The sequence below is a fragment of the Bubalus bubalis genome, chromosome 10 (genome assembly GCF_019923935.1).
Source record: "Bubalus bubalis isolate 160015118507 breed Murrah chromosome 10, NDDB_SH_1, whole genome shotgun sequence".
Lineage (NCBI taxonomy): Eukaryota > Metazoa > Chordata > Mammalia > Artiodactyla > Bovidae > Bubalus > Bubalus bubalis.
Window position 1 is genome coordinate 90,639,187 of NC_059166.1, and position 72,089 is coordinate 90,711,275.

Sequence of the window (72,089 nt, forward strand, 5' to 3'; positions counted from 1 at the left end):
GGAAAGCAACACCCCAGTCAGAGGTGAAAGGAAAGCCAAAAATAAATTAACTAAAAATGGATTTCCCTGGTGGTCCAGTGGATAAGAATCTGCTTGCCAATGCAAGGTGCACAGGTTCAATCCCTAATCTGGGAAGAACCCATATGCTAAGGGGCAACTAAGCTTGTGTACCACAGCTACTGACGCCCGCACCTAGAGCCTGTGTTCCACAAGAGAAGTCACCGCAATGAGAAGCGTACACACAAGCACTAGAGTCTAGCCCCCACTCACCGTTAGCTAAGTTGACTAAGCTGAGATGTCAAGCAGTCAGTCAGTATAAAAAACTCCCAGGGAGTAACGAAGACCCAGCACAGCCAATAATTAATTAATTAATTAAAAAAATAATAAGTGATAGGAAGGGCAAAGGCCATCAGGAAGGAAAAGGCTGGTGTGTCCTGAATAAAAACAAGACCAATGTGATGAAGCACAGTGAATGGTGGAGTGAAATGGAAGCAGAAAAAGGAAGCCATGCCACCCAGGGCCTTGGAGCCATGATAATGAGCACCAACTTGAACCTATGCAATATGGGGAATCACTGGAAGATTTTAAGAAGGGAAATGATGTAACTTAACATATACATTTTAAGATTCCTCTTTATGTGGAAGTTGAGATTTGGAAGGAAAACATGGAAACGGAAATATTTAGGAGTCCATCACAGTCACTTAGTAAGAAGGATGGTAACTTAGACTAGCTGGAAGCAATAGATGTAATAGGAAACAGTTCAACTTGGATGTAAGAATAGGTATCCTGGATAGAATGTGCTGATAAGTTGACTATGACAGGGTCATGAAAGAAATGTAAGAGTCCAGGATAATGTCTAAGCCTGTGACCTGGTGGTGGATGGTGATGCCATATACTTAGATGGGAAGCCTGGGGGAGCAATAGGTGAGAGAAAGAGGAATCCAAAGTCTTTGTTTTGGACTTGCAATATGTGAGATGTCTGTATCTAAGTTGAGATGTCAAGTAGTTAGTTGGATTTAAAGATTAAGTGTTACACAGTGGGATTATACATTATTAATAGTTAAGCAGTGTTACAAAGGTACAGAAAAATTGATGCAGATTGTGCAAACCTTGAATAAGTGTTAAGAATATGGCCTTCAATTTGCAGGAGAAAAAGCCATTAAGGGTCTCTGGGAAGACAGTGACATTGGAGTTTTAGGAAGGTTTATAGGACTGCAGGTGTAGGGTTGGAAGAACCTGACAGAGTCTGGGGGTGGGATGGTCCACTAGCAGATAAGAGATCATCCACACTCAAGGGGACTGAAGTTATTTTCCATAGAAACATAATTTAAAATGAGAACACCAATCAAAACAATGTTTAACATTTCTGATTATGACCTCTGGGAGACTATAAAGTTTAGATGTTTTCTTTCATAATTTTTGTGCCATATGGTACTGTTTTTTACCAAGTGAAGCATAAACATGATAGTTTCTACATGCATAGCTGGCTTAGCCATTAGGGTGGTCATAATTTCTATAAAATCAGCTGTCTGACAAATAACCCCTGCCTCCAGTCTATTCTGCCCCATTTTTACAGCTGACCTAACCAGCGCAGTACATATTCATTAGCTTAATTTGTGTGAAAGTGGGCAGAGACTCACCCTTCATCCAGCTCACCAACTTAAATGCAGTGGCTTTTCCAGAGCAATTAAATCTACAGCGTTCATAGCTAGAAATCAGCATGTGTCCTGAATTTTTTCATCCTTCTCTTCTACTTCCTCCCTTTTTTTCTGTCCATCTTCAAACTTTGGCCTCTATTCTGCTTCTATACTAAGCAGGAAAAGAACACAGAAGATTACTTTCTGAGCAAAGCAAAGAATCATGCCAACAGTAAAAAAAGATCATAAAAATTTTTCAGTCATTTGCAAATAACCAAGCTGCAGGAGATCCATGTACTTGGTTATCCCCTATATTTTCACAGCGGAAATATCCCCAATCTACTGCAACCCAACCCCAGAGCTAGTGTCATTAGGAAAGACTGAGGAATTGCAAATAACACAATTTTGTCTTATTTTTTAGTTTTTTCATATATACATGTTGTTGATTATACATGGGCTTCCCTGGATATCTCAGTTGGTAAAGAATCCACCTGCAATGCAGGAGACCCCAGTTCAATTCCTGGGTCAGGAAGATCCCCTGGAGAAGGGAAAGGCTACCACTCCAGTATTCTTGGACTTCCCTTATGGCTCAATTGGTAAAGAATCTGCCTGCAACACAGGAGACCTGGGTTGGATCCCTGGGTTGGGAAAATCCCCTGGAGAAGGGAAAGGCTGCCCACTCCAGTATTCTGGACTAGAGAATTCCATGGACTGTATAGTCCATGGGGTCACAAAGAGTCAGACACAACTGAGAAGAAGATGACCAAAATATAGTCAAAAAAAAAAAGACAATTTGAGCACTCTTTTCCTAGACTTATGCAGAAGATTTTAACCAAAAAAAAAAAAATTCTCATAAATTATACCTTTAAAATAATCAATAAAGTCATTTTTCCAGCTATACTGTGAAAATACATTTATCCTTCTGAATGACACCTCTCTCACTTGTGAAATTACTTTATTAATTCCCCCTTTAGATTTTTTGACATCATTAATACTTCTATGCTGAAGTTAGTAGAGTACTGTACAATATCAGAAGATCCCCTGGAGAAGGAAATGGCAACCCACTCCAGTATTCTTGCCTGGAGAATCCCATGGACAGAGAAGCCTGGCGGGCTATGGTCCATGGGGTTGCAAGAGTCGGACACCACTGAGTGAGTAAACCACTACCAAAGGAAAATCATTGAAAAGGTACAGAATTTTCTATATATCCCCTGTAGTATAAACCTATCTTTTAAACAAAAAAAACTGACACAATAGTTCAAATTATTTAATTACAACAACTATAGTTAATGCAACAAGACCTCTTTTCTATGTGGTGTTGTGTGTTAGTCGCTTCTGTCATGTCCAATTCTGTGTAACCCTATGAACCGTAGCCCACCAGGCTCCTTTTTCCATGGGATTCTTCAGGTGAGAACACTAGAGTGGATTGCCATGATCTCCGCCAGGGGATCTTCTGGACCCAGGGATCAAACCCACGTCACTTATGTCACCTGCATTGGCTGGTGGATTCTTTACCCCTAGCACCATCTAGGAAGCCCCTAGCGTGACTCCTAATGATGTCCATCTCCTGATATTAATAGCCTTGTGTAGTAAACCCCTCTCCTTATATGTAGCTGGACCTAGTGACTCAATTTAGCAAATGTGACACAAGTGACAAGATGTGACTTTCAAGTTTAAGTTACTTAAAGACTCTTTTTCTATGCCGTTTGCTCTTTCCCGAGTGCTCATTTAGCTGCCATGTTATAAGCTGCCCTGTGAAGAACTCCAATGTGGAAAGGAACTGAGGGACGTCTTTAGCTATCAGCCAGCAAGGAACTAAGTCCTGTTAACAACCACATGAATGAGCTTGGAAGTGGATCCTTCCCCAGACAACATTGTGAGTGCAGTCACTGAAAGACTCTGGGTTGCACTCAGATTTTTGACCCAACAAAGCTGAAAGATAATATGAGTTTGTTATTTTGAGCTGTGAGGTTTTGGGGTAATTTAGTATACACCTATAGGTAACAAATGCATTCCATGTTAGCTGTGTTCATAGAATATAATAATGAGCAATTAAAGAGATTTCCAAGTTTGCAATTGGTGGCTTATAATCAGTTGTCAATTTCAAGTGATGCTGACTGAGAGCCCATGCACCATAGAAGCACAAGAGCCAACAGCTCTATGAGCTAGAAACAGACCCTAAATGGGCTACACTGCTTTTCTCAAAAGAAATCTATTCCCATTGACTTATTTTATACATGGTAAACTTCTCTGCCTAGTTTGTATAACAACGTCTATAGTGTCTCCTTTACTTAGAATACAGCCTTCTGTAAAACTTTTGCCAAGATTTCTGCCAACCTAGTGTATGTCATCAAGAAGCCAGGACCTTTCCAATAAACCAAAGTCTGTTAGTTAATCCTCTCTTGATGAAACAGCATGCTTCCTTCTATTAAAAAATGGAAGCTCATAATCATGATATTTTCACTTGACTTTACTGCTAGGAAACTTAGAGTTAAGCCTAGTTAGTATGGAAAAAATAATAAAACTTAACATCAAATAAGCAGTATATGATCTATAGCCCATCTTGGGCTAAAGACATACATTTTTAAACCACTCAGTTTGTTTCAGCAAGGAGGCATGAAGCATTATTTTCCTTCATTACGTCTTCTAATAATTTCATTGTAGTTTGCCAGAAATGTATTTGAAAAGTGTATCTTTCCTTTTTAGCACCAAAATGAGATAATTCTAATTTTATGTTTCCTGTATATGTGTGTGCGCCCACGCTCAGTCATGTCTGACTCTTTATGACCCCATGGACTGCAACACACCAGGCTCCTCTGTTCATGGGATTTTCCATGGCAAGTTCATGGCAAGAATACTGGAGTAGGTGGCCATGCCCTTCTCTAGAGGATCTCCCAATCCAGGGATCAAACCCACACCTCCAGAGTCTTCTGCTTTGGCAGGCAGATTCTTTACCACTGAGCCACACAGGAAGCCCCTTCTGCTCCCAACTTGTAAGGTAAAGGAACTTATTTAAAATGTATCTCAAACGCAAAGTTGAGGAATCAATAAAAACAATAATGCTGACCATACTCAACCCTGGACTGGAATCTGCTTTGAAGTCAAATTTAGTCTCCCAGACTAAAGTTATCTGGGAACTGACCAAAATTCAATGATATACATAGGGCCCAAATGGTACAGAAATTGGTAATTAACAACATGAAGAGAGTGAATCTCTGCTTCCGAGAGTTCACACAACACTGAACAATGTAAACTAAAGTCATAGAATTTATCAATAATTGCCAAACTACCAAAATTTTCTGAATTTCTCTGGGCAGTATATATTGACATAAAAGAAATATTCCACCATTTAGGAACTAGGGAATATATGGAGATTGACTCTTTTTAATATGTTAAGATTCCAGTGAGATACAGATGCTGACAAAAAACATGCCTTTCATGGAGGTTTTTCTACCCACATTCCCATCTCCACTCCCTGACATACAACTTCTGTTCTAGTTTTCTCAGTATATGTTGGCTTTGGGGTATACTTAGAGAGGCCTAGATGACAGGTCTCAGTAAACACTAGTGACCACAGTCATTTCCTCTTTTCATTGCTACAATCAAAATCTAGAACTGTAAGCTGATCTGTTTTAATATCAGTTAAAATCAGTTTAATATCAAACTTTTATTAATTTGACAAATGAGAATTACTGCATCTGAAATATTAATTAAAGTTGAAGATAGTTTTGAATCACTGAACTGTCAGCATATTTCATTTGCTTCTGTGGCTAGTTTAAGTTGGAGGAGCATAGGGATACCAAGTATTAAAGAAAGATATATTGTCTTACCCTTGAATGGGTGCTTCAAACAGTAGAGAACATGCCTTTAACGCAAAAGACCTGGGTTCAATCCCTGGGTCGGGAACTTCCCCTGGAGAAGGAAATGACTACCCACTCCAGTACTCTGGCCTGGAGAATTCCATGGACAGGGAGCCTTGTGGGCTACAGTCCATGGGGTCACAAAGAGTCAGACACAACTGAGCAACTAACACTGAATGGGTGCATTCTTCATACCAAATTTATAATGGCCTAAGTTATACAAAATTTGCTGTTATTTTGAACAACCTAGTAATATTGACCTTGATGGAATACAATGCATTGCAGAAGACAAGACCCAGTCATTGCGCCTTCCTAGCCATCCAGGAAAAGCCACATTCAACACATTTTCCAACGAGTTACCAAAATGCCATTGGAGTTGTGAGAGTCTGCTAGAGCTGCCATAATAAAGCAGCACAAACTGAGTAGCTTCAGTTCAGTTCAGTTCAGTCGCTCAGTCGTGTCCAACTCTTTGCAACCCCATGAACTGCAGCACACCAGGCCTCCCTGTCCATCACCAACTCCCGGAGTTCACCCAGACTCACGTCCATCGAGTCAGTGATGCCATCCAGCCATCTCATCCTCCGTCATCCCCTTCTCCTCCTGCCCCCAATCCCTCCCAGCATCAGGGTCTTTTCCAATGAGTCAACTCTTCGCATGAGGTGGCCAAAACATAAATATACTGTCTCACAGTTCTGAGGCTGTAAGTCCAAGATCAAAATATGAACAGGACCAAGCTCCCTCTGAAGGCTCTAAGAAGAATTTTTCTCTCTTGACTTCTGGTAGTTTCTTGGCGTATGGCCACATAACTCCTTCCCATGGCATTCTCCCTCTGTGCATGAAAGTGAAAGGGAAAGTGTTAGTCGCTCAGTTCTCTCTGACTCTTTATGACCCCATGGACTGTAGCCTGCCAGTCTCCTTTGTCTGTGGAACTCTCTAGGCAAGAACACTGGAGTGGATTGCCATTTTCTTCTCCAGGGGATCTTCTCTGCATGTCTGTGTTCAAATTTCATCCTTTTAAGGAAACCTGTCATTAGGAGTCCTGTTATTAGTAGGCTGAAGTCAGAGTCCACTCTACTCCCGTATTATTTTAACCTAACTTAAGTAATTACATATACAACACCTATTTCCAAATAAGGTCACATCTGAGGTACTGGGGTTAAGACTTCAATGTACGAATTGGGGAGAAGAGGCAATTCTACCCAGAACAAGCATCACTAAGCATTTCTGCTAACAAGTTATTTTGATAGACCCCAGTGGCTAATTCGGAAGAGTGATTCTGCAAGAAGCACTCCTAGAAAAGAGGCCTGACCTGGTAGCCAGGCTAGAGCAGGAGGCTTATCTACAAAGAGGACTTCCTGATAGTTCTTTAAAAACAAGAGGTAGACCCTGGGGTGAAATTGAGTATTAAGTAGGGCCTGGGGAAATGAGGCAGAAAAGAAGAAGTAACTGATCCATGGGTTTTTAGAAAAGAAATATTAGAACCACTTAACTTTCAGATGAGGAAACTGAAACCAGAAGCTTAATGGGACGTTAAGACTAGATCCCAGATCTGCCGATCTCTCTCTTGTGTCTTTTTCTCTGCATTACAAAGGTTAGAACTGCAAAATGAGTCCAGGACACTTAGGATCAAAAAAAGCAGTACCCACCAACCAACCAACACAGCGACTCATCCTTGCATGTCTAAAACTCCAGGACGAATGGATGTACAAAGCAATCAGTACTGTTTATTGCGTTAGCCTTGAACATGGATGGTGAGGCTGACTCTAGGTGAGCACTGCCCTCTAGGGGTCTGGTGCCAGCTCCGTGCTGGCCTGCCCAGCTCCCCAGGCCTCTGGCTGGGCCTTCAATCCCAGGATCCCTGTCACCAACAGGCCTTTCCTGAGGGGACTGTATTCAGCCCAAGTTTCTCCCAGCAGCACATTCTACACATAATTAAATACACACCGCCACCACACAAAAGGGCAAAAGCACATTTTTTTTAGCATGTGGGAAGGTAGCCCTCACTTCACAGAAATTTTGCATAATTCATTTGAGCACATTTATCTGGTCTCTGTTCAATAAGCTGATAGAAAACAAAAGCCAACCCCTAAAGCCAAAGGAAACACCTATTTTAATTATGCATAAAATTAAAAGGATGTCAAAGTACTAAACTGGGAACACAGAAAACAGATTGCTGTAGAAACATCTCAGGGAAGGGTAATAAACTGAAAGGCAACTGGGTAAAATCCCTTTTAAATGTTACATTTCTCAGCTTCATCACCAGCAAGCCACATAAAAAGACCTGAGAAAGCAGTGTTTTTAACTCTTGTTTCTCTAATTTAGTTCTAACACTTTTCAATACATGGTAGAAGGAAAAAACTGGGAATCCAGAGTCCTGGATTTAACAGCCATTTCTTCTGCTACAAAGATATGTAACCTTCATCAACTTCTTTAACCTCTTGAGCTTTAATTCCCTCAACTTTAAAATAAGGAGCTGGTTTAAATTATCTCAAAGGACATTTGCAACTTTACCCATTGTAAGTCCCTGAAATCAATTCTGCTGCTGCTGCTGCTAAGTCGGTTCAGTCGTGTCCGACTCTGTGCGACCCCATAGACGGCAGCCCTCCAGGCTCCCCCATCCCTGGGATTCTCCAGGCAAGAACACTGAATTGGGTTGCCATTTCCTACTCCAGTGCACGAAAGTGAAAAGTGAAAGTGAAGTCGCTCAGTCGTGTCTGACTCTTCGCGACCCCATGGACTGCACCTACCAGGCTCTTCCATCCATGGGATTTTCCAGGCTAGAGTACTGGAGTGGGTTGCCATTGCCTTCTCCAAAATCAATTCTACTGGGTACCAAATTCTAAAGTCTAGCAAACCTCCTTGGTCTGGAACATTCTATCTGTAAATACATGTACATCAAAAAGGGGCCTATATGGTAGATGAGGGGGGGGCCTCCCTGGTAGCTCAGCTGGTAAAGAATCCGCCTGCAATGAAGGAGACCCCGGTTCTATTCCTGGGTCTAGAAGTTCCCTCAGAGAAGGGATAAGCTACCCACTCCAGTATTCTTGGGCTTTCCTGGTGGCTCAGATGGTAAAGAATCCGCCTGCAGTGTGGGAGACCTGGGTTTGATCTCTGGGTTGGAAAGATCCCCTGGAGAAGGGCATGGCAACCCACTCCAATATTCTTACCTGGAGAATCCCCACGGACAGAGGAGCCTGATGGGCTACAGTCCATGGGGTCACAAAGAGTCCAAGACGACTAAGCACAGCACAGCACATAGTGGATGGGGTTGCCTTGGCAACAAGCCTAAGCTCGAAGCAATCACAAGTGGATGCTTAATATTTAGCTCAAATATCAAAAAAAACTTTTTAAAATGCCATTTGAAATAAGAATAATTTCTCTGAGAGTCTGCAGACCCTCAAAAACATCTTGTGATCTTGCCTCATATCTTTGACCTGACAAATAAGCTGTTAGGCAGCAATATTTCAATATAGCAAACTTGCCACCTTTATTGTGAGCAGCTGTGACCGCTAATGAACTCAAAAGCTTCTCCTGGTCAAACTCATAAATACTCTCCCTCAAAATTTGAGTTCATGAAGAAGAGGTCAAATACCTTTAGTTCCACTCAACTATTCCCAAATTCAAATTATTAAATTAGTGACCGCTTCCCATCATAGCATTTACAAGCTACAAAATTGTCGACACTAAATCTAAGATGCAATTCATCTTTGGAGTTATTTTTGGACTAATGAATCGAGGCCACTCAGGAATGACTCCATGTGTTACAAACAGGCTATGAATTAACTTCCCCACTAGCTCTGGCATGGCAATTTGCTGTGCACTTATTACCTATTAAAGACTAGAAAAATGTGTAACCATTTCTGTTGATGTGGTCAATTTCAGTTCTAAAATGTTTTGCTTCTAGAATGCTTATATTCTCAGATTTCCAGAGGAAATATCTATCAAACAACTAAAAGGCTTCAGTGATGCCACTGCACAACCTAAAAATGTCAGTAATATAAGAGCACCTTCTCTTGTTTTTCAAATGACATTGTCTTATACTTCACCTGGCAGAAAATGTAAAATTTAAATGGCAATCCATAGGGAAAGCTAAACTGAAGGATGGGTCTAGGGTCCCAGTTGAGCTCTGAGTCCAGAGTAACTGAATTACCTGTAGTAGTCTGAATTGCAAACAAAGGACTTGTAAATCTTGTGTTAAGACTGATATCTAAATCCCGAGGGTAACCATAATGGAGAGAAGCAATAACAGAAGTTCTGCAAGGTGCATGTATTTTTGAGTCCGGTGGGTGAAAGAATCATGGTCCATTGAGGCTCCTTCCCTGTGAAGTCAGATGTCAAATAGTGACTGGGGATGTGGAGACCAGAATCCCATATCTATTGTAGAGAGAAAAGTAGGAAGCCTACAGTAGCTAACCAGAAGGTCAAGGTCTTCTAGTTCCAGAGTAGAAAACTGGGACATCTCCAAGAAACAGAGATGAGGTTTAGGAATTTAAGCTAACACAATAGTTCTTTATTAGTTTTCTGTTTTGTACATAGCACCTTATATATGCCAATTTCAATCTCTCAATTTATCCCTCCCCACCTCCAGTATCCCCTGGTAATCATAAGTTTGTTTCCTACATATGTGGCTCTACTTCTCTTTTTAAGGACTATTTTTAAGACTATCTGGTTTGGGTCTCACCATTTCAAGAACTTCCCAGTGCTGACACTAGAAAATAAATCTCTTGGCAGTAAGGCCAAGGTGGTTCCAGGACAGGCAGGAATGGACATTGTTTGTCAATAACATACTAACAAGTTGTTCTCTCCTCTCTAAGCTGCAATCTGCCTCTTCCTCTGTCAGGTTCTTCTGTTGAGGCCAAGGAGGAGCTCAAGTGTAGGACACAGCAAGGTGGAAATGTAACTCATTATTACAACCATTCAGTAGTGCTAGTAAGATTCCTAGACTTTTTAAACTGAAAGGTTTTTAAAAAAGCCCCAACTAAATGAGGAAACTGAAGCACAGAGAGGAAATGGTCTCACTCAAATTCATTCAATACAACCTGTCAATCACAAGAACAGGACTGGCAAAAAAGCCTTCTGCTTCTTAAACCAATATGCATCCCACCACAAGATGTGGTCATCAAAGCAGATGGTACCAAAAGGAATCTCAGAGAAAGGTATGCATCCCAGGGACCCATGCTTATTTGTCCCACTTGACAACTAATTTATTTGGAACTGTCTGTTTTATAATTCTTTTCTATTGTGCCAGAATTGCTTGACTTTAAAAAAAAAATATTTATCAGTTCTCACACTGCATTTTATGAAATCTAGAAACAAACAAAAAATAATGGATGGATGGATTTGGCTCTGATGTTTCAGACCCCTGCAGGAAGAAAATGACACATACCCTAATGAAATGCTGTGCTGTCAGCCTAAGAAGCCCCAGGAAGCCCAGAATTATGTGTCAGAGATGACCCGTTGCCAGGCATACCCTCAGAAAACGTCTGGACCTTGAAGGGCACCATTTGAAAAACAATCATCCAGATGCATTTTTCATATATAGCGCTTATAAAGATCTGTTCCTAGAGCAAGCTAACATTTTTCTAATTCCCAAATGTAATACCAAGACTTGATGGGGGAAAAAAAATAGACAGCCGCAACACACATTAGAATGGACCTAAGTTATTTCAGGTCAATAAAGTAGGATCGTAGATGACTCCTCACACGAATCCTAACAGAAGTAGTTGGATGAAAGGAAACTTGGTTTCCAGATGAAAACCAGCTTTAGAAACCAAAATGGTTCTATGTCCCAGATGGCATATGGCAGGACTCTATAGGCAGTGGATGGAAAAAAATGTTCATTTCCCTTTCTCCTGCCAGGTCATTGTGGCCATGTCAGGACACCCCGGCACATTTCCAGTTGCCTCCTGCTGTTCCTGCAGAATTTCTGTCCAGAGGCAACTGCTCAACCAGGGTAAGACTTCAGTTGATTTCTGTGTGAAATATACATCAGTAATCACCAATCAAAAATTCTTGGCAAAGCAAAGCAGTGCTGAATCTGTCTTCTGGATTATTTATAATTCAAGTGTTGTGCAATGATTGTGGAAAGCAGTATGTTTAGGAATATTGACAACTAAAAGTTAAGTGTTGGGTTGAAAAACCTACGTATCTCATTCATACCAAAAAAAAAAAAAGCAAGACAAAAGAAGCATTTCATCTCTGGTCTGTACATTTCTGAAATCCTGAGAAGTGGCTTCCTGTGAATTCTTTTGATCTTCACTTTCTGGAACACTGGGCACCTCTGAGGCAGATCCAGCTACAAATGAAAGCCACATAAATTAAAGGTATAGATAGAATTAATACTCACAGCTTGGAGCATGTGTTGACCAAGGGCTTTCTTTGTGACCAGAGCCTATTTTACACTCTATTTTAAGAAACACTCAGCCTCTATTCACTTGTAGTTTTTTCCCATATTTTGTGAGAGTTTTTTTTTCTCTTTTTCCTATTTTTTCCTGGCCTCAACCCAAGTTGACTATAGAAGAACTTTATTCACTGGTTCAGAGATTGTAATCTGCCTCCTTCAACTTCACTCCTGCCAAATCTACAGGCAATGGAAAAATGTTTAACAGGCACAGAGAAACTTGCTGGAAGAGGTAAAGTTTTACCAGTTGCTATTTAATGTTCTACCTATTACAAAAGCACTTGATAATTGACTACAATCAACTCTCTCTATATATTATTATGGGATGGAAATGATTCTCCTAAAACAGTGTTTCTCAAATTTGAAAGTATTTCAGACTCACCTGAAGGACTGGCTTAAACATGGATTTCTGGGTTCTACCTCCAGTATTCTGACTCAGGATTTGTGGGCTGGAGCTCGAGAATTTGCATTTCTAACAAGTTCCCAGGTGATGCTGTTGTGGCTGGTCCAGAGACCACACTTGAAGATCTATTCTAGAATATGCTACCAGTCTCTGCAGGTCATACAAACACATCCAAGGGAATTTAAGTCCGGATATGAGATCATGTGCAATGTGCTGTGTGAGTCATGTCCAACTCTTTGCAATCCCACGGATCATAGCCCACCAGGTTCCCCTGTCCATGGAATTCTCCAGGCAAGAATACTGGAGTGGGTTGCCATTTCCTTCTCCAAGATCATGTGCAATAGTTTCAATCTGGTTTGTGCAAGTTATGATTACGGCATAATAAGAACTGTTAAATTTTTTAAGTGTAATGGGTAAATTCAACCAGAATTTCTATCCTGAATATTGTATGTGGATATACAGACGAGTATGTGTGCTAAGAGACTCACTTGATGAGCTGGTACCCCAGATTTCAGAGGAGAGGAGAACCAAAGTCTTGAACTGAGAAATTTAGAATCAGCCAATGATGCTTCAAGGTGTCTTTTGCTAGCAATATACAGCTCTGTTGTGGGTTTCATCTCATACCAGGAACCACATCTAAGAGGAAGATCCTCAGCAAGTAAAGTTGAATATGCAAAAAGATTCAGCTTAAAGAAGTTGATACTTGCCCTTAAATTATATGAGCTATACAAAATGAATATTTTCCAGATGCTAAGGAAACAAGGCATATGCTTTCAGTTGAGTATAATAAACGCAAGGAATGCTTTTTCACATTTATGACAGAGAAAAACTGAACCTTGAAGGTCAAGAAGTACAGAAGAAATCAAAGTGATAGATCCACAAGAAAAGGCAAGAACTCTGGGAAAATGTAGAGCAATTAAATCTCACACTGGAACATTTTCCATCAGAGAGTTTATTTACTCAATCCTCAGAAGGTTTTTATATTTTTACATGAGCAATCCACTCATTTATACCATACTAGGAGCTCTAGTTTCCCCTGTTCCAGATTGTGTTTTCCAGGCCTTTTCTATAGGGAAAGTGTTAGTCACTCAGTCGTGTCCAATGCTTCGCAATTCCATGGACTGTAGCCCACCAGGCTCCTCTGTCCATGGGATTCTCCAGGCAAAAACACTAGAATGGGTTGCCATTTCCTTCTCCGGGGATTGTCCTAATCCAGGGGTCAGACCTGGGTCTCCTGCATTTCAGGAAGATTCTTTACTGTCTGAGCCACCAGGGAATATTCCAGCAGGGAAGGGTGCATTTTATTGCCTCAAGGTCATAATATACAGAGGATGTGGTCAGCAAATATTTAACAGCTACTCGTTCTACGTGCTGAATATATTAGAAAAGGAGGGTGCAAATCCTCCTGAAAGAGTTTACAGTTTAGTGTGGAAGATAGGCAAGTGAACAAACTATTATAATAGTCTATTAAATACTATGGTAAGAGAGTAAGAGGAGGGCTAAAATAAACATATGGTATATCAAGTAAGGCTTTATTATAGAACAAGTTCAATGAAGTCTGACACCTGAAGGATAACTGGAGAAATAGGAACTAGACAGCCAAAACTGTAAGGCAGAAATAAGAGAGTGCCTAAAAGGCCAGGGGTGAATGCTATCACAATGTATAAAGGAAACTGAAAGGAATTTAGTACCCTCAGACTGCACAGTAATGAGGTTCTAGGGCTTCCCTAGTGGCTCAGATGGTAAAGAACACCTGCAATGCGGGAGACCTGGGTTTGATCCCTGGGTTGGGAAGATCCCCTGGAGGAGGGCATGGCAACCCACTTCAGTATTCTTGCCTAGAGAATCCCCATGGACAGAGAAGCTTGGGGGGCTACAGTCTATGGGGTCGCAAAGAGTCGGGCATGACTGAGCAACTACACACATATAAGAAGAGCATTCATTTAGATTATCAGCTAAACCAGGACACATTGGAAATGAAATGAAGTTGCAATTAATAAACACATTGCAACAATAACAGCTTAAACTGAGATGTATGATGACTGTAGTTAGAGTCCAAGTTAAGGACCTTGGACTTTATTTTTAATATATAGGAGTATTCTTGAGATAATTATAAACAAGGACATGAAATGATCATATTTGTATCTTAGAAAGATGTTTCTATAATCTGTGCAGAGAATAAAGTGAGGGTGTCATACTAAAGGAAGATGGAGCAGTTAGACAACTGTTCCAATAGTTCAGCAAAAGATCATGTTTATTTGAACGAGCAAGCATGTGTGCTAAGTCACTTCAGTCATTTCTGACTCTTTGCAACCCCATGAACTGTAGCCTGCCAGGCTCCTCTGTCCAAAGGATTCTCCAGGCAAGAATACTGGAGTGGGTTGCCATGCCCTCCTCCAGGGGACCTTCTCAACCCAGATGCTGAACCAACATCTCTTAATGTCTCCTTCATTGGCAGGTGGGTTCTTTACCACTAGCGCCACATGGGAAGCCCCTATTTGAACTAGAGAAGTACATAAAGAAATGGAGAATGTTTTTGTTGCTGTTTAGTCGCCAAGTCATGTCAGTTCTGCAACCCTATGGACTATAGCACACCAGGCTTCTGTGACCTTCACTATCTCCCAGAGTTTGCTCAAATTCATGTCCAAAAGAAATGGAGAATAGTAGATGAATTCCAGGAAGTCACAAAGACTTAAAGTCTTCCTTGGAGCTATAGAAGTTACTAATTAGTCTGGAAAGAAGGCCATCATGAAGATATTTTCCACTTGTTTTGCTTTCAAAATCTAAAAGATCACTCATGGTTATACTTTTAATTAAGGAACTTTCATCCAGGTTGCATTTTAAATAAGGTGAATCAGTCAAGTTATATATTGAAAATAGAAATAACTGTATTACTTTCTCCTGAAATTTTCAATTGAAAAGTTCAATTGATATGAAAATAAAATAAAATAACACAATAATATAGTTTATATAAATTGGGATAACTAGATGTCTCAGTGGTCAAATATCAGTTTTTATTTCATTTAAATTCACCCTGGTCAGACGTGTTTACAAATCAATAACTCACTTTGGGTTAAGAAAAGATTCTTTCATATAGTAACAAAAACATGATTCAAAAAAGAAAATTTGGTATGTTAGACTTTATCAAAATTTAAAACTTCTGTCCCTCAAAAGACATTGTGAAGCAAATGACAAAAAAGCCACAGACTGAGAGAAATGTTTTCATATTACATATCTTATTAAAGGGGCTTCCCAAGTGGTGCTAGTGGTCAAGAGCCCCACTGCTAATGCAGGAGATGATAAGAGATGCCAGGTTTGATCCCTGGGTTGGAAAGGTTTGAAGTATGTATTTTTTTTAATTATCGAGAATTAAGAAAACAATCTAATAAAAGACAAAAAATTTGAGCAGACACATCACCAAAGATGATATATGAATGATAAATAAGAACATGGAAAGATGTTCAGCATTATTAGTTGCTAGGGAAATGAAAATTAAAACCAGAAATTAAAATCACTACACCTTTATTACAATGACTAAATTAAAAAAAAAAAAAGACTAACCATACCAAATGCTGGCAAGAATGTGGAGCAACTAGAACTCTCCTATACTACTGATGGGAATACTGCATTGGTGCAACCACTTTTGGGAAAAAGTAATCTTTTAAAAGTTAAATATAAACCTTACATATTCCATGTGGATGTGGACATACATCCACTCCCAGGTACTAACCCAAGAGAAGTAAAAGGTTCTTTCCATAAAGAAAAATACATACACAAACGTTCACAGCACTTTGTTTATAATAACTAAAAATAGGAAACAGCCTAAATATCCATCAATAGCTGAATGTATAAACAAATTATGAAATATCCGTACACTGAAACTCGACTCAGTGTAGAAAGGAATGCAACAACATGGGAGAAATTCCAGGAAGCAAAGCCAAAAAATGATAATAGTAAGATACAACATGATTCCATTTATACAAAATTCTAAGAAAATAAAATAATCTATGGTGACAGAAAGTAGATCAGCGGTTGCCTGTGAATGCAGTGTTGGAATGAGGAAGAGGTAAGAATGAGAGAGCTCCTTTTGAGAGCAATGGATGTGTACATTATCTTGATATTGCTGTGATAGTTTCACAGGAGTATAACATGTCAAACCTTACCAAGCTGTACACTTTAAACATGCAATTTTATATGTAAATTCTACCTCAACAATACCATTAAAAGTAAAAGAACAAAAGCACCCACTGTGTTAAGACTTTCTGATGGGCTAACAAGAAAAGTCAGAAGTTCTTTTACAAGATCATCACGTACATTGGAACTGATTATCTAAATGCACTGACCCCCAAATATGAGCAAAAAGTACAAGAAAAAGCCAAACCAAAAATGGGCTATTAAGTGATCACACATCCCAGTTTGCCAAGGACAGTTTCAACTTTCACTTATTGTCTGGCACTATTAACTAAATGCCTTTTCATTCTCAGAAGTGTCCTGATTTGGAAACAACCAATTATACATACAGTCACTATACTCTTAGGCATTCTAGGAAGCTGTGATTATCATTCCAGGAAGTTAAGGCAGAAAAGCAAACTGAAAATCACCCTAGTAACTATTTCAAAAAGAATTTCAAATTTGTTTCAGAGCCTCTAGAAGACCTGTTAACCAACAGATAAAATAAAGGAAGCAAGATATAATAAGACTTTAAATGAAAAATTAAAATATGAACAAAACAACATCTATTTCAAGGACCCATACCACATCTATTCATTCACTTAGCATTCACAGACTGTCAGAGACTGAGCTGACTGCTGGGAATACACATCCTGAATGAGGAGCATGGGTACACAGGATGGCTATAAAGCAATCTTTAGTTTTGTTTTTTAATTTAATTTTTATAGGGTATATGTGATTTTACAATGTTGTCTTAGTTTCAGGTGTGCATCGTAGTGAATCTGTTATACGTATCCATATATCCACTCTTTTTCAGATTCTTTTCCCATATAGGTCTTTATAGAGCATTGAGTTTCCTATGCTATACAGTAGGTCCTTATTAGTTATCTATTTCATATATAGTAATGTGCATATGTCAATCCCAATCTTCCAATTTATCCCTCCCCCTTAGCTTACCCTCTGGAAACCATAAGTTTCCTTTCTATATCTGTAACTTCATTTCTGTTTTGCAGATAAGTTCATTTTTACCCTTTTTTATTAAGATTCCTTATGTTAGTAACATCATATGATATTTGTCTTCACTCAGTATGACAACCTCTAGGTCCATCCATGTTGCTGTAAATGGCATTATTTCACTGTTTTTTATGACTGAGAAATATTCCCTTGTATGTATGTACCACATCTTCTTTATGCATCCCACTATAGATGGACATTTAGATTGTTTCCATGTCTTGGCTATTGTAAACAGTGCTGCAATGAGCATTGAGGTGCATGGTGACTGCACCAGTTTATATCTAAATATAAAAGAATGAACTTTGAACACTTCCCAACATCAAAGAAAATCTTTAAAAGACACACAGAGATTGGGCCAGCTATCTGGCCCAAAAAAGGGTGAGATTATCCTTTGTTCCATTTTGAAATTAGGTTGTACATCTGTTTCACATTGATTGTAGCTCTTGTTTTATTACTGAAGCATACATACAATATTGGTTTCAGGTGTACAGCATAGTGGTTCAACATTCATGTACATTATGAAATGATCTCCACAATAAGTCTAGTTACCATCTGAACTATATAGAGTAATTAATTACAATGCTATTGACTATATTCCCTATGTTGTACATTTCATCCCCATGGCTTATTTATTGTATGACTAGAAGGTTATAGTTCATAATTCCCTTCATCAGTTTTGTCCATTCCCCCATCACCCATCCCCATCCCTTCAGTCAACCACCAGTTTGTTCTCTGTGTCTATGAACCTGTTCCGTTTGGGGGTTTTTTCCTTGTTTTTTAGTTTCTACATATAAGTGAAATCATATGCCATTTATCTTTCTCTGACTTCTTTCCCTTAGCATAATACCCTCAAGGTCCACCCACATTATCATAAATGCAAGATTTCATTCTTTTATATAACTGAGAAATATTCCATTACACACACACACACACACACACACACACTGCATCTTCTTTACTCATTTATCTTTTGATGGATACTTAGGTTGCTTCCGTATCTTGGCTACCATAAATAATGCTGCAATGAACATTGAAGTGCATATACCTCTTCAAATACATGTTTTTGTTTCCTTCAGAAAAATACACAGAAGGGGGACTGCTGTATCATATGGTAATTCTATTTTTCAATTTTGATAAACTACCATAACATTTTTCATAGTGGCTGTACCAATTTACAGTCCCCCCAAATGTACCTGAGGTTTTCCTTCTCTCTACAACCTCACCAACACTTATTTCTGGCAGATGCGAAATGATATCTCTTTGTGCTTTTGATTTACTTTTCCCTGATAATTAAAGATATTGAGCATCTTTTTTTTTCTTTTTTGACTTATAACAACAAAAATTTGTTTATTCTCTCAGAGTTCTGGAGGCCAGAAAACTGAAATCAAGGCACCAGAAGGGTCATACTCCCTCTGGGTGTTCTGCAGGAGACTCCATTCCTTGCCTCTCCACCTTCTGGTGGTTGCTGGCTCCCTTGCCTTGTGGTCACGTCACTCCAATCTCTGCTTCCATCTTCCATCACTTTTAAGGAACTCTCATTGAACTTAGGACCCACTTGAATAACCCAGTGTGATATCAGTTCAAGATACTTAAATTATTTACATCAATAATTAAGGTAACATTCACAGATTCGAAGGGGTAGGATGTGAACATACCATTGGGGAGAGCGGCAGTCATTCAACCCATTACAGAAGCATTCCATTCAGAGGATCTCTAGGAGAAAACACAGAAATTTTAATTAAAGTATAATTAACCTACAACACTGTTTTAGATCACTGAAGATGGTGACTACAGCCATGAAATTAAAAGATGCTTACTCCTTGGAAGGAAAGTTATGACCAACCTAAATAGTATATTCAAAAGCAGAGACATTACTTTGCCAACAAAGGTCTGTCTAGTCAAGGCTATGGTTTTTCCAGTGGTCATGTATGGATGTGAGAGTTGGACTGTGAAGAAAGCTCAGTGCTGAAGAATTGACGCTTTCGAACTGTAGTGTTGGAGAAGACTCTTGAGAGTCCCTTGGACTGCAAGGAGATCCAACCAGTCCATCCTAAAGGAGATCAATCCTGAGTGTTCATTGGATGGACTGATGTTGAAGCTGAAACCCCAATACTTTGGCCACCTGATGAGAAGAACTGACTCATTGAAAAGACCCTGATGTTGGGAAAGATTGAAGGCAGGAGTAGAAGGGGACGACAGAGGATGAGATGGCTGGATGGCATCACTGACCTGATGGACATGAGTTTGAGTGAACCCCGGGAGTTGGTGATGGACAGGGAGGCCTGGCATGCTGCCCTTCATGGGGTCGCAAAAAGTCGGACACGACTGAGCGACTGAACTGAACTGAACTCAACTGATACAACACAGTGACTCAATATTTCTATCTGTTACATAAATGATCACAATGATAAGTCTAGCTACCTTCTATCACCAGACAAAGATGTTAAAGTAATATTGACTGTACACTTCATCTGTGTGACTTATTTATTTTATAACTGGAAGTCTGTAACTCTTAATCTCCCTCACCTATTTCACTGATCCCAGCATTCTCCTCCCGCACTCTGGCAACCACGTTTGTTTTCTGGTATCCACAAATCTGTTTCTGTTTTGTTATGTTTGTTCCTGTTTTGTTTATTAGCTTCCACATATAAGTGAAGTCTTATGGTATTTGTTTTCTCTGTCTGATTTATTTCATTTAGTGTAATACCCTCTAGGTCCATCCATATTGTCACAGATGGCAAGATTTTATTCTTTTATGGCTGAGTAATATTCCATTTATCTTTGTATAACACACACACACACACACACACACACATATATATCACTTTTTCTTTATCCATTTATCTAACAATCGGAACATAGATTGCTTCCATATCTTGGCTTTTGTAAATAATGTTGCAAAAATATAGGGGTGCACATATAAAAATATAAGGCTCATGCCTTTATTTTATTTTTTTTTTGACAAATCCCCAGAAGTACAATTGCTTCCTAATATGGTAGCTCTGGTTTTAATTATATATTTGAGGAACTTCCATATATTTTTCCATAGTTGGTGCACCAATATACATTTCCACCAAATGTGTAACAGTGTTCCTTTTTCTCCACATCCTCACCAAAACTTGCCACTTGTTGTCTTTTTTTTATTATAGCCCTCTGACAGCTATAAGGTGATGTTTCATTGTGCGTTTGATTTTCATTTCCTGGATGAGCATTTTTTCATGTATCTTTTGGCCATTTACATGTTTTTTTTAAATATGTCTATTCAAGTCCTCTGTTTATTTTTTAATCAAGTTGGCTTTTGATATTGAGTTGTATGAGTTCCTCATATATTTGGGATGTTAACCCTTTATCTGATCTATCTTTTGAAAGTTTCTTCTTCCATTCAGTAGGCTGTCTTTTCATTCTGTTGATAGTTTCCTTCACCATTCAAAAACTTTTCAGTTTGATGTACTCCAGTTTGTTTATTTTTGGCTTTGTTTCTCTTGATTGGGGAGATGGATCCCAAAAAAGTATTGCTAAGAACAAAGTCAAAGAGCACCCATGTTTCCTTCTGGGAATTTTGTGGATTCAGGTCTTACATTTGATTCTTTAAATAATTTTGAGTTTATTTTTGTATATGGCGTAGCAAAGAAATTAGATTATTTTGCATGTAGCTGTCGAGTTTTCCCCACACCATTTATTGAAGAGGCTTTCTTTCCCCCACTGCATATTCTTGGCTCCTTTGCCATAGATTGATTGACCATGTAAGTATGAATTTATTTCTGGTCTCTCTGTTTTGATTCATTCATTCATGTGTCTGTTTTTATGCCAGTACCATACTGTTTGATTACTGTCACTTTGTAGTATAGCCTGAAGTTAGGAGACATGAAATTTCAAGCATTTTTCTTCTTTCTCAAGATCATATTGAAGAGGTTTTTTTAATCATAAACGGATATTGAATTTTGTCACAGGCTTTTTCTGCATCTATTGGGATGATCATATTTTTATTCTTGCATTTGTTAATGTGGTACATCACATGGATTTATTTGTGGATACTGAACCATCCTTGTATCCCTGGGATAAATTCCACTTAATCATACTGTATAATCCTTTTCATTTATTGTTGATTTTGGCTTGGTAATATTTTGCCATTTTTGCATTTGCATTCACTAGTCATTTTGACCTGTATTTTTGTGGTATCTTTGTCTACTTTTTATATCAAGATGTTGCTGGCCTTGTAGAATGAGTTCAGAAATGTTTCTTTCTCTCTAATTTTCTGGAATAGCTCAAGAAGGATACATATTAATTATTCTTTAAATGCAGGGTAGAATTTACCTGTGAAGTAATCTGGTCCTGGACTTCCATTTATTGGGAGGAATTTTAAATTATTGACTCAGTTTCATTAATGGTAATTGGTCTGCTCATATTCCCCCCAGTTCAGTTTTGAGAGTTTGTACATTTCTAGGAATTTATTTCTTCTAGGTTTTTCATTTTATTGGAGTATAATTATTTGTAATAATGTCTTATAATGTATTTCTGGTGTCAGCTGTAACTTCTTTTTTTTTTTTTTCATTTATGATTTTTTATTGGGCCCACTTTTTTTTGATGAGCCTGGCTAAAAATTCTTCTATTTTGTTTATCTTATCAAAGAACCAGCATAGTTTCATTTATCTTTTCTACTTATTTGTAAGTCTCTATTTCATTTACTTGTGCTCTGATCTTTATTACTTCTTTCCTTTGAGTAATTTGAATTTTGTCTATTTTTCTTCTTATTCTTTTAGGTTTAAAGTATGATTGTTATTTGAGATTTTCCTTGTTTTCTGAAGTATGCCTGTAGTGCTATAAACTTCCCTCCTAGGAGTGCTTTTGCTTGGTTTTATAGATTTCAGATCATTTCTGTCTTCATTTGCTCCAGATAATTTTTGATTCCTTCTTTGATTTCTTCAGTGACCAGTTGGCTGTTTAATAGCATATTGTTTAACTTCCAAATGTTTGCTTGCTTTTAAGCTTTTGCTTTCTGCAGTTTTTTTCTTGAAGTTGACTCTAGTTTCATTGTGTTGTGGTCAGAAAAGAAGTTTGATATCATTTCAATCTTCTTACATTTATTGAGCCTTGTTTTGTGGCCTAGAATGTAATCTATCCCGGAGTATGTTGTATGTTCCATGTGCAGTTGAAAAATGTGTATTCTACTGTCCACAATTTGATTTATATATATATATATATATATATATATATATATATATAACATATGTATATAAATGTGTGTGTGTGTAAAATATGTCATTTAAGGATGATGTTTCCTTACTGATTTTATGCCTGGATGATCTTTCCACCTTTGTAAGTGGGTTGTCAAATTCCCTACTTTGTTACTGTCAATTTCTCCCTTTCTATCAGTCAGTTAATATTTGCTTTATGTGTTTATGTGCTGCTATATTGGACACAGATATATTTACAATTGTTGTATATTTTTCTTGGATTATTCTTTTATCATCATGTAATGTCCTTCTTTGTATCTGTTACAGTCTGTTTTTAAATCTATTTTGTCTGATGTAAATATTGCTTTCCCAGCTTTCTTTTCATTTCATTTGCACGAACTATCTTTTTCCATCTCCTCACTTTCAGTGTGTGTCTTTAGATTAGAAGTGAATCTCTTGTAGCATCATATATATGGGTCTTATTTTTTCATCCATTCTATGTCTATCTTTTATTTATTCATTTTTTTTAGATTTGAATTTCCATTTTTTATTATTCTTATTTTATCTCCTGTATTAATGTCTATTTGTTCACCTATAATTTCTCTAAACATATTAATTTTCTCTCTTGTATTTACATTTATATTTGGACAATTGAACAATGTGTCTAGCACACAGTAAGTTGTACCTATTATTGTTATAGTATTTTTTTTAATTTTTTTTTGTTTTTTTTTTATTTTATTTTATTTTTTAACTTTACAATATTGTATTGGTTTTGCCAAATGTCAACATGAATCTGCCACAGGTATACATGTGTTCCCCATCCTGAACCCTCCTCCCTCCTCCCTCCCTGTACCATCCCCCTGGGTTGTCCCAGTGCACCAGCCCCAAGCATCCAGTATCGTGCATCGAACCTGGACTGGTGATTCATTTCATATATGATATTATACATGTTTCAATGCCATTCCCTCAAATAATCCCACCCTCTCCCTCTCCAACAGAGTCCAAAAGAGTGCTCTATACATCTCTGTCTCTTTTGCTGTCTCATATACAGGGTTATTGTTACCATCTTTCTAAATTCCATATATATGCGTTAGTATGAAATGAACTGATACTGTATTGGTGTTTTTCTTTCTGGCTTACTTCACTCTGTATAATAGGCTCCAGTTTCATCCACCTCATTAGAACTGATTCAAATGTATTCTTTTTAATGGCTGAGTAATACTCCATTGTATATATGTACCACAGCTTTCTTATCTATTCATCTACTGATGGACATCTAGGTTGCTTCCATGTCCTGGCTATTTTAAACAGTGCTGCGATGAACACTGGGGTACACGTGTCTCTTTCAATTCTGGTTTCCTCAGTGTGTATGCCCAGCAGTGGGATTGCTGGATCATAAGGCAGTTTGGTTTCCAATTTTTAAGGAATCTCCACACTGTTCTCCATAGTGACTCTACTAGTTTGCATTCCCACCAACAGTGTAAGAGGGTTCCCTTTTTTCCACACCCTCTCCAGCACTTATTGCTTGTAGACTTTTGGATTGCAGCCATTCTGACTGACGTGAAATGGTACCTCATAGTGGTTTTGACTTGCATTTCTCTGATGAGTGGTGTTGAGCATCTTTTCATGTGTTTGTTAGCCATCTGTATGTCTTCTTTGGAGAAATGTCTATTTAGTTCTTTGGCCCATTTTTTGATTGGGTCATTTATTTTTCTGGAATTGAGCTGTAGGAGTTGCTTGTATATTTTTGAGATTAGTTGTTTGTCAGTTGCTTCATTTGCTATTATTTTCTCCCATTCTGAAGGCTGTCTTTTCACCTTGCTTATAGTTTTATTTGTTGTGCAGAAGCTTTTAAGTTTAATTAGGTCCCATTTGTTTATTTTTTCTTTTATTTCCAATATTCTGGGAGGTGGGTCATAGAGCATCTTGCCGTGATGTATGTCGGAGAATGTTTTGCCTATGTTCTGGTTCTTTGAAAGGATAAACAAAATTGACAAACCATTAGCCAGACTCATCAAGAAACAAAGGGAGAAAAATCAAATCAATAAAATTAGAAATGGGTCGTCCCAGTGCACCAGCCCCACGCATCCAGTATCGTGCATCGTACCTGTGGCGGATTCATTTTGATATTTGGCAAAACTAATACAGTTATGTAAAGTCTAAAAATAAAATAAAATTAAAAAAATAATAATAATAAAATAAAATTAGAAATGAAAATGGAGAGATCACAATAGACAACACAGAAATACAAAGGATCATAAGAGACTACTATCCGCAATTATATGCCAATAAAATGGACAACGAGGAAGAAATGGACAAATTCTTAGAAAAGTACAACTTTCCAAAACTCGACCAGGAAGAAATAGAAAATCTTAACAGACCCATCACAAGCACAGAAATTGAAACTGTAATCAGAAATCTTCCAGCAAACAAAAGCCCAGGTCCAGACAGCTTCACAGCTGAATCCTACCAAAAATTTAGAGAAGAGCTAACACCTATCCTGCTCAAACTCTTCCAGAAAATTGCAGAGGAAGGTAAACTTCCAAACTAATTCTATGAGGCCACCACCACCCTAATACCAAAACCTGACAAAGATGCCACAAAAAAAGAAAACTACGGGCCAATATCACTGATGAACATAGAGGCAAAAATCCTTAACAAAATTCTAGCAATCAGAATCCAACAACACATTAAAAAGATCATACACCATGACCAAGTGGGCTTTAGCCCAGGGATGCAAGGATTCTTCAATATCCGCAAATCAATCAATGTAATACACCACATTAACAAATTGAAAAATAAAAACCATATGATTATCTCAATAGATGCAGAGAAAGCCTTTGACAAAATTCAACATCCATTTATGATAAAAACTCTCCAGAAAGAAGGAATAGAAGGAACATACCTCAACATAAGAAAAGCTATATATGACAAACCCACAGCAAACATTATCCTCAATGGTGAAAAATTGAAAGCATTCCCCCTGAAGTCAGGAACAAGACAAGGGTGCCCACTTTCACCATTACTATTCAACATAGTTTGGGAATTTTTTGCCACAGCAATCAGAGCAGAAAAAGAAATAAAAGGAATCCAAATTGGAAAAGAAGAAGTAAAACTCTCACTGTTTCCAGATGACATGATCCTCTACATAGAAAACCCTAAAGACTCCACCAGAAAATTACTAGAACTAATCAATGAATATAGTAAAGTTGCAGGATATAAAATCAACACACAGAAATCCCTTGCATTCCTATACATTAATAATGAGAAAATAGAAAGAGAAATTAAGGAAACAATTCCATTCACCATTGCCACGAAAAGAATAAAATACTTAGGAATATATCTACCTAAAGAAACTAAAGACCTATATATAGAAAACTATAAAACACTGGTGAAAGAAATCAAAGAGGACACTAACAGAAGGAGAAATATACCATGTTCATGGATTGGAAGAATCAATATAGTGAAAATGAGTATACTACCCAAAGCAATTTATAGATTCAATGCAATCCCTATCAAGCTACCAATGGTATTCTTCACAGAGCTAGAACAAATAATTTCACAATTTGTATGGAAATACAAAAAACCTTGAATAGCTAAAGCAATCTTGAGAAAGAAGAATGGAACTGGAGGAATCAACCTGCCTGACTTCAGGCTCTACTACAAAGCCACAGTTATCAAGACAGTATGGTACTGGCCCAAAGACAGAAATATAGATCAATGGAACAAAATAGAAAGCCCAGAGATAAATCCACGCACTTATGGACACCTTATCTTTGACAAAGGAGGCAAGAATATACAATGGATTAAAGACAATCTCTTTAACAAGTGGTGCTGGGAAAACTGGTCAACCACTTGTAAAAGAATGAAACTAGAGTCCATAAGACTGTTCTATACATCAGTGTCTCTTTTGCTGTCTCGTACACAGGGTTATTGTTACCATCTTTCTAAATTCCATATATATGCATAGAACAGTCTTATGGACTCTGTGGGAGAGGGAGAGGGTGGGAAGATTTGGGAGAATGGCATTGAAACATGTAAAATATCATGTATGAAATGAGTTGCCAGTCCAGGTTCGATGCACGATACTGGATGCTTGGGGCTGGTGCACTGGGACGACCCAGAGGGATGGAATGGGGAGGGAGGAGGGAGGAGGGTTCAGGATGGGGAACACATGTATACCTGTGGCGGATTCATTTTGATATTTGGCAAAACTAATACAGTTATGTAAAGTTTAAAAATAAAATAAAATTAAAAAAATAAATAAAAATAAAAATAATATTCAATGCTGGTAAAGGTTCAGCAACACAAGATCTTTCATTATATGGTTGTACCAGTTAGTTTATGCAATATTTCTAAAAAAGAACTTAAGTTTTTTAAAAGCCTAAAAAAAAAAAAAAATGAATGAAACTAGAACACTTTCTAACACCATACACAAAAATAAACTCAAAATGGATTAAAGATCTAAACATAAGACCAGAAACTATTTACTCATTTTTTGACCACTCCATGTGGCAAGTGGGATCTTTCTCAACCAGGACCAGGAATCAAACCATACCCCCTGCAGTGGGAACAATGAATCTTAACCACTGGACCACCAGGGAAGGCCCATCCTATGTCTTTTGATTAATACATTTAGTCCATTGACAGTTAAAGTTCATATATATGTACTTAATGCCATTTCATTGTTTTCTGATTGTTTTTGTAGTTCTTCTCTGTTTCTTTCTTCTCTTGTTCTTTTCCTTTGTGATCTGATGACTGTCTTTAAGTCTATGTTTGGATTCTTCCTCTTTTTTTATGTGTGGATTTATGGAAAAATATTTGTTTGTGGTTACCATGAGGTTCATATATTGTTGTTTAGTTGCTAAGTCATGTCCAACTCTTTTGTCATCCATGGATTGCCAGGCTCTTCTACCCAGGAAAGAATACCAGAGTGAGTTTCTATTTCCTACTCCAGGGGATCTTCCTGACCCAGGCAACTGAACCCATGTCTCCTGCATTGGCAGGTGGATTCTTTACCACTGAGACACCAGGGAAGCCCAGAGGTTCATATATATCAACCTATGTATATAACTACCTATTTTGATGATTCCTTAAGTTTGAACACATTCTAAAAGTCCTAAATTTTTACTCCTGCCACATTTTATGTTTTGATGTCAAATTTTATATATATTGTGTATCTTTTAACTACTATTGTAGATATAGATGATTTTACTACTTTTTTACTTTTAACCTTCCTTCTAGCTTTATAAGTGGCTAATCCACTACCTTTCCTATATGCTTTCTATTGCCAGTGAGATTTTTTTTTTCTGTCATAATTTTTCTTATTTCTTATCTGGCCTTTTATTCCACTTGGAGAGGCCCCTTTAACGCTTCTTGAAAGGCTGATTCAGTGGTGAACTCCTTCAGCTTTTGATTTTATGTAAAATTCTTTATCTCTCCTTAAATCTGAATGATAACCTCGCCAGGTAGAATACTCTTATTTGTAGGAGTTTTTGCCTTTCATCACTTTGAATGTATCATGCACATCTTCTGGTTTGCAGTTTCTGCTGAAAAGACTTATGGTACTTCCCTTGTATGTAACTGATTATTTTTCTCTTGCTGCTATTAACATTGTCTTTTTTTATTGGAATATAATTACTTTGCAATATTGTACTAGTTTTTGATTCTGTTTTCATCTTTAATTTTTGACATTTTATTGGTGTGGATATGTTTGTGTTCTCCAAAATGGAACGTCTCCATCTTGAAGGAACAGACATAAGTAGGAAATGTGCTATGGAGTCCAACAGCACCTTCCCTTCCAGCCACCAGAACCAGGTGTTTCAGGGGTTTTCCTGTGTAGGGTGTGTACACCTTTCTGTTTTGGAGATACCGATTGCTGTCAGCACACTGGAATGCAGTGCTGGCCCTCGGCCTGGCTGAATGCAAGGCTCTGCTTTGCGCTGTTGCTGCAGGTATGCTGCAGGGGCAGAACAATCTCCAGGCACAGCTGGTTTTGGGGCCCAGAGGCATGTAATTACCGGAAACTTACTGGTTGGCAGGCAGAGCCCCAGTGCAGCTGGCTGAGAGTCTCAGTGTCACATGACCACTGGTGAGTAGTACAGGCTCCCAGCCCAACTGACTGGAGCCCAGTGGCATGCAGCTGGTACAGGCGTAGGCAGTGGGGTAGGCCCCTGGCATGGCCAGCATGAGGCCTGGTGGCATGCAAATGCTACAAGCACGCTGGTAGGTAGGACAAACCCTAGTACTGATACACTAGAAGGAGGACTCCAAAATGACACCTACCAGCACTTGTATGCGCATGGTAGAATATGGTCGCAAAAATGGCTACCTCTAGTGTCTCAGTCGCTGTGAGGAGTCTCAGAGGCCTCCTGCCCCTCCAGGAAGTTGTCCAAGGTAAACAAGTAAGTCTAACATCGGTGCCTTTCAAACTGCTAACTCTGCGCTGGAACTCAGAGCAAGTGAGTTTTTGCCCTTTAAGAACAGAAGCCCAGTTTCCTACAGGCCTTGGGCTCCTCTGAGTGTAAGCCCTTCCAGTGTTCAAAGTCAGATGTTTTGAGAGCTTCTCTTCCTGGTGCAGCACCCCCAAGCTGAAGAGCACAATGTAGGGACTGGACTCCTCAATCTCAGGAGAACCTCAGTGATTGTCACTTTCTCCTGCGTGTGCATTACTACCCCAAGGGTGTGTGTCCTGACTGCACCGTGTCTCTATCACTGTTATCCATTTCGCTGTGGCTCCTTTAATATATCTTTAGTTGTGGGAAACCTTTACTTTTCATCAGGTTGTTCTCAGAGACAGGTGCTCTATAAGTTGTTGTGATTTGCCCGTTAGAGGAAATAAGGTCAGGATCTTCCTACTCTGCCTTCTTGATCTAATGGTGAGATTCTTTCTTGTGGAGTCAAAAAGTCTTGAAGACCAGGGTGGAAATTGTTGCAGAATTTTGAGTCTTTGGACTTCTAGTTCTTTCAAGAAACTATTTTGTTTTGGTAATATTTGGACACTAAGTAAATACTTACTAAAGAACAAATTGCTTAATTAATTTTCACTCAATGTATTTACTCATTGACTCTTTAGGCTAAATTAACAAGATTTTGCCAAAGGCTAGCTTTGGTTGCTTCCAGAACAATGCCTCTTTAGTATGTGTATGTATAAATGCAGCAATAGTTGCAATCATGTCTGATTGTTTTTTAATTTTTATTGATGTATAGTTGCTTTATAATGTGTTCATTTCTGCAGTACAGTATATTAAATCAGTTATATGTATGCGTATATCCCCTCTTTTTTGAATCTCCTCCCCATTTAGGTCACCACAGAGCATTATTCTACTAGACAAATATCCTCTGAGTTTGGGAAAATTCTTAAATACATTATATACTGAAAAATAGAAATTAAATGCATAAAGTATAGTGGACAGTATTGAGAAAGGTCAGATGAATAATCCTAGGCTTTGGTCTCTTCATATCCATCAGAAATATCTAACAGCAGAGCATGGTAGAATATAGGTGCTGCCCTTGGCTAAGTAGCAACTTCAGCCCCAGACACTTCTCTCCGCATTACTTGCTCAACATTCTGCCAGGAAAAAACCCTGGATGACAAAGGTGTGTAATACATGTGTTATTCACCTCTGTTCTTATGATAGTAAAAATTTGTCTGAAAAGGAGAGTTTAGTCATTATGTCAAATTTTCTTAATTTCAAAACTTAGTTTTCTAAAATTTCAAAAGGCTTATTTATCTGGCTGTTGTTACAGACCTCCACTTTCAACTAAATAGACCAGATATGGTTGCTAATGTTGGTGACAACAAATATAAACCTCGTAATCAGCCCATTTACAGTAATATCTATTCAGTAGCTTTTTAAATAAAACACATATAGAGTCTAAGAAATAGTCTGAATGCTATAAATTAATTGGTGAATTAGTTAATTCATCGCCAAGTGTCATTCATGGTGATGGGGAACTCCATGACTCTAAAGAAACCGTGGGAGCCAGCACGCTTGAATTGTTCACATTCATTTCACTGAATTTAGAGGTGTAGGGAGAGCTTTCAAAGTTTTCTCTGAATTCTATTAACACCCCTAGAAGACTGACATATGGAAACTGTAGCCAAGATAGAAGAAAGATACACAGAACTAGGGTGCAGGCAATCTTACCAGGCCTGTCAAGATGCACAGACACTGGCACGCTTCTGACTTCTTTGGGAGGTGAGCACACAGGTGGAATGGAGAGTTCCCTGACAGGGTTCACGATCATCTCAAACTTTCACAGATCAAATGCTGACAAACATGAGACGCAGTGTCCCAAGGTGTCCCGAACATCCCTTAGACAGTTGGAGACAAAACTGTATTTCACTCCATTGTCTTGAACACTAATTTCAAAATGAACTTTAACCTGAAGGTCTTGTATAAGAACTTATATAATTTCTTCACTTTTCTGAATAATGCATTTCTGTTCATTATAAATTAATTTAAGTCCCATGGCAGATCAGGACATCATTTATGGTTTAAGAAAATTGGGGGGAATAAAAGGTCAGACGAGAGTTAGATGTGGTAGTGGAAAAATATCTGGCCGGTATATTTCATGGAATGTTTTGCAATCGCTTTTAAAATCTCTGGAAAGCTAGTCCTGAAGAACTTTATAGAAATTAAGGAGTTATTGGCAAGGCCTCTTGACTGAGACAGCTCAGTGGAAATATACCAATCCCAAAAAACAATAATTTAAGTTCTCCCTCTTCTGTTTCTAAGGATCGCCTGCCATCTAGTGGATGTATCAGAGTCATCGTGAATTGCTTTCTTGAAAACAATCAATAGTACTCATTGATAAATGTAACAATTTTTTAAAAAACTAAGAACAGGGCAGGAGCTTGTACTGTAGCCCAGAATAAACCCTATCTCAGGCGAAAACTTAAAAGAATCATGGTGGAGTCTTTTCTTACCAAGACTTTAGAAAACAGATTAATTTTGTGCTGGACTAATCAAAAACCAATCCCATTAAATCCAAGCAAAATCAAAATAAGTTAAAAAAGAAAATAGCTGTTTTTCATACTTTCTTTGCATGTTATTTTTGTGTTAATTAAATAAATTTATTTTGCTTCAACATAACTATAATATTAACATTTGTGCCAAAAATCATGTAGTCAACAATTTTTTATTGAGAAACTCCAAGATCTATGCCATGGGAAACACAAAAGAAGGAAGAGATGTAAGCCCAGCATTTACATTTACAATGCAGTCAGGGAGAGAAAAATAACCCAAATGCAGCAGTTAGCAACTATGCAAACTTAAGTGATCCGAAGGAAGGAAAAGAGATCCATGAGAACAGGAGAAACTGGGGAAAGCTTGTAGTGAGACTAGGTGTATTTTGAATATAATTTGGAGACAAATGATCAAATCCCTGGGCCTGGAGACAGTGAAGAAGTGCTTTGTAGGAAGGGAGATTTATGTCTTAACATAAAGAGAAGGAAAATGGATCTTAATGATATAGACTCAAGGAGTATGTATTAGTATTAGTTGCTCAGTCATGACCGACTCTTTGCGACCCCATGGACTGCAGCCCACAGGCTCCACTGTCCATGAGATTTTCCAGGCAAGGATTCTGGAGTGGGTTACCATTTCCTTCTCCAAGGAAGTAGCCTACAAATATGGGCCACTTTGTATGCTGATCAAATATCACCTGAGCAAAATTTGTGAAGATCTTTATGAAAAAGGTAAAGTATAATTGTTACTACCATGTGAGTCATTAGACCCTTCCTCATTCGCCCTCAGTTCAGCAACAACTGGGGCTTCCCTGGTGGCTCAGACAGTAAAGAATTTGCCTGCAATGAAGGAAACCTGGGCTAGATCCCTGGGTCAGGAAGATTCCCTGGAGAAGGGAATGGCTACCCACTCCAGTATTCTTGCCTCGAAAACTCCATGGACAAAGGAGCCTGGCAGGCTACACTCCATGGGATTGCAAAGAGTCAAACCAAGTGACTAACACTTTAAGCAACAACTGGCTAGTTGTAAGTGGAAATAAATTCCTGTAATTGAACTCTAAGAATACTCCTGCAAGCCTTCCTATTAACCAAAGAGAGGCTCCTGATTGCCAGACTCTTAAATCATTTTCGAAAGGAAACATGAGTTTATAGAGCCAGGTACATTAGTGAAGTTCCCACTCATCCCTCCCAGGGTTGCCTATGCCAAAGGGTGGGGCCAGGCTCCCCTTTGGAGACTCAGGCTGCTCCCACATCCTAAGGGCCACCAACTATGCCTTCATTCCCCCCAAAATGGCTTTTGTTACTTCAAACTATTGTTCATCTCATTTTAACATCAGTTTAAGCATATCTTACTGGAGAAAGCAATGGCACCCACTCCAGTACTCTTGCCTGGAAAATCACATGGACGGAGGAGCCTGGTGGGCTGCAGTCCATGGGGTCGCTAAGAGTCAGACACGACTAAGCGACTTCACTTTCACTTTTCACTTTCATACATTGCAGAAGGAAATGGCAACCCACTCCAGTGTTCTTGCCTGGAGAATCCCAGGGACGGGGGAGCCTGGTGGGCTGCCATCTATGGGGTTGCACAGAGTCGGACACAACTGAAGCGACTTAGCCGCAGCAGCAGCAAGCATACCTTAAATTTTAAAGGAATTATTCATCCTACAGCTTAAATTTTCCTGTTCTCATCCACCTTTTCTTTGACTTTGAGGCTTCTTCTCATTTATAGGGCCTAAATAATAATAATAAAAATTATCATGTTTTTTTCCAATATATACTTCCTACTTAAATTCTTTTAATTATAAAATAAATTTTCATAATCATAAATCAGATTTTTATTAATGAAAGCCCTGTAAGATTACTGTTGCCTCACTTGCATTGATTTTCAGAGATTATGCAAATTGCACATTACACAGAAAGAAACAAGGTAAGGATTTTATTTTAGATCTTTCTAATTTCAAATCTTGCCTCTGCATGTTGTTTATTATATGGATTCTACTGCTCCCTACTAAGGAATACATTTTAAAGTTAGACTTGATCTTTTGACCTTCCTCTGTTGAAGCTGTAGCCTCTAGACATATTTCCTCACAAGTCACAAGCCTTGATTTAATCAGATGAATTAGATAAGGGAAAAAAAACCTTTAAGGTCAGGGAGTATAACTTCCTGCAAAGAATAGGATTTTTCCCTATATAGCATTTATTGTTCCAAACACATTTATAATAAATAACACATTTTCCTATTGCATGAAAAAAAGGAAAGTCACTCAGTTATGTCTTACTCTTTATGACCCCATGGACTGCTGCCTGCCAGATTCCTCTGTCCATGGAATTTTCCAGGGAAGAATACTGGAGTAGGTAGCCATTTCCTTCTCCAGGGGATCTTCCAAACCCAGGGATTCAACCCAGGTCTCCTGCTTTGCAGGCAGATTCTTTAACATTTGAGCCACCAGGGAAGCCCCTATTGCATACCTCTCATGAAAAATATCCTGCCAGTATCCAAGATTGCCTCGTAAAAACTCAAATAGTTCCCATCTCCCATCTCTAGACTTGCTGCTCGAGTTCCCCATCCTCTAACTTCTCTTACTTACTAGATGGAAGCGTTCTGCTATTTCCTCTCAGGAAAATCATTTCTTCAGTGCTTAAGCTGTCACTTGACTCCAGAGGAGGGACAGAGGTGAAGAGACTCTCTGTCACAAGTAAAGATTTTGAAAAAGAGCAAAGTGACCTGAAACCAAACCTGAGGAGATGCTCAGTATCCTCAGGAGTCATGTGAGCACTCACATTTCTGGCAAACACTTGCTCCTACATTTTTTTAGGAAAGGGGAGTAGGGAAGGGCCCACCTGAGTGCTCTGGTTCTCATGGAACTACTGACTGACCCATTGAAATACCACAAGGCTAAGGAAGGAATTCCTAAGGAGAAGGAAGGAGTTCCTAAGGAGAAGAAAGTTCTGGTTGCCTTTGAGTATCTCCCAAACATTAAAAGAACATTTCACTGGGCCACAACCACAAGAATTACCCTGAAAATCAATTTGTACCATGTCCCAGACAACTTCTTCCAGACTGAGGGTAGTTCAAGGTTCTTCTAGAAATGAACCCAAAAGTCAGAGAAGCAGACTGTACCACTGGCTTCTCCTAATTAAGCAAAAGATTTAAAAAATTTATTGGAGATTTAGAGGAGTTCATTGAAACTTGCAATAATGTTAAGTATACACAAAGCTAGTGGAGCTGATGGAATTCCAGTTGAGCTATTCCAAATCCTGAAAGATGATGCTGTGAAAGTGCTGCACTCAATATGCCAGCAAATTTGGAAAACTCAGCAGAGGCCACAGGACTGGAAAAGGTCAGTTTTCATTCCAATCCCAAAGAAAGGCAATGCCAAAGAATGCTCAAAATACTGCACAATTGCACTCATATCACATGCTAGTAAAGTAATGCTCAAAATTCTCCAAGCCAGGCTTCAGCAATATGTGAACCATGAACTTCCAGATGTTCAAGCTGGTTTTAGAAAAGACAGAGGAACCAGAGATCAAATTGCCAACATCCACTGGATCATCAAAAAAGCAAGAGAGTTCCAGAAAAACATATATTTCTGCTTTCTTGACTATGCCAAAGCCTTTGACTGTGTGGATCACAATAAACTGTGGAAAATTCTGAAAGAGATGGGAATACCAGACCACCTGAACTGCCTCTTGAGAAATCTGTATGCAGGTCAGGAAGCAACAGTTAGAACTGGACATGGAACAACAGACTGGTTCCAAATAGGAAAAGGGGTACATCAAGGCTGTATATTATCACCCTGCTTATTTAACTTCTATGCAGAGTACATCATGAGAAATGCTGGACTGGAAGAAACACAAGCTGGAATCAAGATTGCCGGGAGAAATATCAATAATCTCAGATATACAGATGACACCACCCTTATGGCAGAAAGTGAAGAGGAACTAAAAAGCCTCTTGGTGAAAGTGAAAGTGGAGAGTGAAAAAATTGGCTTAAAGCTCAACATTCAGAAAATGAAGATCATGGCATCCGGTCTCATCACTTCATGGGAAATAGATGGGGAAACAGTGGAAACAGTGTCAGACTTTATTTTTGGGGGCTCCAAAATCACTGCAGATGGTAACTGCAGCCATGAAATTAAAAGACGCTTACTCCTTGGAAGGAAAGTTATGACCAACCTAGACAGCATATTCAAAAGCAGAGACATTACTTTGCCAACAAAGGTCCGTCTAGTCAAGGCTATGGTTTTTCCTGTGGTCATGTATGGATGTGAGAGTTGGACTATGAAGAAGGCTGAGTGCCAAAGAATTGATGCTTTTGAACTGTGGAGTTAGAGAAGACTCTTGAGAGTCCCTTGGACTGCAAGGAGATCCAACCAGTCCATTCTGAAGGAGATCAGCCCTGGGATTTCTTTGGAAGGAATGATGCTAAAGCTGCAACTCCAGTACTTTGGCCACCTCATGTGAAGAGTTGACTCATTGGAAAAGACTCTGATGCTGGGAGGGATTGGGGGCAGGAGGAGAAGGGGACGACAGAGGATGAGATTGCTGGATGTCATCACTGATTTGATGGACGTGAGTCTGAGTGAACTCCGGGAGTTGGTGATGGACAGGGAGGCCTGGCATGCTGTGATTCATGGGGTCACAAAGAGTCGGACACAACTGAGCGACTGAACTGAACTGAACTGATACACCTCAGTTTGAGAGGGACACTAGGTCAACGTGGGGTGTTAACCGCTTTGGTGACACTGGCCTGCACGGAGACATCAGAGAAGATCATGGAAATGAAAGCCAGATTGGAGCACAAGGCAGAAGCTGCTGCTACCTCTGCAGTGGAGCATCCAGGGAGCCTTGTCTACTAATGACCTAATCTGCAATTAAGAAAATTTAAAATATTTTCTGAACTATAATTCTGGCAGAGGATGGGAGGTGAGGTAGGGAGAATCCACAGTTGAAGCCTGCCATGCTGGGAGCTACTGAAAATCTGTAAAGAAGCTTAACAGTAGCTAAGAGTATATAGAGTCACACAACTCTGAGTTCAAATACTAACTCTGCTATTTACAACCCAGGAGAAATAATTTAATGTCTCAGAACCTCACTATCTAAAAACTGGAATGCTATGAGGATATCCCAGAAATGACGTCTGGAAGGACTTAGCACGCTGTCCAGTGTATTCTACTTGCTCGATCAGAGACAGAGGTGGCTGTTGGGGTTATGGCCATCACTAATTGCCCACTGACCAAAACAGAAGCAGTATCTAAAAATGCTAAGCTAAAAAAGCAGGGCCTTTTTGCTCCATCTTTACCAACCAAACCACCCACTTCCAACATTCTAAAAGCCTGCTTGCTATCTCACTCATCTATTGCCCCAGAATCACATCAAATAGGCCATTCCAATCCATCCACCTACAAAGTCAGCTTCAAGTCCCTAAAAGATAACTGCAGATGCCCCCAGAGCTCCTATTGTACAATTTGTTAAAGTTTGACCAGGCAAAGACACCAGGGGCAAGCTGTGGTCTGACAAACTCAGATTTATTGACTAGATGAGTCAAGGGAGGGCACTCCTGAGCTACCATGGAACAACAACAAAGCTCAACAGGGAGGCAGGAAGAGAGAAGACTTTTCCAAAGTTTGACTTCTGTGAAAAGAGAAGCTAAGGGAAGTAGGGACCAGCTTTGTGCTGGCTGCTATTTCTGGGACAAGATTAGGGGAAATGGGTAACTAAGGACTGGATGCTGTCATGGAAGCATCCATGACATGCGGGAAGCAAGTAATGGATGAAAGCACGGTCAGCTTAGCAATTAAATATCCCCAGGAATCATTGCTGTTGTTTACTCGCTAAGTCATTTCTGACTCTTTGTGACCCTGTAGACTGTAGCCCTCCAGACGCCTCTGTCCATGGAATTCTCCAGGCAAGAATACTAGCACGGGGCACCATTTCCTTCTCCAGGGTATCTTCCCAGTGCAGGGATTGAACCCACTTCTCCTGCATTAGCAGACAGATTCTTTACCACTGAGGCACCAGAGAAACCCATCCGCAGGAATAGATGTGTACAAAAAGCAAGTCTGGGGGCATCATTCATAAAAGGCAGTCACTGAAAGACAGACAGCTGTTATAGGCCCTCAGGGGAAACCATGTCTCCTCTTAATTTTTTGATTGACTTCTCTGGGTCTGTCCTCCCAGCCTAGTGAACCACAGAGCTGCTTTTCCCTTTTTATCACTTAGACAGTTTTCACTCTTTCAGTCCTGGATAGATCTTTTCTCTTTTAAAGTTGCCTCTAGAAACTATGAGTGGGGTTGCTGGGAATCCTCTACTATTTCTGCAGCTTTTTGTTAAGTCTAAAGCTATTCTAAAAGGAAGGTTATTGAAAACAACAAAAATCAGCTTCCTACACAAGCCCTGATAATGCTTCCCACAGGCACTGTGTCACAGGGAAGTCACTCCATAGCATGTTTAAAATTCTTGATTCTTCCTCATTTTCAACCAAATTCTGCTTCGTTCCTAATCTCCTCTTCCAAGGTCCCAGATGGATCTCTGTGAAGCTGCAAGTTTATCTCCTTTGCCAAGATAGCTTTTTTAAATATTATGGTTTTATCCCTAAGACTCTTCAAAGTAAGTCTCCGCCTCAATCCCCTCCTCCTCAATCTTTGGTTTCACATCAAGTGCCTAGTGACCCTCTTTGCAGAGAAGACACCCATTGGACAGAGCCCTCTGGCATGGCCTGACACCATCTGTCTGGGCATCCCTGGCTTGGTAAGGAACATGCCCACATCACTCTTCTCAGCAATGGCTCATTCTGTTGACTCATTGCACTTGTGGAAGCTAAAATCCCCTACATCTTTCCCATAGGAACTGGGCCAAGTCAGCTGTCCTCTCCACCTTCCTAAACTCACATGGTTTAAGCCAACATAGAATTTTACCGACAATATTCATCTTGTAAGTTTTTCTATCTGTCAACACTGCAACAGAAGAGAAGAGAACCAAGAATCAGAAATTCTGGGTGCAGATTCTAGTTCTCTAACTACTTGCAAGTCTTTAAACAAGTCATTCTACTCCTCGGGGTGTAGTTCCTTTGCTTGTAAAACAACTGTGTTGCCATTAGACAACGTCTGAGATCTCTTCATGTCTCTTACACTACTATATATTAGGATCAGTCTATTTTACTATGTTTCATCATTTTGCTGATGAAGAAACTGACTCAGGGGAATCAATTCATTTGCCCAAAATGGTATAGTTCCAGGATTCTAGGCAGCACTGTCAGGATCTTCCCCTTCTCAAAACAGCCTGCCCTTGACCTTGTTCAGTTCTCTTGCATGATTGATCTCTCCTCTGCTTCTGCACACAAGGCCATCAAGAACTTTCTTAGTCTGGGGAAAAACTGTCTGCTTATGGCTAACTGCACTGGCTATCCCCTTCTGCTTCTCCCCTTCACCACCCACCTGCCCAAGAAGTCATATGTGTGCGTATGTGTGCAAATACCCCTGTGTGCATTTTCCTGTTCACTTGTTTCTTCAGCCTCTTAAAATCAGGCTCCTTTTCCTACATGCACTGAAACTGATCTCTCAGCTGGAGACCCTGTGTTCAATCATTATCACCATTGACCTTTCTGGACCCATTTCCTTCTCCCTAGAGTCGGACACGACTGAGCGACTTCACTTTCACTTTTCACTTTCATGCATTGGAGAAGGAAATGGCAACCCACTCCAGTGTTCTTGCCTGGAGGATCCCAGGGACGGGGGAGCCTGGTGGGCTCTATGCGTCGCACAGAGTTGGACACGACTGAAGCGACGCAGCGGCAGCAGAGTTTCTTAAGGTTTTTGTTTGAACTTCTCTTTTTAGAAACCTTCAACTAATCATCTCTACACTAGTGACTCCCGAATCTGCGCTACTAGTTCAGACATACGTGACAGGATAGCTCATTGTGATACCAGCCCCTGGTGTTTTCCTCTTTCTGCTACTCCAAATGGACAGTGCGGACCTTAGAGATCCTGTAGGAGACTTTGCTGTGTGGAAATCTGAAGGCCCTACCCAGTCCAGATTCTGTCCAATGACTATAGGCAGCCCTGGAGTAGACTTTGTCCCAGGCACTATTAATAGCTAAAAAGCTATAAAGCAGGTAAAAGTCCACAGTGATATTTAGCAGGAGGTCAGAGGGCTAGCAGGCATTTTGCCAATCTCTCTCATAAAAAGTACAAAAAATATTCTCTTTTCAGCTAGAAGAAGAAAAATTGATAAAGTTTAAGAGGAGGTCTGGTTACCTGGATGTGTAGATAAATATGGTTTGCTTTAGGGCCGAGTACATTTTTTAAAATCCTTGTCCATTTGCATGTCATGGAAACAGTCAAAACAATCCATATGACAACTTTTTACTGCAAACAAGAATGTGCTGTACACATTACTGAAACAAAACAGAAACAGAGAGACTAAAGTGAGAGGAAAGCGCAACCAAGGATTCAACACATTTAAAAAAAACAAAAAGAAGAAAATCCTCTTCATTCAAAGATGTGCTTACAAATGCCATTTAAATGTCTTTCAATGTTTTGTGAAACAGATGGGAACTTTATTTGGCATGAAAATTTAGATATAATATGAAACTGAAGGACCAAGTTTAGAAACCCAGAAATCCCACCACAGCCACTTACTCCACTTTTCAACATTGATATTCAATAATAAAAAAAAAAAAAACTAAATTTAGACCTTTAAGAGGCCACATCAATTTAATTTTATAGTACAATAAAAGCTAAAGATCGAAATATTCTATAATATGTCTATAAATTCTTACATAAGGCTAAGAACATTTTAAAGATCTTTTTTCTATTTTCTAGAATACCCAGGCCTACAGAAGACAAAAGTTTAGTTAAAATCTGTACCACATGTTGCAATGTAATAGCTTTTTTTTAAGTTAGGTCATGTATGGATTATTTAAGGAGTTTCATATTTCATTTCTCTTGAATTCATTTTTCCTCTGAGAAAGCACATTCATGGTAACAGTGCCATAATTAGAGAAGAATTTCCAGTGTCCTCCTGCTGGTAGAACACTTCCTGCCTGAGATGGGCCTCGTTTTCCAGTCATGGGAGTGCATTTCAGGATGTCAAACTAAAGGCAGGGTGGTGTGAATATGAAAATATTTTTTACCTAAACCAAATAACATCAGACCCAGTAGAAATTACAGACTATGATTCTGACCATCCTAGGGAGAGAAAAAGTGAGAGGTGGTAAATTCAAGTTAGGAAAGTAAGAAAGAGTTTGTAATGTATACAAGCAGAGAGCAATTCAGAAACTACAAGTGCCCCCTAATATCCACTTTTTCCTTTCTGCCAGAGTAACTTATTTTTAGCTATACACATGGCCACAGAGAATAGACACTGTGTTTCCAAGTAATTGGAGGTGTCTGTGTGATCCTTAAGCTCTACCCAAGAAGACTAATGTAGAAGATCCTGTGACAGCTTTTCAGGAATCTTCCGTAAGAAACAATTGATATTAACCCTATTCTGCTGTTGGAATACAGATTTCAGTGGTCAGATATCCATCTAGACTATGAGCATAGAAAACACACCCTCTAATTGGTGGAACAAAAGCCTAGAGATCTCACACCTGAAGACTTTGTGGAATGGAGCTGCCGTACCTGCACTTGATGGCTGAACTCATTTCCTAGGGCTGCCATCACACAACAGACATTCATGCACTGTTAGTTCTGGAGGCTAGAAGTCCAAATCCTATAGGTCGGCAGAACCATGCTCTCTTCAGAGCCTCTGGGAAACAACTCTTCCTTGTCTCTTCCTAGCTTCCGGTGGTTGCCGGTGAAAATATAATTAAAGGTAAAATCTCCCAAGCCAGAAACATCTCTATAAATCAGAAGAGAAAGAAGCAGTGCTACTGCTGAATAAGCCTTAAGCCAGAATGTGATGCTCATTACAGGCAATCCACAAAGAAACTGCAAAGCCAGAAAGAAATCTCACCTTTAACAAAGCCAAGCAGATACAACCCATTCCATATGTGTTCTCAAGATCAACAATGACTGGTACTCAAGTAAGAGGACTTAGCAACTCCTCCTGTCACACACAGTTCATCCTAGATTCACCTGATATACTGGAGTGGTCATCTCTATTTGTTAATTGGCTTAATCGGAAAGGAAAATTAAGCTCATGTCATTATGGCAGGAATGAGGGGCCTACAGAAGTGAAGCTCCCCAAGGAACTGGGAGGCAGGGACATTATCTTCCTTAATGATCACACTTCAAGTCCTTGAGAAAGACATTTCTGAAGAGAGAGGGGTGGGGGATGTTTATTAGCTTTTAGAAAGATTCACATACATTTGGAAGAGATAGAAAAACAATTTATACTTAATAACTTTCTAAAGTAAGTAAGAAAAGGAAAGAGTGAGGGGGTTTCTTCCCTTATTTTCAAGTGAAGCTTTATTTCTAATCTGCATATCCATTATACTGAGCAGTCCTTGGCATTCCTTGGCTTGTAGACACCTCATTTCCATCTCTGACTCCATCATTATGTAGTATTCTCCTTGTGTGTCTTTGTCATTGTTGTTTAGTGAGTCATGTCTGACTCTTTGTGACACCATGGACTGTAGCCCAGCAGGCTCCTCTGTCCATGGAATTTTCCAAGCAAGATTACTGGAGTGGGTTGCCATTGTGTGACTTTTTTAAGTCCAAAATTCCCATTTAGGGCACATCCTAAAACAATATGACATCATCTTAACTTGATAATGTATGAAAAAGTGAAAGTCACTCGATCGAGTCCAACTCTTTGTGACCCCATGGACTATATACAGTCCGTGGAATTCTCCAGGTCAGAATAATGGAGTGGGTAGCCTTTCCCTTCTCCAGGGGATCTTCACAACCCAGGGATCGAACCCAGGTCTCCCACATTGCAGGGAGATTCTTTACCAGCTGAGCCATCAAGGAAGCCCAAGAATACTGGAGTGGGTAGCCTATCCCTTCTTCAGGGGATCTTCCCAACTCAGGAATCAAACCAGGGATTCCTGCATTGCAGGCATATTCTTTACCAACTGAGCTACTAGGGAAGCCCTGATAATGTATGCAAAGACCCTATTTCCAAATAAGTTTGTAGTCAAAGTTGCTAGGGAAAGGGGGTTAGGACTTCAGCACATCTTTGGGAGAAGAGTTTATACAATTTGATCCACAAAAATGGTGTACCTGAAAAATTAATGTTGGAGAAAAAAATTCTAACTTGAGGTTTTTCGTACTTACAGCCAAGTAGTTCTCAGTTCTGGAAGAATTTGGTGACAAATTAAAGGCTCCCAACATCCTCCACTGAATCAGTGACCTCCTCTCACATAGGGTGTAGGGAGCACTCTAGGAGACTCCCTGGCCAACTCCTTTGTCACTTATCCAACTCAACCCCACCCTTCAAACACTAAATTGATTGCAGCCTTGAGGTGGTGTCTACATTTTATCTCTTCATCTGATACTTAAAATTGTTTAAGAGGAAAAATAAAACCTTTTAATTTTTTAATTAGGAAGTCCTAGCAGACATATGCCAACTATGATAATGCTTTGAAGTAAATGAGCTTCAAAATGCAATCAAACTATCAATCAACAGATAAAAATTACTGACATGAAATCCTTGGCTCTTTTGTCTAGGGAGAAGCAAGTGTTGAGAGCAGGAAAGTTTTTTAAAGGTCATATCTAGAATAATATGATTAAAGTAAAAGTAATTTGAAAAGATAAAATGGAAAACAGATTTAGACTTCTAAAATATTTAAATATTTAGAATTTATTACTAGACCAACTAGTGAAATCCTGAACATGCCATAACAACAAAACAAAAAACCCCTTTGTTTTGGCCCTGTGGTAATTCCCAATTGCCCAAGGCAGACTTATTCCTCTCTGTTGCTGTAACATTATAGAACAAAAATGCATGCCAGGGAAGACAAGTAAAAACTCAAAATGAAAGCAGATCTGCAGAGGTAAAAGTGTGTAAGTTGTCCACATGGAGGTCATCCACAGGAAGAACGGAGAGAGAGAGCATCAGAGCTGAGCTTAGGAAATTCTTTTTAAAGCCCCAAAGTTTTCAGAAAAAAGAATCTCAGAAATCTACCTTTTCACTGAATTGAATATCACCCATGTAAGGTCCAAAAAGATACAAGTAATAAAATTTGACCATTCTTCTCTATCTCAAATCCACAGGGATGCTAGCAAGCAGATGTCTGGTCAACAACCCATGAGCAGTACCACAAAACAGGCTGTTGCAGAGATGTTGAACCTAGATGCCCCCTGGGCAATGTTAACAAGTCTACTGAATGCATTATGAGTGCTTTCCATATATTTCATATTGAAGCAAATACTACAAAAGACAACAAAAGCAACCATATTTATAAACAGTTATGTAGTCTGGTGTTACTACCAAGTCTTTATAACTGGAGTATCAATGAGATCTTCATAATAAAGTAAGTCAAGCCCCTCAGGGACCTATTCAGATCCTCTTCTCACCTTATCCTCACCGTTACCATCCCCAAAGGATAGGGCATTGGAAATAAATTTGCCAGAAAGAATGAGCCAAATGTCAAGAACTGAAAAAAGGAGCCAGAGAAATTAAATCTTAGAAGAATTGAGCCAAGGCAAGAAAAAAAATGGCGCCAGGAGGTAAAGTAACAAAGGAAGTAAAGTCAAGACTGGAGATGAAGCCTGGGTGGCAGTGACTCTATGAATGCCGCTGGGCGGCTACCATGTGTGGGTCAGCAACATGTGATGCAGTCAAGCTTGCCTGACAACGAGTTGAATGTGCCCTTTTTCTACCACCACCCAACCTGTCATACAGACATCAGGGAAAGGCTGATGTTTTCTCAGGTCCATCTTTGGAAAAACTGCCTTACAGTCCAGGGCTCATTTAAGTTCAGCAAGAGGCTCCAGATATGTTTCTTCAGTATGCATCTCTGAAGGCCCACCAGTCCACCTGGATCAATTCTCTTTAAAAGACACTCCCAGCTCAACTCCTCTATCCCTCTGGAATCTCATGGCCAAGAGTCCATTTCTGGCAATTCCTATTCTAGCTTCTCTGCCCTGATGACTAGGAGTGGATGCGAGATTGGGAAGCAAAAGACAGGGAAGCTGAAGATCAGAAGCTGCAGGACTGACTCTTTGCTCCAGGGAACTCCATGCAGGAATGCTTTTCTTGACCACAGAAAAAGACCCTAACTTCATTCTATTTCCAATTACTGCCCTGTGTTTCCAGATCTTGATGGCCAAGGCCACAGAAACATTTCATGGAAAATAGGAATTTTGCACAGGGTTACCTGGTTTACCATCTTTCTTATTCTAAATTTAGGTACAGAAATCCTCAATGGTGACAATCACAAATACTTCAGCCAGGATCACTCATACGTTCTGCAAATTCTAAGCTTCACTTACTTTTTAATCTTTTTTTTTTTTTACTGAAGGATAACTGCTTTACAGAATTTTGTTGTCTTCTGTCAAACCTCAAATGAATCAGCCATGCTACTGCTAAGTCGCTTCAGTCATGTCTGACTCTGTGCGACCCCACAGACGGCAGCCCACCAGGCTCCCCCGTCCCTGGGATTCTCCAGGCAAGAACACTGGAGTGGGTCCCCATTTCCTTCTCCAATGCAGGAAAGTGAAAAGTGAAAGTGAAGTTGCTCAGTCATGTCTGACTCTTAGTGACCCCATGGACTGTAGCCTACCAGGCTCCTCCATCCATCAGATTTTCCAGGCAACAGTAGTGGAGTGGATTTTCCAGGCAAGATTTTCCAGGCATTGCCTTCTCCATAGGTAAACATATACCCCTCCCTTTTGAACCTACCTCCTATCTCCCTCCCCATCCCACCCCTCTAGGTTGATGCAGAGCCCCTGTTTGTTTCCTGGGCCATACAGCAAATCCCTGTTGGCTATATATTTTACACATGGTGATGTAAGTTTCCATGTTACTCTTTCCAATCCTTTCTTAATGTGAAGTGAAGAGAAGTGAAGTGAAAGTCACTCAGTCATGTCCAACTCTTTGCAACCCTATGGACTATACAGTCCCCGGAATTCTCCAGGCCAGAATACTGGAGTGGGTAGCCTTTCCCTTCTCCAGGGGATCTTCCCAACCCAGGGATCAAACCCAGGTCTTCCACATTTCAGACAGATTCTTTACCAGCCGAGCCAAAAAGAAAGCCCTAAGAATACTGATCTTGGTAGCCTCTCCCTTCTCTAGTGGATCTTCCCAACCCAGGAATTGAACTGGGATCTTCTGCATTGCAGGTGGATTCTTTACCAACTGAGCTACCAGGGAATCCTTTCTTGGGTGAAAAACAGAGGAAGACTATTTACTTTGTCTCATATGAAAAATAACTGGATTGAAAGAACATAAACTTTCCTATCACCTTTAGTCATTTATTCATTCAACAAATATTTATTAAGCATTAACAATGTCCCAGGCAATGTGCTGTTCAACTGGAGATTCTAGACATGAGTAAGAGACAACGTATGCTTTATTTGTGCAATACTTCAGGAACAGCTACCTTCATTTATTGGGCAAGAAGCAAGGCTATGTGGCATCCTGGTGGTCATTTTTGTGAAGTAGTTCAGTACTTAGAGGGCGTCCCAAGATCTCTGTTCCCTGACCTCTTTTTATTTTTTTATAACTTTCATTTCCACCTTCCTTCCCCCATTTCTTCCAGTAGCCCTGCCTGGCTCCCTAACCTCACCTAGACCTTCTCCAGCCCTGAGATGTTACATTTCAGGGCACTGCACTCTTGTCCACCTTGCTTTCTCAATCCCTTTTTCATGCTGAGCTTATTTTTCAGCCTAAATGCGTCTTCCGATGCAGCTTATTCCTTCACTTTCTATTTTTCTTCCTGTTCACTCTCTCACTTAAAATACACTTTTACTAAATCCAAACTCTCTTCCTATTTTGTCTTTCTAGTAATACTCCAGCTCTGGATCAATCTAGCCATTCCTCTTCTTGGCTCCATATACAAGTTGCTAAGTGCCATTGGAAAGAATTCATTCATACTCAGACACTCGATTGTGTCTGACTCTTTGCAACCCCATGGACTGTAACCCACCAGGCTCCTGTGTTCATTGGATTTCCCAGGTAAGAATACTGGAATGGGTTGCCATTTCCTCCTCCAGAGTATCTTTCTAACCCAGAGATTGAACCCACGTCTCCTATGTCTCTTGCATTGTCAGGGGGTTCTTTATGACCAGCACCACCCAGGAAACCCCACTGGATAGAAAGATTTCACAAATGAACTACAAGATGAAAGAATCTGAACATCTACTTATTTCTGGCCTAGGATCCCAGTTGGATTTTTAAAGCTGACAGAAAGTTCACTGTCCTTGAGAGCATTCTTCCCTTATTCCATTCTGAGGCCATTCCACATCATCATCAGTCTTTTCCAGTATTCAGTCGTGCTGCCTCTCCCCCACTTTTGGGTTGACAGCCTTAACTACTTCACAAGGAAAATGAGTCACTGACACAAGATGCCATGAGTGGCTTTTCTGACTCTGTCTGAGTTGACACCGACACACAGGCAGGAGCAGATTGGAATAATGTCCTAGTTCCTAACCTTGCTCTGCCCGCTCAGTGTTTAGAGTAAGAAACTTAACTCTCTGCATTGATCTTCCCCTTTTTCTCTTTCAGTTCAGTTCAGTTGCTCAGTCATGTCCGACTCTTTGCAAATCCATACCAGGCTTTCCTGTCCATCACCAACTCCCGGAGTTTACTCAAACTCATGTCCATTGAGTAGGTGATGCCATCCAACCATCTCATCTTCTGTCGTCCCCTTCTCCTCCTGCCTTCAATCTTTCCCAGCATCAGGGTCTTTTCCAATGAATCAACTCTTCGCATCAGCTGGCCAAAGTATTGGAGTTTCAGCTTCAGCATCAGTCCTTCCAATGAACACCTAGGACTGGTCTCCTTTAGGATGAACTGGTTGGCTCTCCTTGCAGTCCAAGGGACTCTCAAGAGTCTTATCCAACACCACAGTTCAAAAGCATCAATTCTATGGCACTCAGCTTTCTTTATAGTCCAAATCTAATGACCATACATGACTACTAGGAAAACCATAGCTTTGACTAGACAGACCTTTGTTGGTAAAGTAATGTCTCTGCTTTTTAATATGCTATCTAGGTTGGTCATAGCTTTTCCTTCAAGGAGCAAGTATCTTTTAACTTCACGGCCGCTCTCACCATCTGCAGTGATTTTGGAACCCAAAACAATAGTCTGTCACTGTTTCCATTGTTTCCCTATCTATTTGCCATGAAGTGATGGGACCAGATGCCATGATCTTAGTTTTCTGAATGTTGAGTTTTAAGCCAACTTTTTCACACTCCTCTTTCACTTTCATCATGAGGCTCTTTAGTTCTTCTTCGCTTTCTGCCATAAGGTTGATGTCATCTGCATATCTGAGGTTATTGATATTTCTCCCAATAATCTTGATTCCAGCTTGTGCTTCATCCAGCCTGGCATTTCGCATGATGTACTCTGCATATTAGCTAAATAATTAGGGTGAAAATATACAACCTTGATGTACTCCTTTACCAATTTGGAACCAGTCTGTTGTTCCATGCTGGTTCTAACTGTTACTTCCTGACCTGCACCAGATTTCTCAGGAGATGGTAAGGTGGTCTGGTATTCCCATCTCTTGAAGAATTTTACACAGTTTGTTGGGATCTATACAGTCAAAGGCTTTGATGTAATCAATAAAGCAGAAGTAGAAGTTTTTCTGGAATTCTTGCCTTTTCTATGATCCAGCGGAGGTTGGCAATTTGATCTCTGATTCCTCTGCCTTTTCTAAATCCAGCTCAAACATCTGGAATTTCACAGTTCACATAATGTTGAAGCCTGGCTTGGAGAATTTTGAGCATTACTTTGCTAGCATGTGAGATGAGTGCAGTTGTGGGAGAGTTTGAACATTCTTTGGCATTGCCCTCCTTTGGGATTGGATTGAAAACTGACCTTTTCCAGTCCTGTGGCCACTGCTGAGTTTTCCAGATTTGCTGGCATATTGAGTCCAGCACTTTCACAGAATCATCTTTTAGGATTTGAAATAGCTCAACTGGAATTCCATCACCTCCACTAGCTTTGTTCATAGCGATGCTTCCTAAGGCACACTTGACTTTACATTCCAGGATTTCTGGCTCTAGGTGAGTGATCACACCATCATGGTTATCTGGGTCATGAATATCTTTTTTGTATAGTTCTTCTGAGTATTCCTGCCACCTCTTCTTAACATCTCTGTTTCTGTTAGGTCCATACCACTTCTGTCCTTTATCGAGCCCATCTTTGCATGAAATGTTCCCTTGGTATCTCTAATTTTCTTGAAGAGATCTCTAGTCTTTCCCATTCTGTTGTTTTCCTCTATTTCTTTGCACTGATCACGGAGGAAGGCTTTCTTATCTCTCCTTGCTATTCTTTGGAACTCTGCATTCCACAGGAATTCCAGAAAAGGAACTCTTTTCTCCTTTGCTTTTCACTTCTCTTCTTTTCACAGCTATTTGTAAGGCCTTCTCAGACAGCCATTTTGCTTTTTTGCATTTCTTTCTCTTGAGGATGGTCTTGATCCCTGTCTCATGTACAATGTCATGAACCTCCATCCATAGTTCATCAGGCACTCTATCAGATCTAGTCCCTTAAATCTATTTTTCACTTCCACTATATAATCGTAAGGGATTTGATTTAGGTCATATCTGAATGGTCTAGTGGTTTTCCCTACTTTCTTCAATTGAAGTCTGAATTTGGCAATAAGGAGTTCATGATCTGAGTCACAGTCAGCTCCTGGTCTTCTTTTTGCTGACTGTGTAGAGCTTCTCCATCTTTGGCTGCAAAGATTATGATCAATCTGAAATCTGTGTTAGCCATCTGGTGATGTCCATGTGTATAGTCTTCTCTTGTGTTTTTGGGAGAGGATGTTTGGTATGACCAGTGCATTCTCTTGGCAAAGCTCTGTCAGCCTTTGACCTGGTTCATTCTGTACTCTAAGGCCAAATTTGCCTGTTATTCCAGGAAGCTCTTGACTTCCTACTTTTGCATTCCAGTCCCCTATAATGAAAAGGACATGTTTTGGGGGTGTTAGTTCTAGAAGGTCTTGTAGGTCTTCATAGGACTGTTCAACTTCAGCTTCTTCAACATTACTGGTTGGGGCCTAGACATGGATTACTGTGATATTGAATGGTTTGCCTTGGAAACGAACAGAGATCATTCTGTCATTTTTGAGATTGCATCCAAGTACTGCATTTTGGACTCATTTGTTGACTATGATAGCTAATCCATTTCTTCTAAGGGATTATTGCCCACAGTAGTAGATATAATGGTCATCTGAGTTAAATTCACCCATTCCAGTCCATTTTATTTTTTTTAATTTTATTTTATTTTTTAAACTTTACATAATTGTATTAGTTTTGTTCACTGATTCCTAAAATATCAATGTTCACTCTTGCCATCTCCTGTTTGACCACTTCCAATTTGCTTTGATTCATGGACCTAACATTGTAGGTTTCTATGCAATATTGCTCTTTACAGCATTGGACTTTACCTCCATCACCAGTCATATCCACAACTGAGTGTTGTTTTTCCTTTGTTGCCATCTCTTCATTCTTTCTATAGTTATTTCTCCACTGATCTCCAGAAGCATATTAGGCACCTACCAATCTGGGGAGTTCATCTTTCAGTGCCATACCTTTTTGCCTTTTCATAATGTTCATAGGGTTCTCAAGACAAAAATAATGAAGTGATTTGCCATTCTGTTCTCCAGTGGACCACATTTTTTCAGAACTCTCATCTATGACCCGTCTGTCTTGGGTGGCCCTACACAGCATGGCTCATAGTTTTATTGAGCTAGACAAGGCTGTAGTCCATGTGATCAGATTGGCTAGTTTTCTGTGATTGTGGTTTTCAGTCTGTCTGCCCTCTGATGGAGAAGGATAAGAGGCGTATATAAGCTTCTTGATGGGAGAGACTGACTGAGTGGGAAACTGGGTCTTGTTCTGATGGGCAGGGCCATGTTCAGCAAACCTTTAATCCAATTTTCTTTTGATGGGTAGGGCTCTGTTCCCTCCCTATTGTTGACTTGAGGCCAAACTATGGTGGAGGTAATGAAGATAATGGTGACCTCCTTCAAAAGACCCCATGCACGCATTGCTATTCTCATTGCCTCCGACACTGCAGTAGGCCACTGCCAACCCACAACTCCACAAGAGACTCCTGGAGTCTCATGGGCATGTCTGGGTTGGTCTATTTTGGGGTCACTGCTCCTTTCTCCTGGGTCCTGGTGTGTACAAGATTTTGTTTGTGCCCTCCAAGAGTCTGTTTCCCCAGTTCTGTGTAAGCTCTAGTGGTTCTATGGTGGGGTTAATGGTGACCTCCTCCAAGAGGGCCTATGCCATACCCAGGTCTGTGGCACCCAGAGCCCCTGACCCTGTGGCAGGCCACTGCTGACCCGTACCTCCACAGGAGACACTCAGTCACAGTTCTGGCTCAGTCTCTAGGTTGGCCATATGTTTTGTGCCCTTCCCAGGTCTAAGCAGCTCAGGCAACCAGGTGCTTGGCAAATGCACTGTCCCAGGTGGGCTGTGTGTCTTAATCATCTCCCTAATCCCAGCCACTCCTCTCCCTCAGACCCTGAAGATGGTGGAAGAGCACATCACCTGGAGTCTAAGAGCAGTTGGGGCCTCTTCAGATAGAAGACAGAAGGACTGTTTGGGGCTAGTACAGCTTTCATTTCCACAAGATCTCCCAGAAGAGAAGAGCCCCTTAGGCCCGCTTGAGTTATGTTCTTTTTTGTGATGCCTTTAAGAAGTAGAGAATGGAAGTCATCAAGCAATGAAGAGGTAGGATTCCATGAAACCACTTTTCTTTTCAGAAAGCTTGATTGTCACAGAATAGTGCTCACTCCACAGAGAATCCCTTGTCTTATATCTCTTGCCCTGCACTGCTCAGAGAGATTGACCAGACACATGTTAAAAATTAAGCATTATAAAATTCCAGTCAAATAGGACACACAAAAGGTTACCTTTAGCACACTAAATTTTACACCTCCAATGGCATCTTCCATTCAAGCCACCACCTGCATAAGCTGCTAAAGTGAAGACTAAATTCTAAAATACTGGTTTCCTAGGACAGTGACAACTGTGAGGCCGGGTAAAGCAACTGGAGGATCGTGCAAACCCATATAGTGGGACTTTCTCCCCCACTGTCAGAGAGTAAACCCGTGGGAGGAGAAGTGTCAGAGAAAGTGTGAAGGGTTTTTCCCCATCACTGCTAATCACCTGTGCTCCCCACCTGTGAGGTTGGGTGGGAGGTCTGTCTTCAAAGAAGTAGGTACAAATGTGTCTCCTATGAAGTCTGGGCTCCAAGCACCCTGGGAAAGTATATTCTAAAACACATCCCAAAAGCTTTTTCTATAGTCAAGTTTGAAGTGGGAAGTCTATGCACTTCTTGTGAGCCCAGAATTAACTGGGAAAATGAGCCACCTCACCAGCAATCCCCTCAGCAGTGGGGGCAATGGCCTCTTTGTGAAAGTTGGGGTGGGAATTGGGGAATGCTGACTTTTTGGGAGTTAACCCGTATCAGGAAACTATGCAGAGGTCCCAGAGGAAACCCCAGGTCACCTAATGGCCCCTTCATGGAGCCTGCATCGAACACCATCATCAACATGGGGGAATCCTAGCAGATGGTGACGATCCTAGCAGAAAAGACACCACACAGATGTGGAGCCAGTGAGATTAGACAAAACATGCCCTCTGCACTCCTAGTATGTGGCCAGTCACAGAAGAGGGTTTTTCTCCAACACACATACATGCCCACACTAATACACACATACCCACACCAACACAAACACACACCTATACACCTAAACACACACCTACACAAATATACACCTAAATATGCCCACATACAAACACACACCTACACACAAATATCTATACACACCTACAAACACCTAACATGCACACACACACATATACACAAACACCTATACACACCAGAAACACACACCTATGCACACCAACACACAACTACACATGCCTAAACATACACCTACAGACACAATATATACATACATACACAAACACTTGCTGTCTCCATGAGACAGCAAGCAAGCACAAACAGCCTAGTAGAGCTGATGAATTGAAATATAGGAACATAATCCTGAATTTCAACCAAAAAGAAAATAACTGAATTGAACTACATTTTCCTGGAAGAGTAGTCTGAATAAGCTTTCTACAATTAGTGGAAATTTAACTCAGCAGCTGGTTAATTACATTCTGCTATTTTTGTATTCAAGTTTACCATGTACATAGCTCAATTTAGATCTAATAATAAGAAAGTCGTATGCCAAATTTAAAATTTCTCACAGAGAAACTGAAGAGATCAATCAAAACCTTTAGGTCTACTAGATAACATTCCAAACCATGGAGTCACAGCACCTCAAGTATTTTACTAGAAATCTAAGTGTATCAAATCAGATGAACAATAGATTATTACAGTTTTTTTTAAGCCAGTCACAAAAATATGATCAAACTACAAGAAAAAAAAATAAGAAAATGGAATTTTTAAGTTCATTCCCATACCTAGCAGTACATCTGTGTTGGCTTACTGTCAATGAGCTCACTGACAGAGGTGGAAGAGACCAAGTTCCTAAGTTACAGTAAGTTATCTTCCACTTTATGGCACAAATATGTATGGGAATTATGAATAACACAAACCCACCAGAGTCAGGGCCTGGGAACAATGCCAGAAATGCAGACAAAGGAGAGAGTTAAAAGGTCTGAATAGCAAGGGAAAGGGCTTCCCAGGTGGCGCTAATAGTAAAGAACCTGCCTGCCAATGGAGTAGACATATAAGAGATGCCGGTTCGATCCCTAAGTCAGGAAGATCCCTGGAGGAGGGTATAGCAACTGGAGAATCTCATGGACAAAAGAGCCTGGTGGGCTACAGTCCATGGGCTCACAGTCGGCCACAACTGAAGCAACTGAGCACACGTGCACACAAAGTATGTTTATAGTGGAAAAGGAAAAATTTTCCTACATGAGGCCTCTTGCTCTGTGTATAATACCCCAAAAGAAAGTTGTAAATGCTAGTGCTTAAAATGTTTTAAATGAACCAAGATTATTGTTTGCGAATACATTATGGAGACAGCTCTGGTAGGAGCAGGCAGGAAGATGAAACCAAATAATCTAATGGTGAGTCTTTTCCTTTTTCAAAACGCTGGGTCTGTAAAGTGAGTGAATCATTTTTAAATACACTTTCTTAAGAAAAAGTGGAGACAAGAGGAATGAAAGTAGACGTTATGCTATGAGAATGCAGCTGAATTTGAGAGATACACAAGGGACAATCACACTCCAATAAAAGGCAAGAGGCCATAACTATATATATATTTCTTTTTTGCTTGGGAAAGAAAAAAATGAAGATATCTAAAAGTAGTTCTGGTTTACATGCTGTCTCCAAACGTCTCAGCTTGGGTAGTGACCAGAGGGATGCAAGTTTGGGGGAAGATAAAGCAACAAAGAACATAGGAGACAAAAAAATTCAGTGATGTTTCTGTTGTCAGTAACTGCTTAGGTAAGTGGATTCAACAGAAATTTAAATTTCTAAAGCTTGTAGTGAAAATGAATACAGTACAATAAATGTAACTTAGCCTTTTGTATTTGAACTTGGTCCATGTGGGTATTCATGGTTGGACTATTCTAAAGATAGAATTCTAGCAACAGAAGAAGTCCTAAGACTGACTGGAAAGAGGCTCAGTGGATACCGCAGCAATTATCATCTGGAAATGACTCAAAGACCACGGTGTTTTATTTGTTTGGTTTGAATTTCCTCTACTTGCCTCTTTCTCAGAAGGATAGTATAAAGTATGTGCATCAACATGATTTTTGAAGCATGATTTGCTGGAAACTGCACTCTATCACAGAAGATAGTTGATTATTTTACTGTGTGATCCTGAGTTAGCTTCATCTCTAAGCACTCCCTCACTTGAAAATTTAAAATCCAGGTAGAGCTAGCTGCTGGAAGAAGTAGCTTGCCTCTTAGGTCTAAGGACACTAATACTTTATTGCTTGAAATTCAAGTAATGCCTCTCCTGGGGCAGACGTCCTACAAAGGGTCTCCATTCTTATCAAGACCCATTGTAACTATATCTTGTTGCCATTAGGCCCACAGAGTCATAACTTGTCATGTTCCAGAAAGAGAAAGAGAGTTTGACCCTAGAAGGATATAACTTATATACCAAAAAATTGCAAAGTTTTACTAACATACATAGATATACTAGTATACCTATCTATATATAATCATATATATTAGTAATTTAATATTATATAGTTAGCAATATTATATAATTGTGTATATAATATAGTATATTTTATAAAATATATATTTTTATATAATTATATATAATATAGTGATAATATATAATTAGTAATATATAATAATAGATAATATATATCAGTAATATATATATCCATATATATTAGTTTATATATTTGTGTGTGTGTGTGTGTGTGTATGTATAGGTTTCCCTGGTGGCTCAGAAGTCTAGAATCTGCCTGCAATGCAGAAGCCACAGGAGACTTAGACTTGATTCCTGGGTCAGGAAGATCCCTTGGAGGAGGACATGGCAAGCCACTCCAGTATTCTTGCCTAGAGAATCCCAACGACAGAAGAGCCTGGTGGGGTGCAGTCCATAGGGTCACAGAGTCTGACACAACTGTAGTGACTTAGCATGCATACATATATATATACACATGTGTAGCTATGAACCTGAAACCAAACAGACTATAATCTTGAATCAGGCTAAATTTATTGACATAAGTACACTTACCTGAGAACTGGGGTTCAGTGCTGTAACTTACGTGGCTGAAAGTGTCTCCAACAGTTTACTTGGTTCCTGACTAAATCTCTTTTTTCCAGCTACCACAATCACAAAGTCAATCCTCACAGTTAAGGTCTGGGTCAAAGGCTTATCCATGGACTCTGTCTAATGAGTCTTCTAATCTATTTCTGACCATCACAGTTTGTCAACCCAGAGAAGGCTCCTAGTTGATTTGTCCTGACTTTGTCAAAGTAACATCCTGCCACTCCCTCAATTGATGAGCGAGACTTTAAGAATAAAGCATGAGTGGCATATTATACCATTCTTTATAATAATTTTATGTGGATGAGGAGTCATTAAATTAGCAGTCTTTACCTGAATATTGCTTTACATCTGGCATGTGGTTCCTTGATGTGTCACTAGATTGTCACTAGATCTGTTATATCAACATGCTTCAAATTACAAATTTTTTAGAATATGCTCGCCCACAAAAAAATATTCTACCACACAAAATAAACTGGCTTTGCACAGTCTTCTCTTGAGTTTTTTTCAGTAGTCTGCATAAACTGTGATTCCAAACAAGCCCTTTACATTTGGGAACCATGTCTAACTCATTTTCTAGTTTCATCTCTGAACAGAATACTTATTACATAGACAAATTCAAAGGAATTAAGCAGCATTATAGCACCCTTTAACTTACATGAGTTTCAAGCATATGGTCTCTGGAAAAAGCGAAAGAATGAAAGGAAGGATGATGGGAATTAGCAATTTTGTAGTACAGACAAGTCTCCCATCCACTCTGCTGCATGCATGCATCTACCGAGGGAGACAGCAAGAGAGGACAATTGAGATTTCTGACTAAGTGTGAAGTGTCACGTGTGTTTTTCTTCTCAGTTTCTACAAACTCAAGGTATGGTCATGTCACTGAGCTGAGTGATTTGTACCTTAAAATATTCATATTTTTCATACAGGATGACCACAGATCAAAGTCAAATATGCCACTTATTGCTCAATCAAAAAAAAAAAAAAAAAAGAATTTTCTGTTCTAACACCAGAGGTAAACTAGGTGTGCTAAACTTCATAAGGGAGGTGAGCTTATCTCCAAAGTGGCATTTTCCTGAGGGCATTAGCCTCTTTATAACCTAGCTTTTCCTGTTAGTTTTAGATTCCTTTTTGCTCCCAGGTCTATCTTAGCCCCATCTTCTACTGTGTTCTGTATAGTGAGGGACAGGATCTCCTCCCCTCTGCTTTCCAGGTAGGTTTGGCCAATAGGAGGCTCTGGCAGAAGATTGGAGTGTTGGTGGAGAGAAGGCAAAGACTTCATCCATCCCTCACTCTCCTGCCCGCTGTCTTTGGTGGTATTACTAGCTATGGCTGTGTCTCCTCTGTGGTGGAAGCTCCCACTGGACAGCCCCCACCATGATTCTAGATCCTTCCAAAAAGCCCCAATTTTAGGATCTGGAAACATCACTTCTCCCCACCAACCTTCTGACATAATAGTTGGAACAGTATGCTGTGTTGTCATTCTCTGGATGCCTCCCTTCCTCTGTTCAGTGGCCGAGCTCTTTCATCACCTTTGTGATTGATTCCCATTATTAAACCCCCTCTGCTGAAAAGCCTGTCGTGTTTATATTATTTCCTGCTGGATTCAGACTGGTACAGAACCTAAGCCACAACACAAAATGAGACTGAAAGTGAAAGTTGCTCAGTCTTGTCTTTGCAACCCCATGGACTATACAGTCCATGGAATTCTCCAGGCCAGAATACTGGAGTGGGTACCCTTTCCCTTCTCCAAGGGATCTTCCCAACTCAGGGATTGAACTCAGGGATCGAACCCAGGTCTCCCGCATTGCAGGGGGATTTTTACCAACTGAGCCACAAGGGAAGCCCAAGAATAGTGGACTGGGTAGCCTATCCCTTCTCCAGTGGATCTTCCCAACCCAGGAATTGAACCAAGATCTCCTGCATTGCAGGTGTATTCTTTACCAACTGAGCTATCAGGGAAACAATTTTTATTTCTCATGATAATTATTTTTAAGTAACTAGGGAAAAATAGATGCTTCACAGAGGAGTACGGGAAAGAATATAAACAAAAACTATAGCAGAGGGAGTAACTCTATCTTTTCACTTTTCACTTATGTACTGTGCTGTGCTGTGCTCAGTCACTCAGTCGTGTATGACTCTTTCCAATCCCACCAGGCTCCTCTGTCCATGGGATTCTCAAGGCAAGAATATTGGAGTGGGTTGCCATTTCCTACCCCAGGAGATCTTCCCCACCCAGGGTTCAAAGCTATATCTCATGCATCTCCTGCATTGGCAGGCAGATTTCTTACCACTGTGCCATATTTCACTTATGAATATCTTACAATTATTGAGAATCTCATCTGAGGACAGAAAATCCCATGTAGAACCCAGATTTTCTTAAAATTTTTAATGCCCACAAATTAAGAAATGTTGTGGTTTTTTGGGGGGTTTTTGGGGGTTTTTTTTTTATATATCTTTCTCCTAATATTTGATGGTTCACTTGAATTGAACTGAAAGAGCCTAACTTATTTGAATTGGACTGAAAGAGCCTACAAGCCTAACTGCCCACAAAAACTGTATGATTTTGTTAGTAAAGGAATTCCCCATCTTACAGACTCAGTTTCCTCCACTTTCTAAGCTAGGAAGGTTAGGCTAGATCAGTGGCTCTTAAACTTTCAAGAGGATATCAAGTTATCTGAGAATCTGATCAAAGCTATAAACGTTGCCCAGAAAAATGAACTTGGCAGAAAATTTTGCATACCACTTCAGGGATTCTCAGATTCTTTGAAGTTCATGCATGGGCCTTCAAATGGTCCATGGACTGATGGTTTTAAGCCCATGAATTAGATACTAGACCTCTCCAAAGGTCCATTTAATCTTTCAGTTTTATGGGTTTTCCTATATCAGGTCAGGAAGATAAGACAGAAGGGAAATGATTTGAGAAGACTGCCATGGTTATCTGTGATGTTTCCCAATAGACTGAGCTGACAAAGATTTTCCCAGTCCTAGGACACATACTGTTTCTCAAGTGCCTGAGATGAGATCAGCTTCTTGAAGTTATCAACTTGCTGGCAGGCACACAGAGCATGAGGACTGGAGGTGCAGGCTTGCTGTGACTGACAGGGAGCAAGGCTGCTTGCCACTGCCTCCCTTCTCTGTGAAAAAGCTGGGGCAAACCCCAAGGGGAAGGCAGAATGCTAATATTTCCAAATTTCAGCTCAGAAACAGGAAACCTTAATAAAGCTCAGGTTTGACTCAGCTGTTCCTGCAGCATTCATTTGGAAGGCTCTTTCTCTATCTCCCACTCCCCCACTCTCCTGACTCCCATTTTAGACCTCTGGTCCCCATCTGTTCCTGAATTGCCTTCTGTGTGGACAGACAATGCTAAAATCTAATGGTAACACATTCCTCTCATGAAAAGCAGGCATAGTTCTGATCAAAAAGGAAATGCCAACAACTCTAGAGAGTGTTATTCGGGTAACAGAAAGAGCATCAGGTTGTTTTTTTTTAACTATGCAATCAGTATTTTATTAAATGCAATAGTATTAGTAACACTTGAAAAGTAACAGTATACAAAGGAGCTGGAACTATAATTTAATCAGGCTGCAGAAAATGTTTGGGCACATGTGATTTAAAAATTAGGCTTCTCATGAGATGGGTACTTACAAGAATTTGACCAATAGGTTATGGACTAGAAGAGCATCAGTTTTATATTTATTTAAACTTTAAAATTTCTGGCTTAATTCTTTTGCTTTGCCACAGTAAATGTATGTAATTTTAAGAGTTCTATTTTCAAGTGTAGGTTGTATGAAGTAGTTGACAGTGACAATGTTGAGCTTCAGGAGACCTGAGCTTTAAGTCTGCCATTAAGTATTTGTGTGACTTTAGATAACTTAATGGAGAAGGCAATGGCACCCCACTCCAGTACTCTTGCCTGGAAAATCCCAGGGATGGAGGAGCCTGGTAGGCTGCAGTCCATGGGGTCGCTAAGAGTCGGACATGACTGAGCGACTTCCCTTTCACTTTTCACTTTCATGCATTGGAGAAGGAAATGGCAACCCACTCCAGTGTTCTTGCCTGGAGAATACCAAGGATGGGGGAGCCTGGTGGGCTGCCATCTCTGGGGTCGCACAGAGTCGGACATGACTGAAGCAACTTAACAGCAGCAGATAACTTAAAGTCTCAAGACTGGGATAAATTACTTCTGAATTGTATTCCAGCTCCAAAAATCCTATGATTTGGCCAGCATTTCTCAAAATATATTTTGGGGAACATTAGCCCTCAATATGGGCTTCCCTAGGGGCTCAGGCAGTAAAAAATTTGCCTGCAATGCAGGAGACCCTGGTTCAATCCCTGGGTCAGGAAGGTACCATGGAGAAAGGAATGGCAACCCACTCCAGTAATCTGGCCTGGAGAATTTCATGAACAGAGAAGCCTGGACAGCTACAATCGATGAGGTCACAAAGAGTCAGACACGACATGACTAACATATAAACACACAGCCTTCGGTATGTTCCTTCAAAATAAAAAGTGTATTGACTTTGGGTAATCCTATAAACCTCTTCCCATCTTCATCTTATCCCTTAAAGATTCCTTATACATGTGAACATATTAAAAGTCATGAGAAACTTTATAAAGAAGGGAGCAAGGGGCTTCCCTGGTGGTACAGTGGTAAAGAATCCACCCACCAGCGTGGAAGACATGAGTTTGGACCCTAATGCAGGAAGATCCCACAGGCGGCAGAGCAAGTAAGCCCCTGTGCCGTAGCTATTGAGTCTGTGCTCTAGAGCCCGGGAGCCCCAACCCCTGAGCGCATGTGCCTCAACTACTGAAGCCCACGTGCCCTAGAGCCCATGTGCCCCAGAGCCCGTGCTCTGCAACAAGAGAAGCCCCTGCAGAGAAGCTGGCGCACCACCTTCACTCATCACCACTGGAGAAAGCCTGTGCAGCAACAAAGACCCAGCACAGCCAAAAATAAATAAATAAAATTACTTAAAAAAAAAAAAAGAAGGGAGGAAGAAACATGCCTCGTTTTGTTTAGTTTATCATTTCCTAAATGAATTTGACCTCAGAAGTCTTTCTACCTTTTCATGGTCCACGGAACAGATGTTGAGAAACATTGCTCAGTACATTAGCAAATATGTTAGTGGTAGAAAATTATTCTCAAAAGAGTGGAACTGTTGGAATTTGGAAGGAGATAGACATTTCTAGATAAATAAATGGGAAATAAATGTAAATAAATGGGGAAAGATCTAGCATTCTGTGACCTGAAGTCAGTGCTAGTCAACTCAAATGGTCTCCAGTGGATACTTTGATGAAATATTAAACTGTTAACTGGGATTACATACAACTGAAACTGGAAGGACTGACTGGGAGGGGAGGGACATTTCCAGCAGATAACCTGGCCACCTTCCACTCTGCAATTAACAGCTAGCCAAGCTTTGTGGTGACTGACCTCCTGCACATAATACTTTCAGAGCAGATGCAAGTGAGTCAGACTTTCTAAACTCAGTAAAAGCCTTAGCAGATATTAGTTTCCTAGGGTTACTGCAATGAAATGCCACAAACTGGGTGAATTAAAACAACAGAAATTTATTGTCATAATTTTGCATGCTAGAAATCTAAATTCAAGGCGTTGGTAGGGCCATGCTCCCTCGGAAACCAGTGTGTGCATCCAAGGGTGCTCAGTTGCTCCGTCATGTGCAGCTCTTTGCAACCCCGTGGTTGTAGACCACCAGGCTCCTCTGTTCGTGGAATTTTCCAGGCAAGAATACTGGAGTGGGTTGCCATTTCCTACTCCAGGGGATCTTCCCAATGCAGGGATCAAACCCACATCCCTTGTGTCTCCTGCATTAGCAAGCAGATTCTTTACCTTAAATTCTTCTCCCTAGCTTCTGGTGGTTTAACCACAACCTCTGAGGTTTTCTGGCTTGTGGCTCCATCACTCTAGTCCTCGTCTTCACATGGTGCTCTCTCTGTGTCTCTCCCTTTCATGTGGCTATAAGGACAACATTCACATTGAATTAGGGACCCACCCTACTCCCATATGACCTCATCTTTATATTTACAACAATTCTATTTCCAAATGGGTTCACATTCTAAGATCTGGGGGTTAGAACTTCAGCATGTCTTTGGGGAGAATACAATTCAATATATAAGAAGACTCTAGGATTTGCTAGATCTATGATCTTTAAGAAGATCCTAAAGATCTTCTTACAGAAGGCTTTCTCAAGATTTCTAGTCTTCTACTTTTGGTATTTATTGTCTTCTCAGCCTATTTATATATAATTATTTTGCAGGTTATTGACTTTAAACTCTCATCTAGAGTATGATATATCTTAAATTTAACTGATTGCGAGAGCAACTAAGTATATCACCTTTTTGTTCACTAAATATAAAGCACTTGGATTTTCCACATTTACTTTCTCTATCAGGAAATCACAAAGAGGCATGAAGGGAATAACAAGAAAGGGTGTCAAATGCTTTTGCTTTTGCTGTGCTTCTAAATAATCATCTTTGAATTATATTAAACTGGGAACATTCAGGTGAGGGATAAAGTATGTGCTGCAAAACCTCATAAAGGATCCAAAGAGAAGAGAGAACTCCAAACAGCTTTCTAAACCTGTGATGCTTAGTCACAGAATGTAGGCATCTAGCCTACAATAGCCAACATTACCGAAATGAACCGTGTGAACACAGCATCAAGATACCATTGCTATTGTTGTTTAGTCACTAAGTTGTGTCTGACTCTTTGCGACTCCATGGACTATAGCCCATGGAATTTCCCAGGCAAGCGTACTGGAGTGGATTGCCATTTCCTTCTCCAGGGGATCTTCCTCACCCAGAGATCGGATTCACATCTAGCATCTCCTGCGTTGGCAGATGGATCCTTCACCAGTGAGTACCATCAGCACATTCCAAATGCAGAACTGTCCTCATCTTTTTTTCTCTGAATGCCCTTTTCCCATTTGTATTTGCTTTCTATTTCTGCACAACAAATCATAACAAATCTATCAGCTAAAAGCAACATGAATGTCTTATCTCACAGTTTCTGTTGGTCAGGAATCCAGGAATGGCATATAGCTGTATTCTTTGCTCAGGGTCTCACTAGGGTGTCAACCAGGGCTTCAGTTCTTACCTACAGAACAGGATCCTCTTCTAGACTCATTAGTTGTTGGCAGAATTCATTTCCTTACAGTTGTAGAGCTGAGGTCCCTCATTTCCTGATCGCTGTTAGCTAGGGACCATTTCCAACTCCTTGTCAGGCCACCCCTGTTCCTCACCACGTGACCGCCATTGGCACTTCACAACATAGATGTTTACTTTCTTCCAAGCCATTCAGAACACTTCTCTTTGACTCCCTACTCTTTAGCCAAAGGAAACACTCTGCTTTCACTAGGCTCACATGATTAGGTCAGGCTCATTCAGGATAGTCTTCCTTTTGCCATATAACATGACATAACCATGAGTGTGATATCCCATAACACAGGCTCTGCCCACATTCAGAGGGGACAGGGTTATCCAGGCATGTTTCTTTTAATTGTATTTTGCTTCTCAGATGCTTTTTGTTTTTTAACAAATTGAGGATTTGTGGCCATCCTGAGTTGACCAAGTCTATGGGCACCATTTTTCCAACAGCACTTGCTCACTTTTGTCTCTGTGCCACACGTGGTAATTCTCACAGTATTTCAAACCGTTGCATTATTATTTTATTTGCTATGCTATCTGTGGCCAGTGATCTCCAATGTTACTATTATCATAGTTTGGGGGCACCACAAACCACACTCATTTAATATGGCAAACTTAATTGATAAATGTATGTTCTAACAGCTTCACTGACTGGCCATTCCTTCATCTCTCTCCCTCTCCTCAGGCCTGTCTCTTCCCAAAGACACAGTAAAATTGAAATTAAGTTAATAAATGACCCTACAATAGCCTCTATGTGCTCAAGTGAGGAAAAAAAAAAAAGTCCCACAGCTTCAGTTCAGTTCAGTTCAGTCACTCAGTCGTGTCTGATTCTTAGCAACCCCATGAATCACAGCACGCCAGGCCTCCCTGTCCATCACCAACTCCCGGAGTTCACCCAAACTCATGTGCATCGAGTCGGTGATGCCGTCCAGCCATCTCATCCTCTGTCGTCCCCTTCCCCTCCTTCCCCCAATCCCTCCCAGCATCAGGGTCTTTTCCAATGAGTCAACTCTTCACATGAGGTGGCCAAAGTATTGGAGTTTCAGCTTCAGTACCAGTCCTTCCAATGAACACCCAGGACTGGTCTCCTTTAGGATGGACTGGTTGGATCTCCTTGCAGTCCAAGGGACTCGCATCTCTTACTTTAAATCAAAAGCTAGTTCCTCAACATGACAGCGCCCTTGTAATGGAGGTGGAGTTTGGAGGTGGTGCGGAGCTTCTGTTCCAGGGTATGAAGAAACACCAAGTCACCTTGCCTGGGCAGGAGGAATCCTGGAACATCCAGAACCTCCTTATCTGGGTCAAGAAGAATTTGCTAAAAGAGAGGCCAGAGTTGTTCATTGCAGGAGACAGCCTGCAGCCAGGAATTCTAGTACCAACTGGGAACCGCTGGGTGAACTGGACTACCAGCTTCAGGATCAAGACGGTGCCCTCTTCAAGACAAAGAGGGGAGGAGGTGCCCCTCGGCTTGTCAGGAGTGTCTGTCTTTGTGGCCAGATGACCCAACAGCTTTCCACTCCTTGTGTCTCACAGTCTAGATACTGAGTGACTGCTAACAAGGCACTCCTGCTCCCAGACCACAGTGTCTTTCCAAGGAATATGAATAAACTTCAATAGCTGATGGCAGGCTCCTCCCTTCTGAAAGGTAGGAGGTGTCTCCACCTCAGTTTCCCCAGCAGAGGACTCTGCCGTCTCCCCAGTGATATCATTATGGAACCTCAGTTGGGGTTCCCTATTCAGTGCTGACACGACCTCCCAACACACACACACATAGCAGCTGCTCTTCCAACCACACCCCTCCTCCTGTTCCCCCATCCAAGCCTTTGACCTGACCTGCCTTCCCTCACACAGGCCACCAGATGGACTCCTGAGACCCTCCCCTCCTCCAGCAAAAGGCTGCCTACACACAGCTCATTCTACTGGGGTAGAGGGAAGGAGGGTATAGGCTAGACCTTGGTCTGGCAGAGACCTGAGGTGCTGGTAAGGGGTCAGTATACCTCAGTTTCCTCCGCAACAACTAACTTTTAAAATTTCATTTATTTTAATTGGAGGATAATTACTTTACAACATTGTGGTGGTTTTGCCATACATCAACATGAATCAGCCACAGGCACACATGTGTCCCCCCATTCTGAACCCCCATCACACCTCCTTCCCCACCCCAGCTCTCTGAGTTCTCCAAGAGTTCTGGATTTGAGTGCCCTGCTTTGTGCATTGAACTTGCACTTGTCATCTCTTTCACATACGGTAATATACATGTTTAAATGCTTCTCTCTCAAATCATCCCACCCTCTCATTCTCCCACAGAATCCTTTACATCTGTGTTTCTTTTGCTGCCTTGCATATAGGATCATTGTTACCATTTTTCTAAATTCCATCAGTTCAGTTCAGTTCAGTCACTCAGTCGTGTCCAACTCTTCCCGACCCCATGAACCACAGCACACCAGGCCTCCCTGTCCATCACCAACTCCTGGAGTCCACCCAAACCCATGTCCATTGAGTCGGTGATGCCATCCACCATTTCATCCTCTGTTGTCCCCTTCTCCTCCAGCCCCCAATCCCTCCCAGCATCAGGATCTTTTTCAATGAGTCAGTTCTTCATAACCAGGTGGCCAAAGTATTGGAATTTCAGCTTCAACATCAGTCCTAACAATGAACATCCAGGAATGATTTTCTTTAGGATGTACTGGATGGATCTCCTTGCACTCCAGGGGACTCAAAAGAGTCTTCTCCAACACTACAGTTCAAAGGCATCAATTCTTCAGCGCTCAGCTTTCTTTACAGTCCAACTCTCACATCCATACATGACCACTGGGAAAAACATAGCCTTGACTAGATGGACCTTCGTTGGCAAAGTAATGTCTCTGCTTTTTAAGATGCTGTCTAGGTTGATGATAACTTTCCTTTCAAGGAGTAAGCGTCTTTTAATTTCATGGTTGCAATCACCATCTTCAGTGATTTTGGAGCCCAGAAAAATAGTCAGGCACTGTTTCCACTGTTTCCCCATCTATTTGCCATGAAGTGATGGGACCAGATGCCATGATCTTGTTTTCTGAATGTTGAGTTTTAAGCCAACATTTTCACTCTCCTCTTTCACTTTCATCAGGAGGCTCTTTAGTTCTTCTTCATTTTCTGCCATAAGGTGGTGTCATCTTCATATCTGAGGTTATTGATATTTCTCCCAGCAATCTTGATTCCAGCTTGTGCTTCCTCCAGCCCAGTGTTTCTCATGATGTACTCTCCATAGAAGTTAAATATGCAGGGTGACAATATACAGCCTTGACGTACTCCTTTTCCTATTTGGAACCAGTCTGTTGTTCCACGTCCAATTCTAACTGTTGCTTCCTGACCTGCATACAGATTTCTCAGGAGGCAGGTCAGGTGATCTGATACTGCCATCTCTTTCAGAATTTTCCACAGTCTATTGTGATCCATGCAGTTAAAGGCTTTGTCATAGTCAATAAAGCAGAAAGAGACGTTTTTCTGGAACTCTCTTGCTTTTCTGATGATCCAGTGGATGTTGGCAATTTGATCTCTGGTTCCTCTGTCTTTTCTAAAACCATCTTGAACATCTGGAAGTTCACGGTTCACGTATTGCTGAAGCTTGGCTTGGAGAATTTTGAGCATTACTGTACTAGCATGTTAGATGAGTGCAATTCTGCAGTAATTTGAGTGTTCTTTGGCATTGCCTTTCTTTGGGATTGGAATGAAAACTGACCTTTTCCAGGCCACTGCTGAGTCTTCCAAATTTGCTGGCATATTGAGTGCAGCACTTTCACAGCATCATCTTTCAGGATTTGAAAGAGCTCCACTGGAATTCCATCACCTCCACTAGCTTTGTTCATAGTAATGCTTTCTAAGGCCCACCTGACTTCACATTCCAAGATGTCTTGCTCTAGGTGAGTGATCACACCATCATGATTATCTGGGTTGTGAAGATCTTTTTTTGTACAGTACTTCTGTGTATTCTTGCCACCTCTTCTTAATATCTTTTGCTTCTGTTAGGTCCCTACCAATTCTGTTCTTTATTGAGCACATCTTTGCACGAAATGTTCCCTTGGTATCTCTAATTTTCTTGAAGAGATCCCTAGTCTTTCTCATTCTATTGTTTTCCTCTATTTCTTTGCACTGATCACTGAAGAAGGCTTTCTTATCTCTCCTTGCTATTCTTTGGAACTCTGCATTCAGATGCTTATATCTTTCCTTTTCTCCTTTGCTTTTCACTTCTTTTCTTTTCACAGCTATTTGTAAGGCCTCCTCAGACAGCCATTTTGCTTTTTTTGCATTTCTTTTTTTGGGGATGGTCTTGATTCCTGTCTCCTGTACAATGTCACAAACCTCCATCCATAGTTCATCAGGCACTCTGTGTCTCAGATCTAGTCCCTTAAATCTATTTCTCACTTCCACTGTATAGTCATAAGGGATTTGATTTAGGTCATACATGAATGGTCTAGTGGTTTTCTCCACTTTCTTCAATTTAAATCTGAATTTGGCAATAAGGAGTTCATGATCTGAGCCACAGTCAGCTCCCCGTCTTGTTTGTGCTGACTGTGTAGAGCTTCTCCCTCTTTGGCTGCAAAGGATATAATCAATCTGATTTCTGTGTCAACCATCTGGTGGTGTCCATGTGTAGAGTCTTCTCTTGTGTTGTTGGCAGAGGATGTTTGCTATGACCAGTGCATTCTCTTGGCAGAACTCTATTAGCCTTTGTCCTGCTTCATTCTGTACTCCAAGGCCAAATTTGCCTGTTACTCCAGGTGTTTTTGACTTCCTACTTTTGCATTCCAGTCCCCTATAATGAAAAGGACATCTTTTCGGGGTGTTAGTTCTAGAAGGTCTTGTAGGTCTTCATAGAACTGTTCAACTTCAGCTTCTTCAGTATTACTGGTCGGGGCATAGACTTGGATTACTGTGATATTGAATGGTTTGCCTTGGAAATGAACAGAGATCATTCTGTCGTTTTTGAGATTGCATCCAAGTACTGCATTTCGGACTCTTGTTGACTATTATGGCTACTCCATTTCTTCTAAGGGATTCCTGCCCACAGTAGTAGATATAATGGTCATCTGAGTTAAATTGACCCAATCCAGTCCATCTCAGTTCACTGATTCCTAGAATGTCGATGATCACTCTTGCCATCTCCTGTTTGACCACTTCCAATTTGCCTTGATTCATGGACCTAACATTCCAGGTTCCTATGCAATATTGCTCTTTACAGCATCGACCTGGCTTCTATCACCAGTCTCATCCACAACTGAGTGTTGTTTTTGCTTTGGCTCCATCCCTTCATTCTTTTTGTAGTTATTTCTCCACTGATCTCAGCATATTGGGCACCTACCGACCTGGGGAGTTCATCTTTCAGTGTCCTATCCTTCTGCCTTTTCATACTGTTCATGGGGTTCTCAAGGCAAGAATACTGAAGTGGTTTGCCATTCCCTTCTCCAGTGGACCACATTCTGTCAGACCTCCCCACCATGACCCATCCGTCTTGTGTGGCCCCACAGGACATGGCTTAGTTTCATTGAGTTAGACAAGGCTGTGGTCTGTATGATCAGATTAGCTATTTGTCTGTGATTGTGGCTTCAGTCTGTCTGCCCTCTGATGCCCTCTCTCAGTGCCTGCCTCTTAGTTGGGTTTCTCTTACCTTGGACGTGTGGTAACTCTTCATGGCTGCTCCATCAAAGCACCGCCGCTCCTGACCTTGGACGTGAGGTAGCTCCTCTTGGCCATGCTTCTGCACTGTCGCATTTGCCACACTAAATTCCATATATATGCATTAATATTTTGTATTGGTGTTTCTCTCTCTTGCTTACTTCACTCTGTATAATAGGCTCCAGTTTCATCCACCTCATTAGAACTGACTCAAATGCACTCCTTTTTATAGCTTAGTAATATTCCATTGTGTATATGTACCACAACTTCCTTATCCATTCATCTGCCAATGGACATTTAGGCTGCTTCCATGTCCTGGGTATTGTAAACAGTGCTGCAATGAACATTAGGGTACATGTGTCTCTTTCAGTTCTGTTTTCCTCTGTGTGTATGCCCAGTAGTGGGATTGTTGGGTCATATGGCAGTTCTATTTCCAGTTTTTTAAAGAATCTCCGCACTGTTCTCCACAGTGGCTGTACCAGTTTGCATTCCCAGCAACAATGTATTTGGTTCCCTTTTCTCCACACCTACTCCAGTATTTATTGTTAATAGACATTTTGATGGGAGCCATTCTGACTGGCGTGAGATGATTCCTCATTGTGGTTTTGATTTGCATTTCTCTGATAATGGATGGTGTTGAGCATCTTTTCATGTTTTTATTAGCCATCTGTATATCTTCTTTGGAGAAATTTCTGCTTAGTTCTTTGGCCCACTTTTTGATTGGGTTGTTCATGTTTCTGGTATTGAGCTACATGTGCTGCTCATATATTAATCTCCAAAATATATGAGATTAATTCTTTGTCAATTGTTTCAATTTATGTATGATGTTAGAAAGTGTTCTAGTTTCATTCTTTTACATGTGGTTGACCAGTTTCCTCAGCACCATTTGTTAAAGAGATTGTCTTTTCTCCATTATATGTTTTTGCCTCCTTTGTCAAAGATAAGGTATCCATAGGTGCGTGGATTTATCTCTGGGCTTTCTATTTTGTTCCAGTGATCTATATTTCTGTCTATGTGCCAATACCATACTGTCTTGATGACTGTAGCTTTGTATTATAGTCTGAAGTCAGGAAAGTTGATTCCTCCAGTTGCATTCTTTTTTCTCAAGATTTCTTTGGCTATTCAAGGATTTTTGTGTTTCCATACAAATTGTGAAATTATTTGTTCTAGTTCTGTGAAAAACACCATTGGTAGCATGACATGGATTGGATGAATCTATAGATTATTTTGGGTAGTATACTCATTTTCACTATATTTATTTTTCCAATCCACAAACATGATCTATATCTCCATCTATTTGTTTGATCTTTGATTTCTTTCATTAGTGTTTTATAGTTTTCTGTACAGACATATTTGCAACAACTAAATTTTTATAGTATCTGAAAACTGGGGAGACTCTTTGTTTTTAACAATATTAAAAGATGTTTATCAATTTTCACAAACAATACTCAGACAAAAAAAGATAATTACAATTGCAAGCCATAATGGAAATATGATTAACCTAACAATATAAAATAATTACATACAATTTGGGAGGTCAAGCAGAGTTAATGTGGTAAGTGGAAGTGCATGCAGGCAGGTTTTCATCCTCCCAACCAGTTTGTATGTTTTGGTTCGTGCATTTAATTCATTTACATTTAAGGTAATTATTGATGTGTATGATCCTACTACCATTTTCTTAATTGTTTTGGGTTTATTTTCTGGGTTTTCTTTGGTTTTTTTTTCCTTTTTTTGGGTTTCTTTTCCTTAAAACTGGGGAGACTCTTGATGGCAAAAATGTATAATTTATCTCCTCTCACACCTCCTGCAGGAAGCAGGATGAGGGCAGGCAGCACCTGATAGGCAGGATGGCTTGGCCCTCTTCCCTCCATCCCTTCTGGAAGTCTTGGGCCCCAGTCAAGACCTGGCCTTGGGCAAATAAAAGACTTGGTTCTTTATTGGCAAAAAAAAAAAAAAATCAAAAGCTAGAAAAGATTAAGCTTAGTGAGGAAGGCATATCAAAAGCTGAGAGAGGTGGAAAGCTAGGCCTCTCATGCCAAACAGCCAACTTGAGAAGGCAAAGGAACAGTTAGTTCTTAAAGGAAATTAAAAGTTTTACTCGCGTGAACTCATGAATGATAAGAAAGCAAAATAGCCTTCAGCTGATACGGAGAAAGTTTCAGAAATCTGGATAGATCTAACCAGTCACAACATTTCCTTAAGCTAAAGCTGAAACCAGTTCAAGCTCAAATTCTCTCCAATTCTCTCTCCAGCCTGAGAGAGGTTAGGAAACTGCAGAAAAAAACTCTGAAGCTAACAGGTTGGTTTATGGGGTTTAAGGAAGGAAGCTGTCTCCATAACACAAAAGTGTAGGGTGAAGCAGCAAATGCTGATGTAGAAACTGCAGCAAGTTATCCAAATCTAGCTAAGATAATTCATGAAGGTGGCTAGACTAAACAACAGATCTTCACTGCAAATGAAATAGCCTTCTATTGGAAGAAGATGCCATCTAGGACTTTCATAGTTATAGAGGAGAAGTCAATGCCTGATTTCAAAGTTTCTAACTCCCTGATTAGAGGTTAATGCGACTCATGACTTTGAGTTGAAGCCAATGCTTATTTACCATTTCAAAAATCCTAGGGCCCTTAACAGTTGTGCTAAATCTACTCTGCCTGTGCTCTATAAATGAACAACAAAGACTGAATGACAGCACATCTGTTTACAACATGGTTTACTGAATAGTTTAAGCCCACTGTTGAAACCTACTTCTCAGAAAAAAAAAGATTTCTTTAAAAATATTACTGTTCATTGACAATGCACTTGGCCCCAAGAACTCTAATGGAGATATACAGTGAGATTAATGTTTTTTTGGTGCCTGTTAACACAACAACCATTCTACAGCCCATAAATCAAGAAGTAATTTCCATGTACAAGTCTTATTATTTAAGAAATATATTTCATAAGACTATGGCTGCCATAGACAGTGATTCCTCTGATGGATCTGAGCCAAGTCAACTGAAAACCTTCTGGAAATATTCATCACTGTAGATGCCATTAAAACATTCATGATTCATGAGAAAAGGTGCAAATATCAACATTAACTAGGAGTTTGGAAGAAGTTGATTTCTCATAGGCGATTTTGATTCAAGATTTCATTGGAGGAAGTAACTGTAGATATGATGAAAATAGCAAGAAAACTGGAATTAGGAGTGACTGAAGATGTGTGCAATCTCAGCATTAAACTTTAATGGGTGAGGAGTTGCTTCTTTTAGACGAACAAAGGAAGTTGTTTCTTGAGATGGAATCTATTTCTGGTGAAGATTATTATTGAAGATTATTATGAAAATTCTGGTGAAGATTATTATGAAGACTATTGAAATGACAACGAAGGATTTAGACTATGACATAAACTTAGTTGATAAAATAGCACAAGGGTTTGAGAGGATTGACTCCAATTTTGAAAGAATTTCTTCTATGAGTAAAATGCTTATTAAACAGTACTGCATGCTACAGAGAAATCATTCATGAAAGGATCAATCAATGCAGAAAATTTCATTGTTTTCTTATTTTAAGATATCACTTTGAATCATTGTGTTATGTGACTGAAACTAATATAATATGGTAAATAAACTATCAGATCAGATCAGATCAGTCGCTCAGTCGTGTCCAACTCTTTGCAACCCCATGAATCGCAGCATGCCAGGCCTCCCTGTCCCTCACCAACTCCCGGAGTTCACTCAGACTCACGTCCATTGATTCAGTAATGCCATCCAGCCATCTCATCCTCTGTCATCCCCTTCTCCTCCTGCCCCCAATCCCTCCCAGCATCAGAGT

General features: G+C 40.1%; 1 long non-coding RNA gene across 1 annotated transcript; it reads right to left on the reverse strand.

Annotated features, from left to right (window-relative positions):
- Nucleotides 1-6,126: 6,126 nt before the first annotated feature.
- On the reverse strand, nucleotides 6,127-40,028 carry LOC123327880. The gene is made up of 4 exons (XR_006542557.2): nucleotides 39,886-40,028; nucleotides 30,809-30,975; nucleotides 19,140-19,197; nucleotides 6,127-6,326 (listed from the first exon to the last, which is right to left on the reverse strand). It is a non-coding gene; the product is annotated as an uncharacterized LOC123327880 (long non-coding RNA).
- Between the last annotated feature and the right edge of the window lie 32,061 nt (nucleotides 40,029-72,089).